Below are 69,012 nucleotides of genomic sequence, written 5' to 3' on the forward strand. Positions count from 1 at the left end.
TGGGACATAGATAGCTAAATGACTTAGCCGACTATTTAAAACATTGCTAAAAACTAACGCCAGTGTAAGTGTCTCGACGGACACGCGCGGCCAGACGCCTGCACCTACACTCTGTTTTGTGCGTCCACGCAGGGCCCGCACCGCCCCAACGTCGCTCGCACTGCCTAATCCCCTGCTCGCACCTCCTTTGCTTCCCCACTCGGTGGTGCCCCAGCAGCAATACCCGATCTACTTTTAAAACATCCAAATAAAACATTTACAACATGCTTCTAAAGACAGATGAAACAATTAAAACATGCATCTAAAACACTTACAAAAAACATATGAAAACACTTAAAAAAGCCATTGCAAAACATATAAAACATCAGGTAAAACCTGCAACATATATGTGTAACATATGCAACATCCAAATAAGCACACATGCAACAAACGTCTGAAAAAGCAGATGAAACATTTGGAACGGGCGCTTACAACATACTTGTACAACCATTACAACATGTGCAACATCCCGATCTATTTTTGCAACATCTGTATGAAACACCTGTAACATACATCTGAAACATCTGAAATAATTAAAACATACTCTTGTAATATGTGCTTTCAAGCTTTACCAGTTATCAATTTATACAAAAAAGGGGGAATAAGAAATTGGTGCACAACATCTCCTTGCTGCTTGGTAGAATGGAGGCTCATCGGTGTGTGGTGTTCACTAGAGGTAGTGGCCAACGACCCTTGTAGCCGGCTGCAGTGGCTGCACGTCGTGGAAGGGAGGCGTCGGCCCGACGACGCTTGTAGCAGGCGGCAGTGGCTGCACGTCGCGGAAGGAAGGCATCGGCCGCATGAGCGGTGGGGAGGCCGCGACCGCACGACTTGGAGAGGGCAGCAGTGCGCCGCGCCTAGCAGGACCGGCAGCCGAGCACTGCAACTCGAAGGCGGCCGCGCGCCGTGCCTGGCAAGGCCAGCAGCCGAGCGCTGCGCCTCGGAGGCGGCCGTGCGCTCGAAGGTGGCAGACGAGCGGATAAGAGCGAAAGGAAGATAAACGAGTGGATAGAAATAAGTGAATGAGCAGTTTTTTTAGAAACGAAGGAGCGTGGGTTGTTGGGCTGGCATCGTGGCCTAGCAACGAAGCATCCGAGCGGACGAACACCCGGTTCAGAGCTTCATAGAAAAACTAACCCACATGTTTAGATCCTCTGTTGAAACTAACGGTTTCAAACAACGTGGAAGAGACCGAGGCCTCCGCCCGTCGGACGTCGCCCTTGGGTGGAGGCTCGGGATAGGAACGATAAGGGGGAGAGTGGTGAGTAAGGGAATGACATGGAAAGCTATGGTTTCATTAATTCGTCCACCCACCAATCTGCACGGTTACAAGTGTCCCCTATTTATAGGACTCAACTACTATATAGCAGAATTTATTATAATGCCCCTCAACTACTACAGTACATTCCTGGAATATTCCGCCGTTAGCCTCTTGTTCGCGGGGCAATCCTGCCATACCGTCTTCAAGCGATGGGCTTCCATGAGCAGCCGGCCCACCATACCTCGGTCTTCGTCCTAGAGGCCTGGGTCCTCGGCGCTGGCCTTCATCTCCAGGGGCGCGTCGCTGCCTCGGCGGGTCTCCACCGGACGGTTAGAGTCATTACCCGTGGGTCTCCGCCCGGCCGCGCGGGGGCCATGGTTCTCGCCGCTGCCCCGCCTTCAGGGGTGCGCCGTCGCCTTGGAGAGTCTCCACCGGTCCGGGCGGAGACATCATCCGCAGGTCTCCGCCCGGCCGCGCACCCCGGCGCTGGCCTCCATCTCTAGGGGCACGCCGTCGCCTTGGAGAGTCTCCGCTGGTCCGGGTGGAGACATCATCCGTAGGTCTCTGCCTGGCCGCGCAGGGGCCATGCTGGTGCGTTTGCGTGGACCGCGAGCGCCTACGCTTGAGTACCTACACACACTTAGGCAAGATCATTTGTTTGATTAGTTTAGAGATAAGGCGGCCTTCGCCCGTATTACCGAAGACGCTCGCCTGAGCGGTCGGCGGCATATGTGCCTAGCCTTGGCGGAGTCCGCGATGAAAAGGAGATTCAGCACCCTTCGAGCATAGCCGAGAAAGTTCCTTTAGTCAGCGCCGGGTCTCCGCCCTAAGACGGTCGAAGATGCCTTGGCGACACCTCACTGTCGGGGGCCTTCGCCACCCACCAAAGCCATGTTACAACAGTTCCCCCCTTTTGAGACTATGGTTCGCCGGAGCGTGCCGTGAGCTCAAAACGCCTTGGACGAAGGCGTCCGCGGGGGCAGAGGCTGTATTCGGTGTCTTCGAGCGAGGCCCCGCTACTTCCCCCTGGCCCGCTCTGGCGTAGCCATTGGTCTCGTTGAGAGTAGCCGTTGGGCGGCAAATCTAGCCGTTGCCCTACGTTGCGGCCGTTTCTGCCGTGTCAGTGTCCGTTGCATTCCCTGCGACTTTTTCGGAGGTGACCGTTGTGCAGCGGGCGAATCTTTCGGAGGTGACCGTTGTGTGGCGGGAGTCGGACCGCCTACCCACTGCCTATATAAGGGTGCTTTTGGCGGCGGGTCCCCCCCCCACACCGCTCATTTGCTTTCATTGCATTCGAGAAATCGCTCTCTGCCCTCGTCGCTTTTGCCTCTTGCTGCCCTCGCGCGTTTCGTCTTTCTGTTCGCGTCTCGCGCTTAGGTTGCTGTCGCGGTGGCTTTCCTTTCTGCCTCCGCCCAAACTCACCGGCCCGCCTTCTCCGGACCCTACCGCCACCTTCTCGGCGTTAGGGCCATCGGCTGGGGTGCGCGCTTTGAGGAGTGCATGCTTGCCTCTGCCTCCGCGTTGGAGTTGGAAAAGCTAGTGGAGGAGGATTTGGGGAGTGTCTCTGCGTCTATCGGAGACCTGATCGCCGCGGACTCCAGAGACATGGCGATAAAGTCTTGGGACTTCGGCCCCTCCTCTATTACTAAGGAGGCAATCGTGGAGATGTTGAAGGAGTCATGTTTTCCTTCTTCCAGGGTAAAAATCCCTACACCGGGTCAGACTGTTCCGGAGCCGGAGGAAGGATATGCGGTGGTTTTTCGGGACTTCTTCACCTGCGGCCTCCGCCTTCCTTACATCCACTTCCTTCGCCGGGTGTTGGAGACCTTCAATGTCCAGCTCCATCATCTGACTCCCACTGCTTTCCTGACGCTTAGCAAATTCTGCTGGGCGTGCGTCTCTTATGGTGCCGAGCCGGATGTGGACACCTTTTGCACGTACTATGAACTACAGAAGCAGCCGAAGAAGAAGGAGGTGCGAGATCGCAAGGAGGTGGAGGTGACCTACCAGTACGGTAGTTGCACTTTCATGTCTAAGAGGAACCAAGGCGTGGACCGCCCAGAGATCTCTTTTTGCCAGAAGGGCAAGTGGGACCGCGGCTGGCTCGAGCAATGGTTTTACGTGAAGACCTACGGGGTCCGCAACACAACTAAGGATGGCGAGGAGCTCTCGGAGTATCCATTGACTTCTCGGATGGAGGAGATGGCGCCACACACGCGCGTGGATCCACCGGAGGAGGTGTCTCCGATGCGGGAGGCTTGTGATCAGGCTTTTACGGCAACATGCCGCTAATCTAGTGGCCGCGATCTGGTAGAGGAGATCATGGCCTCCAACTACTGGCCCTTGGGCAAAAACAACCTAGCTTTTCAGCTGGAATAGGTCAAGGTTCCCGTTTTTGGGCCGGAGGCTGGGATTCCGTTCCCCCACTTCGGTCGGTCCTTGGGGGAGGGGGTGATGGAGGACGGTTTCATCTCCGAAGTTGAGGAGGCCGCCATAGGGTTGGTTGGCAAGATTTTCGAGCGTGAGTACACGTCTCGGATGGCCGTGGCAGGCACCATGCCGTGGCTCAATCGAGTTTTTGAGGAGGTCAAGATCATCTACCGGGAGCGTGAGGTTCCTGCTGAGGTCCTGGCCTCGATTAAGAAGAAGAAGAAGAAGAAGGCCTACGCAAAGAATGTTATGGCGGAGGCCGAGTCTAAAAAGAGGAAGGGCGCCATCGGCTCTCGGACGCCTGTGAAAAAGAAGAAGAAGAGTGGAGCTCCATTGATCGCGCCGGCCTTGTCTTCTGCTGGCAGTGCGGGCGCTACCTCCGCCGGCAGCGAAGACGTTGAGAGCACCTCTGCCCCATCAGCGGATGCTCAAGTTGCGAGTGGAGGGGATCGTGGCTCTCCCATAGCTCTAGTGTGCCCGACGAGCAGAGCTATGAGTGGTGTCAGGCGTCCGGAGACCGGCGTTGCCCCGGCACACTCCTCGCATGGTGCTACGAGTGTCGGCGAACAGCCAGAAGATAGCGCCGTCGAGCCTATGCCTGACGTTCTTGGCGAGCTATGCTCAAGCTCTGAAGAGGACATGGAGGCCATCCCACGACATGCTCCTTCGTCCCCTGCCACTATCGTGCCTTTGCCCGTGCCTGCGGCTGACGTCGAGCGGCTGGAGGTCACTCTTGCTGAGGAGGCCCCGGTGGCTCGGCCTTCTTCGAGTCCTCCGCCCGCCGGGCCACTGGCTGAGGAAGTCCGGCCCTTTGGGCCTTCGCCACACGATACGGCAGAGACTTCTTAATGTAGACAGGGATCCCAATCTTTCGTCAGGTGATGGTAACTATCATTGTGGCGGAGAATGACACACTGATCCAGCTTCAGATCGAAAGATCGAACCCTGCAATCTTAGCACCACAGCTCCTCTGGTTATCAACCGAGTCACGGACTAGGTTGACCTCGCCAAGAAGGCTAATCCCTGCCTGCGCAACGAAGAACACAAGCAAGAACAAGAAAGATCGCAACCAAATTGCAGATGTATGATTAATCTCATGAGTTAGGGTCTCACAAACCAAAGAACGGCGAAACTGTTTCTTGATAGAATAATCTAAGCAAAACCTAATAACGACAGCAAAACTGTTTCTTGACAGAATAATCTAAGCAAAACCCAAAACCTAATGACGACGGCGACGTATGATTATAAAGGTCTTAGGGTCGTCGCCTACCCTGGACGTGCCCCCTAATGGGCACAAACACGATACACGGTCCAACGGACCAAAAGTAGGTGTCGCAGCACCCTGGCAGATTCTGGACGTTGACTTGTTTCAACTATTCCTATTGATTCCGAAGAGGTTTTGATGTGAAACCACTTGGATTAGCTTCCTTATCAAATTAGCTTTCCATCCATATGTGGATCATCGAAAATGGAGTTCGGATGCGTCCTGGTCCTAACGACTGAGGCAGACTCGAACTTGGATTGGACTGGGCCTCTGGCTTGGCTTAGACGTCCTTGCTGGCCTCCTAAGGTGGTGGTCAAGGAGGAGGACGTCCAAGGCCATCTCTTAGGTGTTCTCCATCTTCTTGGGGCGTGCTCCAACTTGGGCCTGGGTCCCAAGGATGTCTAACAAACCTATGACGGCAGTGTAGCTCCCGCTAGAAATAGCGATAGAATATATTGGTGATTTGGAGGCCTTGCCGACATGATATTGAGATGGGACTAGATCTATTTGAAAGCTTATCAAACAAGCTTTCCATCAAGTGCTCATTGACCTCGATCGCACTCCGGATGGATGAGTTATGGCCTTCCCAATGAGGCACTGTCGGGCTACCGACGAACCAAAAGTTTAACTTTGATGAACTTCCATTATGAAACACATTTGAACCTACAATCAAATAGTGACATGTACATGTGGAACCAAGTGAATTATAACCAAAGCCACTATGCAAATGTAGGAACGAGCGCACCTTATAATCATTGTTCGTATCCGAAGGTGCCATGTCCTCATCATCCTCCCGTTCTTGACAACAAACCGTTCTCGGTTTGGGATTAGCTGAAGGAAACGTTGTTGGTAGTAGCCAATATTGCTCCCCTTCTTGGAATTTTACATGTTTCTTTATAACAAAACTAGGGAAACTCGACATGACAAGATTATAGCAATTGGAATCATTTGGTTGATCATACTTTTGCGCAATATTAGGAGATTTCAGAGTTGAACAAATATAGACACGATGCACCATATAGTCTCCTTTACAATTATATTTTCCAATAAAATGATATGTACAAGTAGACAACCATAGCAATTCAACACATTTAAGTTTCTCTTCTAAACTACTAAGAGCATATAAAGTATCAAACTCAATATAACCCAAAGTATTTGAAGAATACAATAATTTCTTTTCTTTTTTTTCGGTAGCAATGGGAAGCAAACGTTTATGTTCAGCATAAGTAATTGGTTCCAAAACATGGAAAACTGAAGCATCATCAACTAATTCATCTTTATCACAAGGAACATCAAGCAAATTATCATGGGACAAAGATAAATCAAGAGAGAGTTCCACTAACAATTGCTCTATGATAGCATGGTTTGTGGAAAAATTTAGTACATTAAGACAATTTTCACCTTCCGTGAGTGAAGCACCATGGGCATTACCTGTGTTATCAGCAGGAGTAATAGGTGCATTGTGAAGTGATGGTTCTGAATTTGCATATGAGGTTGTGAGCTCCTCATTTTCTTCCATGTCATCCTCTCGCTTATGGATATTATCCTGCAGAAGGTTAGTCATAGCAAGAGGAATAACAACAGATTCTTCCTCCAAATGGTGCACCTCATCATATGAAATCAAAACAGGAGGTGGATTAACAAAGGTTTCTCGCATAAGAAGTTTTATATCATTTCAAGTTTGAGGTTTATCAGAAGGATCTAAAGACTTCCACCAAGATAAAGCAGAATGTCGCAAAACACTAGCTGCATTTTTTACCTTCCTCCTTGGACACATAAAGCGAGTAGCAAATATGTTGTCGATGGCAATTTTCCACTCCATGTACTCATCAGCACCTATACCATCATAAGTTAGTGGATACGAACAACCTGTCATTGTTAGAAGACAGCAAAAGACAATACAAAAATATTATCCCTATCAAATGACTACGTGGTTGCAGTGGTGTCACTTTTGACAGCAAGTGGAAGCGTCTTACCAAGCTCTTATAAAGTTCTTACCAATGCAAGCAGTGGGCGATACAACTGACGGCTGGTTCGTGATACCTATGAGGTAGTGGTACCGAGATTGCAAGGACCTTTTTCTATACTGATCTAAAGTATATATGTGGAGCTTGGGAGGCACAAAAAAAACAAATATATATATGTGGCACACAAGTCAGTGACAGACAGCAATATTAAATAAATGTCCAGAGCACTTGTTCTAGTTGCTGGCCTATATGTGTTCCTATCACTAGTTGTGATAAACAAGAGAGTAAACAAGAATGAAAGGAAACAAGTATTAAAGGTAGCAACGGATATGAACAAGGCAAAAGGTACCATAAACAATAGAGCTATTGAGTGTTCCTTATGTGCTTCTTTTTGATATCTTCTATTCTCTTTTACTATTTTTTTTCTTTTATTTTTTTGTCCAATCTTTTTTTTCTTGCTTTTGCTCTTTTGATATTTTTTTCTTAGCAAGGAGCACACAACAATAAACCACAAAAAAATTGAGCTCAATTGAAATAAAGATGTGGCCTATAGAAAATTAGGACTGTGCTCTAAAAAGCATACCAAAACTTGTAGGCCCAGAAACTCAATTTTCCTAATCGAATTTCACAAATCTAATTTTTGCGAACCAGCAACGCTGGGATGAAATAGATCTAAAATTTTCTGGCGTTCTCCGTAGATATAAAATTTTCCCTGTTTTGAGTTCGGATGCAAAAGTTATGACTGTTTTAAGGAAGCTGCTCGAATAAGGGTTTTAGTGGACACAAGATGCAAATCGATGGTGATACGGAATAGCGGCGGGTGGAGGGATCAACACAAACTAGAAAAGAATACAATCTAAATCAGCAATAAGACTTTGACCTAGGACACAAACTCAACAACGGAATCTAAAACTGAAATATGCAAACGCTATGGCGCGAAAGGTCTAGGATAGGAAATAAAAGTATGGCACTGGACTATAGGACGAATGCGAAACTCTTAAACTAGAGAATAAAAGTGAACCTGACGGTATACCTTAGCTCCGATACCACTTAATGGAGATGTGGATCCTGATCTTTCGTCAGGTGATGGTAACTATCGTTGTGGCAGAGAATGACACACCGATCCGGCTTCAGATCGAAAAGATCGAACCTTGCAATCTTAGCACCATAGCTTCTCTGGTTATCAACCAAGTCACAGACCAGGTTGACCTCGCCAAGAAGGCTAATCTCTACCTACGCAACGAAGAACATAAGCAAGAACAAGAAAGAAAGCAACCAAATTGCAGATGAATGATTAATCTCACGAGTTAGGGTCTCACAAACTGAAGAACGGCGAAACTGTTTCTTGACAGAATAATCTAAGCAAAACCCAAAACCTAATGACGACGGCGAAACTGTTTCTTGACAGAATAATCTAAGCAAAACCCAAAACCTAATGACGATGGCGGCGTATGATTATAAAGGTCTTAGGGTCGTCGCCTACCCTGGACGTGCCCCCTAATGGGCCCAAAAATGATACACAGTCCAACGGACCAAAAGTAGGTGTCGCAGCACCCTGGCAGATTCTGGACGCTGACTTGTTTCGACTATTCCTATTAATTCCGAAGAGGTTTTGACGTGAAACCACTTGGATTAGCTTCCTTATCAAATTAGCTTTCCATCCATATGTGGATCATCGAAAACGAAGTTCGGATGCATCCTGGGCATCCGTTTTATTGTAGACTGATCCTGACGACCGAGGCAGACTCGAACTCGGATTGGACTGGGCCTCTGGCTTGGCTTGGACGTCCTTGCTGGCCTCCTAAGGTGGTGGCCAAGGAGGGGGACGTCCAAGGCCATCTCTTAGGTGTTCTCCATCTTCTTGGGGCGTGCTCCAACTTGGGCCTGGGTCCCAAGGATGTCTGACAAACCCATGACGACAGTGTAGCTCCCGTCAGAAATAGCGACAAAATATATTGGTGATTTGGATGCCTTGCCGATGTGATATTGAGATGGGACCAGATCTATTTGAAAGCTTATCAAACAAGCTTTCCATCAAGTGCTCATTGACCTCGATCGTACTCCGGATGGATGAGTTATGGCCTTCCCAATGAGGCACTGTCGGGCTACCGACGAACCAAAAGTTCAACTTTGATGAACTTCTATTATGAAACACATTTGAACCTACAATCAAATAGTGACATGTACATGTGGAACCAAGTGAATTATAACCAAAGCCACTATGCAAATGTAGGAATGAGCGCACCTTATAATCATTGTTCGTATCCGAAGGTGCCATGTCCTCATCACTTCTGCTCAGAGGGCGCGGCAAGCTGCCCTGCCTGGGCTTTTTATGAGTAAGTCTGTTTGGTGCACATTCTTGTGTTTATTGTCTTCGCCCATTTCATTCCTTTGCGTATTGAGCTAAGTGCCAATACTGTGCATCTGCTGCTTTGCAGGTGATGTCATGGCTAGACTTCTCACCCCGGAGGAGCGAGCAGCCGCTGCGGGCGCTAGGTTCGGTCCGGGGCAACCGGGGCTGACGGCGCCGGGTCTGAGTAAGTATAAAATGTTTTTATTTTGATCATCATCTGGCCTGTTTTTGATCTGCCCTCAACGTCATCTTGCGAAGCTCCCCGGTCTAATCAACGGCTACACGGACTACGGGGCGCTAGCGGGAGTGGTGAACTATGCCATACTTTTGGCACGCATACCGAGAGTATTCCGGAGGGGGCGCTGCCTGGTCCGGAGGAGCTCGGTGAGACCTCTCTTGGTTTGCAAAAAACCTTGAGAAATTTCATCGGGCACTTTTGGGCTCCATTTGGGAGATCTGCTGCCTGGAAACTAGCGGAGGACAAGAGGGCGAAGGTACTTATAGTCTTTGTAGTCGCCCTTTTTTTATTGTTGATGCTGTGGAGGCTTTCATTGCTTTTGCCCCTAACATTCTAGCCTATGTTGTAGGATGCGCAGAAGGGTCTTATGGGTAGGCCTCCGTCGGTTCTGCGCTCGGCGACTGCGGTTGGTGCCTCCACCACTGGTGGCGCTCCGGGGGGATCTACGATCGACGGAGGCGGTGGTCGGAGGCCGTAGGCACCGTGCCCGCCCACAGCTGATGCGAGCTCCGCTCCAGGGACTTCCGCTGCGGCTGATGCGTTAGAGGTCTAGGCTCTTTGTAGCATTTAGTTGTTCTAGTGTGTATCTCGCAGTCCAACTAGACTTTTGTGAATAAAGTTTATTTTGTTCTGAATGGTTTTGTGGAAAATTTTAACCTTGCGCAGGTTCTGAATCGGGAGCCTGCGCAAGATGTTGCTCCTTTGACTCTCTACAACGATGGTATTTACGTGAGCGGAGAGCTTTGGGAGTATTGGCGTTCGGCCTTTCCCCGTAGCGTTGCGCACGACGTATTTGAGTCAGTTAGGTTTGACATAGACGACGAGCACGCTGGGTTTACTCGTGTGCTTGCTTGGCGTGGACCTTCGCCATAGTAGTTAGGATTTTATTTCAAGTTGGTGTCCTGTAAGAATGTTTCTCGACACTTTATGGAATACAAGACAGGTTCACTTTCTTGATTGTTTGTGCGGTGGCTTGAGCCTATCGTGGTAGTTTACATATCTCGTCTAGTCCCGAGCTCGTGCACCGTTGTCCTTTGCTTGGGCGATCGAGCGCGATACAGAGGTGGTGGCTAGGACCTTCGCCCTGTTTTTTCTCATTCTCTGTGTTTGCTTGATGGCCGGGGTAGAAGTCTCTACAGTTTTTCGACCGGCGGAGGCGTACTTGAAGTCCGCCTGGCGAGGTTTGTCGATTCGTCGTTTGATCCGGCTGGGGGTTTGGCGTAGCTTGTGTAGACGGCGGAGACTCTAGATATTTCTTTAGCTGGGTGTTTTAGCTGTCTGGAGGCATGGGTCTCCAACGCTGCACACCCGTGGGACATGGTTGATCTTTGGAGATGGCAGGTTAGGTCTCTGGCGTCAGGGGATGTTATGAGTTTTCATGCGATATCCCCCTGCTCCCGTAGGCCTTTACTGTTCATCACCGTGCCTTAGGCCCTCTCTCTTTTCCCACTGTCTCCGACTATCTACCGTTGCCTTCGATTTTATGAGTTTTCATACAATATCTATGGCCGATTTGTATATCTAAGGAGACCCCTGCCTCCATGGCTATCGCTATGGCTTTTGCCTGCACTATGCCTTGCTCCCCCCTTGCGCCCTTGCGCCTTATGCTGACTGAGTTTCTTAAGGGCACGGGGGGGGGGGGGGGAATCCGTTTTTATAGTGGGGTGGTGGCTTTCGGGAGTTAACATTTTTGTACGTTGTTAGGTGGAACGTATCTTGGCTTTAATGGCCTGTATGTTGCCTGAATTATTCGTTCTCCTTGAGATCTTCTTTGAAGTAAAGAGGCCTGGCGCCACAGTGGTGGCAGTGTTTTGTCAGGCACTTTCTGTTTTTCCTATTTCGGATGGTGGAGACCTTTTTCCTTGTTCTAGCGCCACAAATTTGTTGCCTCTGATGCTAGGGTTTTTTTGCTAAGGTTGTTTTTTTCTTGGCGCCTGAACTTGTTCAGGTCTTCTTCGAGGGTCGGAGGCCTGTTTGGCCAAAGATTTTTGCCTTCATGCCTGACTTTGGTCAGGTCTTTGTCAAGGGTCAGAGGCCTTTTTGGCCAAAGATTTTTGCCTTGATGCCTGACTTTGGTCAGGTCTTTGTCAAGGGTCGGAGGCCTTTTTGGCCAAAGATTTTTGCCTTTGATGCCTGACTTTGGTCAGGACTTTGTCAAGGGCGAAGGCCTGTTTGGCCATAGAGGTCATTTGAAATTGCCCTTGCCTATGGTTGGCGCTTTGAAAGGACCTGTTGTTTTTGTTTACCGAATATTGTGGCGCCAGAGCTGGCTGCTTTCGGTTTTGGGTTTTTTGTGGCGTTCTTTTGGGGAATTACCTCTTTATACTTATAGAGGATTTTTACATTGAGCCTGCCTTGTTAAAAACCTCACCTCCGCTTGGAGTTCCCCTATGAGGAAAAGAGTGCAGGCTCTTTTACATTTTGTTTTGATTGAAGTAAAAAAACTAAGGTAAATGCATGGAGGGGCCTCCGCTTATATTTTGCGGAGGTTGCCCTTTGGTACATTGCCTAGATGTAGTATCTACGAAGGCTGTCAATATTCCATGTGTGGGTTGTCGTGACACCTTCGCTGTCGGTCAAGTGGAAAGAACCGGGTCGGCCTGCTGCCATTGCTGTGTATGGGCCTTCCCATTTCGGTTGCAACTTGCCGACAAGTTGTGTGTTGGGTTTTCTCCTGAGTACGAGGTCTCCGTGTTTTATGTCTTTCCTTACCACCTGAGAGTCTCTCCACTTCTTGGTTTAGGACTGATATTTTGCAATGTTATCGACTGTTTCCAGTCTGGTGGCTTCCATTGTTTCTTTTGCATATTCTTCATCTTGCAACATCAGCTGACTTGTTGTGCGGAGGCTTTCGTGCTTTATTTCTTCTGGCATCATGGCCTCTTCTCCATAAAGCAGTTTGAATGGTGTGAATCCTGTTGTTCTTGAGACGGATGTATTGTGTGACCAAATAACTCTAGGTAATTCATCTATCCATTTTCCTTTGCGTAGGCCCAGCAGTGTTTTTGATATTGCTGAAAAGACTATTCTATTTGCTCTTTCCACTGCTCCATTGGACTCTAGGTGGTATACCGAGGCAAAGGCTAATTTTGTTCCTATGCTTTTGCAGAATTCTTTGAAGTTCTCTGAATCGAATTGTTTTCCATTGTCTACTATCAAGATCCTTGGTACACCGAATCTGCAAATGATGTTCTGCCAGAAGAATTTTCTAATAGTTTCTGAGGTTATCTTCGCCAACGGCTTTGCCTCTATCCATCTTGTGAAATATTCCACTGCCACTACTGCGAATCTATTTCCTCCTTGGGATGGAGGTAATGGGCTGACTAGGTCCATCCCCCATCTTTGCAGCGGCCATGTCGGAGGTATAAGCTGGGTCTCCAACGATGGTTTTGACTGTCCCGGAGAGAATGTTTGGCATGCTTTGCATGTTCTAACTGTCTGCTCTGTGTCTTGTATGTGTGTTGGCCAATAAAAGCCTTGCCTTATTACCTTTGCTGATAAAGCTCTGGAGCCAATGTGCGACCCGCAAATTCCTGAGTGTATTTCTTGAAGCAACTCTATGCCTTCGCTCTGCGATATGCATTTGAGGAGAGGCTGGACTACTCCTTTCTTGTATAGTACGCCATTTATGATTGTGTAATTTCTTGCCCTGGCATGTATTCTTGCTGCTTTTGCTTCATCTTCTTCGGTGGTTTTGCCTTCTAGGAATTCTGTTATCACCTTTCTCCAATCTTCATTTTGTAGGTGTAGTATGGGTTTTAGTGCCTTAGATGTCTCCATAGTTACCGGAGACTTCAAGATCTGGTAAAAAGTGTTTGGAGGTAGTGGCAGGTTGTTTGCCACAGCCTTTGCCAATTCATCTGCCTCTGCATTTTCTGACCTTGGAATGTGCTTCAGGGTGAAACCCTTGAATCTCCGCTTCAAATTTCTGACAACGGATAGGTATTTGATGAGTTCTGGCTCTCTTGCTGTGTATTCTTTCTCTACTTGGCCAGTGACCACTTGAGAATCTGTTTTGACTATCAATGTTTTTGCCCCTAGGGCCTTTGCTTTGCTCAGCGCTAAGATCAAGCCTTCATATTCTACTATGTTATTTGTTGATTTGAACTCTAGCCTTGCTGCGTATTTTAGTCTAACGCCAGAGGGTGCCATTAGGACGACGGAGGCTCCTGCTCCGGCTTGGCCCTAGGCTCCATCCGTGAATGCTATCCAGCCTTGAGTTGTTGGTTGTACCTTGGACTCTGTCGAAGGTGTCCAATCTGCTACAAAATCAGCAAATGCTTGTGATTTGATTGTTGTTCTGGGGACATATGAGATTCCAAACTGTGATAGCTCTGTAGCCCATTTGCCTATTCTACCGGACGCTTCTTTGTTTCTGAGCAAGTCTTGTAGTGGCAGCGATGTTGGAATTGAGATTTCGTGGGCTTGAAAGTAATGCTTTAGTTTTCTTGATGCCATCAGCACTGCGTAGGCAACTTTCTCTACCTCTGTATAGTTTAGCTTGGCTCCGGACAGTACTTCTAAGATGAAATAAACTGGTTTTTGAGTTTTGCCTAATTCTTTTTCTAGCTCGTGGACTAAAACTACGCTAACTGCATGGTCGGAGGCCGCCACATATAGCAATAGGTGGCTGTCTGATTCTGGGACGGAGACCATCAATGAGTTTGCCAGATACTCTTTAAGGTTATGAAATGCCTCCGACTGCTTGGACCCCCATTCGAAGTTGCCTCCGCTCCTCAGGGCTTGGAAGAAGGGTAGGTTGCATTCTGCTGATTTTGAGATGAATCTGTTGAGCACTGCTATTCTTCTCGTCAGCTTTTGCACTTCTTTTTTGTTTTTGGGCTCTACCATTATCATTATTGCTCTGGTTTTGTCCGGTTTCGCTTTGATGCCTTCGCTGCTTATGATATAACCTAGCATTTTCCCTTTTGTGACTCCAAATATACATTTCTCTGGGTTGAGGCGGAGGCCAGCTGTCCTAAGGTTGGCGAAGGTCTCCTGTAAGTTGGAGACATGATCATTCTTGTTCTTGCTCATGACCACTATGTCGTCGACGTAGGCTATGATGTTTCTGTCTAGTTGTGAGCCCAAAACTTTCTTTGTCATTCTGGTAAAGGTTGCTCTGGCATTTTTAGGCCCTCTGGCATTCTAGTGTAGCAATATGTCTCGAATGGAGTGATGAAACTTGTCTTGTCTTCGTCTTCTTTTTTTATCCAGATTTGGTGATACCCAGAGAAACAGTCGAGGAGAGAGAACCTCTAGCATCTGGCTACCTTGTCGACGGAGGCATCTATTCTTAGCAATGGGAAAGGGTCTTTTTTACAAGCTTTGTTCAGATCTGTGAAATCTATGCACATTCTCATTTTGCCGTTCTTCTTTGGTACCAGTACTACATTTGCGAGCCATTCTGAATACTTGACTTCCCTGATGACTTTTGCATCTAGCAGTCTTTGCACCTCCGCCTTTGCTGCCAGGATTCTGTCCTCCGACATTTTTCTCTGTTTCTGCTTTCTTGGTCTCATGTTTTTATTGATATCCAGTTTGTGCTGTATGATGTCCCTACTGACTCCCTAGAGGTTGGAGGCTGACCAGGCGAAGATGTCCTTGTTTTTTACTAGAGTTTCCATGAGCTCTTCCTCTTCTACCTTGCTCAATTGTGAGCTGATTTTTACTTTTCTGTCTGGTAACTCCTTTTCTAGAGGGATCAACTTTGTCTCTTCTTGACCTGCCATATCTGTTTCTCCTTTGGGCATATCCGGAGGCTCTAGTTCTTTGTTTGCCGACTCGACTGCATTGATGTTTCTTTGGGCTCTGTAGATAGCTTTCTCTATGTTTCTTGCTTCTTTCTGGTTGCCTCGGACTATGATGATACCATGGAGTGCTGGTATTTTTATGCACAGGTAGGCCATGTGCAGGGCTGCGTTGAATTTGGTTGTGAATCCTCTGCCCAAGATGGCATTGTATGGGTAATATAGATCGACGACGTCGAAGGTTATGTACTCGGTTCTGGCATTCGCTTGGGTTCCGAACAACACTGGGAGTGAGATTTTTCCTAATGCTTGTATCTGCTTGCCTCCGAATCCTATTAAAGGGGATTCAGAGGGTTGTAGTTGATTTCTGCTAAGCTTCATTTGGTCGAATGTATTTGCGAAGATGATATCTGCTGAACTGCCCATGTCGACCAGTATTCTGCTTATCTCCCATGCTGCTATGTTGGTCTTGATCACCATTGCGTCTGCGTGAGGGTAGCTCTCTAGCTGGAGATCTTCTTCTATGAAGGTGATTGGGACTCTGGACCAATCTGTGTGTTTCGCCGGGCCTTGGACTGCTACATTGTTTACCAGGCGGAGGTGATCCTTTTTCTGCTTTTTTGTTTGAAACTCCATTGATGATCCTCCGGCGATTGACAATATCATGCCTATTGTTGGCAGTGCTCCATGAGGGTTGACTTGGTTTTCTGGGTTTGGCTCATTTTTTGGTGTTGGGGGTTGGTTGTGTGGTGGTGGCGGAGGCAGTTGCTGCATGTGGTGCTGTGGATGCGAAGGCTCGAACCTTATTCGGTTTTGCTCCGGTGGGTTTGTTTCGAGGTAGGTTATATGGGGAGATTTTGGGTTTATGTAGGTTAGGCTTGCGTCCGACCTGTAGTTGCCCGCTGGAGGCTGCTGCGAAGGTGATGACCGCCATGCTGGTAGGAAGTTTGGGTAATAGGCAGAGGCCAGTGTGGAGGGATGTATTTGGGTTGCGTTTAGCGCTGGGTACATTGGGCAGTACTGCTAGTGGCCAGTTGTGTAGGTGGTGTTGACCTCTCTTGCACTCTGCTGTGTCGGAGGTTGGGCAGTCTGCTTGTTCTTCATCCTTTCCTGTGTTTCTTTTATCTCTGGACAATCTTTGGTGCTGTGCCCTGCGTTTTCGCCGTGAAAAATGCAATATGGTCTGCGTTGTTTCTGGCTTTGGTTTCTGTTCCAGTTTTTGCCTTGGTAACCTTGCCGACCTTAGTTCCTTGTCTGGGTCTCCGGCCGTGTTGGCGCTGCCTATTGCCCTTGCTCGGGGTGAGGTTGACCCTCGATACTGAGCACTTGCCCCTGGCCTGGCTTCTAATTTGATACATTCTGGTTCGTATAGGTTTTCTGGGAATTTTTGCTGCTGTTTTGTTGTCTGTTTTGACCTTGCTCCTCCAGCCTCTTGCAGAGGTCATTGTCTGATCTGCAGTACTTCTCAAACTCGTCGTACAACTGCTGTATGGAAGTTGGTTTCTTTCTTGCTAGGTGTGCTGCGAACGGCCCGATTCGGAGGCCTTTGATCGCTGCTTCAATGGCGATCTCGTCTGGGACATCTGGTGCCTTCGCCTTTAGTTGCACGAATTTCCGAAAGTAGTCATGTAGTGTCTCTCCCTGCATTTGCTTGCACTGAAACAGATCTATAGAAGTCAGCAACTGTGCTGTTAGCCCTTTGAAGTTTGCTAATATCTTGTCCCGGAGGTTCTCCCAAGAATAGACTGTACTTGGTTTGAGCATAGAATACCAAGCTAGTGCGTCGCCTTCGGCTGCAATGACAAATGACTTTGCCAAGACGGCGTCGTCTCCGCCGACGGAGGCTACTGCTGCCTCGTAACTCATAATGAACTGATGGAGGTTAGTCTTTCCATTGAACTTGGGTAGTGTGATTGGCTTGTACGTTGTTGGCCATGGCGACTGTTGTATGCCTTCAGATAGTGGGGACTTGGGATCGATAGGCCTCCGCATCACCTGAGATGGCATCGTTGGCTGGCTGATCACTGGCGTAGGACCTTGAAGCATGGTTGCAGTTGGTGTTGCTATGGAGGCTGGGATTGCGGAGGTTGTCGCTGGTACTGCATGCTGCATACTTAGCATCTTAGCATGTAGGATTGCCAACTGCTGCCTTATTTCTGCTGCTTATGCTGATGCTTGAATAGCTTGCTGATTAGCTGCGAATGCTGCTGCCATTCTGTCCCTCTCTTGTTGCGCTCTTTGCAACTGTGCTTGCAGCTGTTGCAGTTCTTGCTCGGGTGCTGTGGCTGAGTTTGGTTGGGCCTCCGGATCTTGAATCTCTGGGTCTTGGGGTTCCGGTGGTTGACCCTGGGCATCTGCTCTGGTGTCATCCTCCGCTGACGAGGTTGCGTAGGCACTATGAATGTTGTGCCTAGGCCTTCCTCGCTGACCTGTGGTCACTGCTGCTCTGGTGGTGGTCTTTCTTTTCCCTGCCATCGTTGGTTTGCCTTAGCCCAACCATGGTGGCGCCAATGTTGAAACTAACGGTTTCAAACAACGTGGAAGAGACCGAGGCCTCCGCTCGTCGGACGTCGCCCTTGGGCGGAGGCTCAGGACAGGAACGATAAGGGGGAGAGTGGTGAGTAAGGGAATGACACGGAAAGCTATGGTTTCATTAATTCGTCCACCCACCAACCTACACGGTTACAAGTGTCCCCTATTTATAGGACTCAACTACTACATAGCAGAATTTATTACAATACCCCTCAACGGCTACAGTACATTCCTAGAATATTCCGCCGCTAGCCTCTTGTTCGCGGGGCAAGCCTGCCATACCGTCTTCAAGTGATGGGCTTCCATGAGCAGCCGGCCCACCATACCTCAGTCTTCGGCCCCAATGCCTGGGTCCCCGGTGCTGGCCTTCATCTCTAGGGGCGCGCCGCTGCCTCGGCGGGTCTCCGCCGGACGGTCGGAGTCATTACCCGCGGGTCTCCGCCCGGCTGCGCGGGGGCCATGGTTCTCGCCGCTGGCCTCCGCCTTCAGGGGCGCACTGTCGCCTTGGAGAGTCTCCGCCGGTCCAGGCGGAGACATCATCCGTGGGTCTCCGCCTGGCCGCGCGCCCCGGCGCTGGCCTCCATCTCCAGGGGCGCGCCGTCGCCTTGGAGAGTCTCCGCCGGTTCGGGCGGAGACATCATCCGTAGGTCTCCGCCCGGCCACGCAGGGGCCATGCTGGCGCGTTTGTGCGGACCACGAGTGCCTGCGTTTGAGTACCTGCACACACTTAGGCAAGATCGTTTGTTTGATTAGTTTAGAGATAAGGCGGCCTCCGCCCGTATTACCGGAGATGCCCGCCTGAGCGGTCAGCGGCATACGTGCCTGGCCTTGGCGGAGTCCGCGATGAAAAGGAGATTCAACACCCTTCGAGCATAGCCGGGAAAGTTCCTTTAGTCAGCGCCGGGTCTCCGCCCTAAGACGGTCGAAGACGCCTTGGCGGCACCTCGCTGTCGGGGGCCTTCGCCACCTGCCAAAGCCATGTTACAACATCCTCGATCAAGGACTAAAAATTTGTCAGTTAGCTATTAGTTGTAGCCTCCGGAGGATCCAAACAGATATTTTATTTTAGGGGAGGATCTAAACAGATCCTAAGTACAACTTAAGTCATCGACCTATGAAAATCTCTGCCCTCGTGAAAATTGCCTATTCCATAGGCCTTGTAAAATTCATGTTCAGATGCGTCCCAAGAGAGCGCCACTGGTACATCATCGCCGGGTTTCAGAGGTAGAATGCGGATGTGCCTTTTTAGGAGGTCCAAAATGGTGACTCCTCGGGAAGGAGGGATCCACTCGGGTCTCACTTTATGTGCGAGGACGACACTCTGGGAGACAAGCAAAAAGAAAGAAGTTACCACTAGCCTAGGAAGCCAAATCCAGTTTAAATTCGTATTAGGATTTTATATTAAAGGACTAAAATACCCCCTATAATACAAGGAATATATGCTCGACATCTAGTTCTAGGGTAAGAGCATTATATAGTCCACATAATGTAACTTTGGCACTACAAATAATGTTCCCTGGAATGAAGCGGGCATTTTAATTTGCAGTGGGTATCGCACCATTTCCGCGAGCTGTTCGGCTAATGGTTTCTGCACCTGATAAGCTGACTGAACCTGATTTGTTGTGAGAGAAAAACACTGTACCATGGCTGATAATAGTTCAAGCGATCAAGGACTTCGCGTCACCGCCGACCCGCCATATCGGAGACTCCCCTCTGATGAAGCCCTAGAATCGCTCTCCAGATGTAACAGGCCAATGAAAGGGCACACCAGAGGGCATGGTAGTACACAATTCAAGATAGATGCAACAGAGAGAAGACCCAATGCAATGCAGGAACAAGCAAGTCTGAAACAAACAAATAAAAAATTAGAAAGAATCGCAGCCGGCGTGAGGCTAATCATCGGGTGAAGCTCACGCCTGCACCTGCACTACGGCAATGGATGGATCAAAATGGAAGCTACTACCAACTTTCTAGCAAAAGCCAAAACTGTATTCTCCAACACACCTCTCTGCCGGCCTTTAAAGTTTAGCCTTTTCATGAAAGCTTTCTCCATCTCTCATGATCCAGACCTACCCACACGACAACATTTATATGTATGTAGCTCTGTCTCTGTGTAATCAATCAATGGATCCTGAGTGAGACTCAGTAAACCACTTGAACCTGATTGTAATTAATATGATATATGCATGGTCTGATGAATATATATAGATGATGCAATAATATCACTCTACTTGTAAACTCTCGTCACATATAGTGATTATTGCCCATGCTATGCATGTTCTTTTTTCTTGGAGGAGTTTAGTTTCCATGCATGTAGAAATTGTCATGTGTACAAATCCCACTTCTTCATCAATTCTTTTCCTAGTAAGGAGTAGAAATTGAGGATCGATTGCAAATTTTGTCCAAATTAAATGAAGGGTCCAATATCTAATCTAAGACATGAGTGGCACCTACTCTATATATATATATATATGATCTATATTCTTCCTTCATCTCATTATTGTCGATCTATCTCTCTATGTGCACATAATACACCACTAATGCATTGCAACATATGAGTGCCAGGCCAACCGGACCGGCGGCCATATGATACACATGAACCCTAATCATATCACATATATTAGGGACAGGAACATTATTATACATTTCTCCATTACTCAGCTCGTCCCTAAGCTTCACCCCACATCAAGCACAAACACATATATACATTTTATACACACATATACCCTCCTAGGCTACTTTGATGCGTGACCAGGGGACGACGATGGACTTAATACACTCTCCATATCATGATTGCACAAAAATCTAATTGCTCGTTCGATCTTGTAGATACACAGCAATTGTGAACGTCGTAAAGCTATCAATCCGGTCCTGTCCGACTTAGGTCCAAACACATGAGAAATAAAAGCAGAAAGATAGCAGGCAGATAACATCATCATTAAACTAGCTAGATATAGTAGTATATATGCAGTCGAACCAAAGACAAATCTTAAGAAGAAAACAAGCTATATACTGTTGGAACCGGTGGTGACCACCGAGTCCACGATCTTGGAGCTGGCTTACAGCCGGCCCGGGTCCACCGGAGCTACAACATATAAGGCCTTGGGCTTTCCCAACCCAAAAGACTAGCCATATGTGACGCTCGAGATTTTTTTATCGGGTTTAGTTTTTTTTTACCATGGGCTCTAATACCAATTGTTGAAACCGGTAGTTCACGATCTTGGAGCTGGCTTATAGCCGGCCTGGCTCGTTACCACGAGTCTACGCTCCCACAGGTCCCAGGTCCACCGGAGCTACAACATATAAGGTCTTGGGCCTTCCCAACCCAAAAGACTAGCCTGATAGGTGGGGGCTTCTTCCGCCTTATATGTTGTGCTCCCCCACCATCGCTACACGACGTGGGACTAAACCCCAACATATACTGTATCATCTAAATGACAACTAAAAGTTGCTAAAGTGGAATACTCACTCACAAATATATAGCAATTAAAACCATCTCTTTCGGCGTTCAGACTAGCTACTGGCTTCATTCCCATCATCTATATACATGTCATTTGTTATTATCTTAGTGTAAGGATGGGACCTGCGGGGATAGAAGGTGTTGATGCAGGCATGCAGATGCAGCCCACGGTTATCAAAATAGATGAAGTAGGCGGGAAAGGGACAATGAAGCTGGTGATGAAGTTGAGCCAGACGAAACAAGAAGGCGTTGTATAATTTGGCACAAGGTGTGATGATCCAGAGGCGGTGGTCCTCGAATAAGATGGCAAAGAACATGAACAACCCATCGAAGACCATATGCACGTGTTTCATGCAACAATGTAGTCGAGGATGTAGCCGCAGTGAATTGAGGATGTAATAACAACGGAGAAGACCATGTGTGGCGATGCTGCGACGTAGCAAGGCAAGTAGCAGTAGCCTCATTGATCAGAGAGAAGGCACATATATAGTACTAGAGTATGAACTTCACACGGGACCCCAAACACAAATGGTGATCAAAACGGTCACGCGGTGAGGCGAAGTAGGCAACAGGTCCTAGTTGATCAGACTGATTTCACGGAAAATTGGAGATAACAACGATGATGTTGAGGGTAGACTCAATAATGCTTCACTGACTTGTGCCACCTAGCCCTGGGTCGAGCGCTCAAACCGAAAAGACAAGGGCAACAGTTAGAGCACGATCACTCGTACTAGATAGGATTACGTATCTGTATCAATTTCTATCTAGATCAACATGCTTTGTTTGCCAAGTTCCATGGGGCTGTTTCCTCTCTTGATCAGTCTGCTCGGTCCACCCCTTGTTTGGGTGTGGGTTTTGGCCTTGATGAGGATGCCCGGACTCCATGGAGTCGACAAGTAGAAAACTCTCGTCTCACACATGTGAACACAATCTCTAACAATCAGTTCTCTCTTCATGTCGCTCTCAGCCTTCTCCAGTGTACGCACCTACACGCACAGTTATCAGGACGAGCACACATCCAAAACTCTGTCTTGCACTATTTCACAAAGCGTTTCTAGAGACGGGCAGGCCTACTATCTCTATCAAATGGTCTATGTTAATAGGTCATTTATAGAGGGATCTGGTAGCAGAACATTTTTTAAAAATCAGGAACCCCCCCCCCCCCCCCCCCCCACCCACCCCCCAGGGATAGTGGTTCGAAGTTTTGTGATTTTTCGCGTGATGAAATACATGCATGTTTGCTTCATGAGATTCAAACCATGAGCTCTAGCCTCGCGCGACACTACATTACACACTCACTTGTGAATATAAAGAATGCTATCTTTTTATATTAACATTTAGTAATCTTGTATTGAATATTTTGGACATAAATGATCTAAAATGAAAAAAATTACTACAAATTTTTAGATCTGCCTAGTACTATACAACTTAAAATGAGCATTTGTGGACTCTAAATGCATGAATTCAAATCATAATCTTATAAACTACAAAGTTGTAGATCATGTGGACCTCTACAAGTTTAGACTTATTTACCATGTAAACATCCAATTTTTAATTTTGAATTCTAAAATATGATAACTTAAAAACCAAATTTTACTATGTTAACCAGTGAGAACAACGTCACCAATGCCTTCGACCACCTCTGGTTATACTACTGCAACTATTTTAATTGTCTTGTCTACTCCTCTGATCAGTATGTTTAGAATGTCTACTTTTACAAGTAGATCACACACTCGCATAGTTACTGCCATAAATATGTTTACTCTCTATCCCAAAAGGAGTGTTGCTATGAGATTCGTATTGGCCAAAGTTTATTAGGTTTGACTAGATTTACATAAAATATTAACAATATTTATATCTCTAAATAAGTTTATCATGAAAATATATTCAATGATTAATAATCTAATGACACTAACTAATTATGCATCATAAAACCTAACATTTTTTATATTATATTGGTCAAAGTAGAAAATATTTGATTTCTTGGGAGGTGAGAATGACACTCTTTGTGGGATGGTGGGAGTATTTACTTTTGGATTAAAATATGTGATAGTATATATGTCTAAATTTCTAACACTAATTTGGTTGGGTGGAATTAAGTGATCGGTCCAAGTAAGAGTAAGACATATATATATATTACATATAAATTGTGTCTATATTACTCCAATCTAGGGAAAAGAAACTAAAAATGGGAGACTGAAGGAAGAGAGCTTAAAGAAAGGGATGGATGGAAGGGAAGGAATGATGGCGCGAGGCAGTGGACGGGGGATTTGTTTGGTGCTGGTCGGATGGGGTGGGGCCCACCCTCGCGGGTCCCACACGGTGTGGGCGTGGGGCCGGGACTAGACAAAGTTAAGGAAGGGGTCGCTGTTCTTCTACGTCTCCTCCCTCCCCTCCTTCCACTACGAGCGAGAGAGAGCCGGCAGACTGCACCGCCGTACCCTAGCTTCTGCTAGCTAGTTCCTCTTCTTCCTCATCTCCCATCTCTCTTTCACTGTTCCCTTTGCCTGATATTCCCATAGCGGCCATAGATTGCGATTGAGTTTCTAACTCCAGCTAGCTCACTCTCCTCTCCGATCGATCCGGCCACCGCTTGGTTTCCTTTTTCCCATACATACAAGAGAGATAGATCAATCCCGTCAGTTCACACCATTTATTAGTTGGATCGGATCGATCAGATCAGCAACCCCGTTCCTCCCCGTTCCCGTTTGCACGGCAGTCATCCTTTGATCTCCCTCCCTCTCTCTCTGTCTCCTCCATAGCTTCTTTTTCTCTGTGCTAATACCTAGGTCAGGGGAGAGGCAGCAGAGAGATCGAGGAACAAGTTAGTGCGTGATTAGCCAAGGTCGATCAATCGAGCTTGCATGCACTGATTCATGCAGATCCATGAACTCTCTCTCATGCATGTTATAGCAAGGTAGGTATACTGCTACTCTCTGATCGATGCTACTATATATGAACTATTCAAACCTAGCTTAAAAAGCAGTATATTGTTTCACCTGGATTATTCTCTAAACGTTTTATTATTTGGTTCATCTCGATCTACGTGGCTTGTTGTGTGCTTTCATCCTGTTGATATCATTAGTTTCTTTTTTGGTCATCAATCTTGTTGTTGTACGTACGTGTATAAAAAATCTCTATCTGCTGTGACATTCTTCTTGGGATCTGAACCAGATAATGACCTAGAGAGAGAACAACAACCAGCAGCAAGACAGGGATCGGAGACCGACGAAGAGAGAATAAAAGTTCATTCCTGCCTCCACCATGCACACGTACTATAGCTTCAGCTACTACCAAAGCTAGTAGTAGAGATCTCTCTGCAAGGTTTCGCCACATCTCTCTGATTTGGGAAAGGTATATTCTCCATCTTAATTATGTTACTTTTCATGTTAGATTTGCATATAGATTTTACCGGATCCCGGAACCCTAGATAGGAATGTCCGATTATGTATAGACACTATATAGTATATATATGATGTTTTGTTTGAATCTGACTAAGATGTTCTTGATCGCAGAAGAAAAAGCTATATAGCACGAAGTGTGTTCTTGCACTAGTTCTCTCTCTCTCTCTCTCTCTCTCTCTCTCTCTAAATTCAGCATCAAATTACAGATAATCTTTACTTCTTCAAATCTACAAACACACGGCGCTGCAATGATTTTGTTCCCTTGAAATAATTTCGAAGGGCCAGATCAGCTTGCACGATTAATCACTTACCACCATGGGTGAAAGTAGAATTTGCAAGTGCAAATATACACTATTTTTTTGTTCTACACGCCATGTTTCAAAATGAAACCATTACCATTTCTTACTTGGATTGATCAATGTTTAATTCAGAGTTTTTTCTTATTTATTTTAGAAAAAACATATTTTTTAGATGATGTGAGTTTTATTATTTAAAACAAGAAAACTAAATGAAAGAATATATCCCTGCCTCTTTTAGTTTGAGAATATGGCTGTGTGGTGGACACAATTTGTTTTTCAGCAAAGGATTTTTCAACCTTTTCCAAGAGTTTTGTTTCACGCATGCACAACGATCTCTCCTGCTGTGTGTGTATATAATAATAGGGCCGGGTGAGGCCGAAATATTGTACCTAATATAATACATAGCATATATATGAACAATATACAAAGTATCTGTAGATAGGAGAAAAGAAGGATAATCATATATATGTGCCACACATGCTCTCTTTTGCATATGTACAAGTTACAAATGTGCATCAGCTAGCGGTACGGTGTACTAATTAACTTAAACGCAACGAACATTTCTTATCTTAATTAATAATAAACTAAGAATATATTACTGCCACACATGACTGACCATGGTATGGTAATTAATTAATCTATAATATGGTAAGAACGTACATACACCAGTTCCAAATAATCAACACATCTCTCCAACAAACATCGATCAGAACAATACAAAAAATGACGACGACGCTTACTTATCATGCACACCAAGTAGTAGCTAGCACATATGATCATAGACACGCATGCACCTAGCGCGTGAGTGCCACACTTTAGGGGGTGACCCCATCCAATGTTGGGTGAAATGCATGTATACATTACTATATGCACTAGAGGCCAGGCCAGCCAGCCTGCACACTAGGGAGCGAGGGCCTGCATCCAGGACATGTATGATGAGAGAAAGTTAGCTTTGAGCAGCAACAGCATGCAGCAGGGGAAACATTCCACAAAGAGTAGTGAGTGGTGATGCTCAGTACCACATATATACTACACCACATGCAGTGCAAGGATTGAAGTCATTAGTAGTGCATGCGTCACTACTGCAAATGATCATGCTTGCTTCGAGTATTACTTTTTATCTGTCCATTATCACATGCGTACCCTAGCCTGCTGCCATGGCGGGTTAAAATTATGATCGACGGTACACATATGCATGCATTCATCCATTACATCCTGGCAGGCCGATTGGTTTAATATTTAGGTCCCGGTCGTCTTATAGTACCTGCTATATACTAGCTAGCATGCATGCATGCATGATAAAAGATGTAAACGACTTAACGTAACATATGGTGGAATCATGTGTCGCATCCATGCAATTTCAGGTTGATCAGTCTAGTTATCTACCTAGCTAGATGGGTATGAGCAGCACACAAGCGCAGACGCAACAGCTGGTTCCTCCAGGTTTTCGATTCCATCCGACAGACGAAGAGCTGGTGGACTACTACCTCAGGAAGAAGGTAGCCTCAAGAAGGATCGACCTCAACGTCATCAAAGATGTCGATCTTTACAAGATTGAGCCATGGGATCTCCAAGGTCAGTACATTTACACTGTTATATATATGTTATTATCACTGATATATATAGATGTTTTAATCTCATCATCTTATTACACACACACACATATATTATTACAATTGGCAGAGAAGTGCAGCTTGGGAGGACCTGGCGAGGAGGAGCAGAACGAGTGGTACTTCTTCAGCCACAAAGACAAGAAATACCCGACAGGCACCCGGACCAACCGGGCCACCGCTGCAGGGTTTTGGAAGGCCACCGGCAGAGACAAGCCCATCTATGCCAACAAGCAGCGGCAGCTGGTGGGCATGAGGAAGACGCTGGTGTACTACAAGGGCAGGGCTCCCAATGGCCACAAGTCTGACTGGATCATGCACGAGTACCGCCTTGAAACCAATGAGAATGGCCCTCCCCAGGCAAGCAAATTAAAGCTCTAATTTATTTACTTCATTGTATTAATTACTCTAGCTTAATTATCTATATTAATTAATTTCCTTCACTGCCTACCAAATATATCATACAGTGAGGTTTTGATCATTATATTCAGTATAGTATGATACAAGCAAGGAGTTTTACACTATATATCATACATAAGTTCAGATCATGACAATCCAAAAATATAATGCATGTCATATATACACATATTGGTCGTTGTGATATGTATTGATATTTATCGCATCCCCTCAGCAGCCAGCTGATTACCCTGCATGTGTAGATTGTCGTTGTTACTCACAGCAGCCAGCTTTTTATCCTGCAGATTAGAATTATCATGAAGAAAATATAGATGCATTATAATTTATACCATCATCATGCATGCTATATATATATATATATATATATATATATATATATATATATATATATATATATATATATATATATATATATATATATATATCTTTTATATATCTTATTCATACATACCAACAGCAACCGTATAATGATAAGTGTATTTGTTATAAACTTAATTATAATGTTATTTAGAAGGATATATATTCTCTACTCATGCACATCGTCTCAAAGTTTATCCTATATAAAAGTAGAACTTATCTGAATTTAATTGCCACTCTATCTCTCCTTTATTACTTTGTTCCTGCTTTCCGTGATGTGGCGTACTGTGTCTTCCATGCATTTTATTTAGAACATGCATGTGTGCAACATATGGAATTGCTCATCTACTGATCACTATTAGGGCACTGGACTTGATAATAAATTGATGGCATGGGTTTCAATCTATTAAGAACTATACCATTTAATGTTTTACATTTAAGATGGTCTTTGTTTTCTGAATGATCACATATACTTCATCAGCTACATCTTTCAACATATATATCTTCTATATTTCAGGAGGAAGGATGGGTAGTATGTAGGGTGTTCAAAAAGCGACTACCAACAACAAGAAGAGAATCAGACCATGATGCACCATGCTGGTATGTCGATGAAGATGGAACATTCATGCATGACCTTAACTCTCCCATGAGTGGAATGCCACCACACCACAGCATAGCACAGCTGCAAGAACAACACCTCCAAATGCTGAACAATAGCTACAAGAGGGAACTGAAGCTACAATTCCAGATGCCAAGCCATCATATTCTCAATGCCATTCCTCACGAGCTAGAGACTCCATCCTTCCATTCTCTTTTGGTCTCACCAGACCATCAAACTAAAGCACACCATGCTCACCAACATGTTCAGCTCATGGAGCATGCAGTCGACCAAGTCACTGATTGGAGAGTTCTGGACAAGTTTGTTGCATCTCAACTTAGTCACGACGATGCAGCAAAGGGTGTTGTCGATTATACTGATGAAGGAGATATCCTTCAGGTAAATGAGAAGCAAGAGGTGGCTACCGATTATGCATCAACGTCAACATCCAGCAGCCAAGTTGATCCATGGAAGTGACGATGATGAAATTAATCAAACATATCACCTCATATAAAATATTATATTAAGAGCTACAATAATATATGATGATTATCATATCGGATCAATTGGGACATATAAGTAATTTGATCTACATAGTGGCGTGTAAATAAGACTATATATTGAGTTGAGTATCTGTGTACTACTTATTATGTCCTTCAGGATGTTGTACTGAATATACTTATCACACCGTGTTTCTATATAAATAAGGTCATGGAGAACTTATAAACTTCATGAATCATGATTTGTAATAGGTGATACTCTTTCAGTTATTATGTGATACTGAACTGTTGGTCTATCAACCAATTAACTCGAGATAACCATATTTATATATTTCATTTTGCAGCGATTCTATATATACAGTACCTTTGGCATCACATTTTTCTTTGACTGGATACTATTAGGACAAGTTAGATAATATGGAATCTTAAACTGATATATATGCTTAAACATGCATTCTGGATCACAAACGATATACACAATAGTACATCCATACCAGTATTGATTAGGAGGATGCCATAACCAATAAAGAAGAGTTTAGTTCAGTTTGCTAAGTGAAACCTTGTGGAACTTGGAATTATTTATCTGAACTTTTTTCAAAGAACCAATTATATGAGTTGTCACAACTTACCTATGGAGACTATATATATTGCGTACCATTTTTTTGCCAGCTATGATCCTCAAGCATTACTGCCCAACACTTTTCAGTACACTTACCCACGCATACTACTATATGTTTCCAATACTTTTAACCCTTTTCTGAATAAAAATAAAAAAAGAACTGCAAAGAGAAGTACCAGCAGTTCTACATAGAAAAAGATGGGGGGAAATATATCAAAATTAATAAGGAAGGTGAACCATCGTTTTCCTATATGTGATCAGAAAGATGAACCATCATTCTCTGTATGCAGGGATGATGTGAACCTAACAGGGATCAGCTCATTAAGTAATAATAATCTTCTTTCCTTCTACTCTCGAGAAAGAAAATAGCTAGAGAGTACATGCCTAATTCAGTAATTCCTCGTTTCTAGAAACAAGACCAAAGGTATAGACGAATTTTTTTACTGAGATAGCATTCTATACATGCATTTGTTTTGTCTCCTTAGATGTGCAATTGTGCAAACAGCTAATTTGCTCGAATAAAATGCATTCAGGGCTTTAAGCAGGTCAGCTATGGTTTACTGTTTCTGGGTCCATAGGCTATACACGTATTACTGGGAGCATAAAATTCATCCACTATTTACAATTAATGGGCCGGGCAATGAGTTTCAGGCCAGGATATTAGTGGCACACCTTGTTACTACACTGGTCACATCAATAAGAAATCCTAGCCCAGTGTAACTATCTATGAATGGGGACGTGTATGGTTCTCCATTACGGTTCTGACTAAATGAGCAATGCAAAGGACAAGGAGCGTAATTGATAAGGCAGAGCTCGACAGGAATACCATAGTAAGCAAACTAATGGGTATATCTAGAGTGGAATGTATGCTCTCTACATTTGTACTGGAAATTAAGATAAGATTAGCTCAAATATAATTCCAAGTATATAAGCATAAGAAACAATATGGGGAATATCAAAGGGTAATGCACCAAAAGCTTGTTCAGATCATCATGAACGAACAGGCCAAAGAAAACAAAACAACTAAAACTCGGTTTAATCATGCATACAGTTATCAGCACATTCCATTTGCATCGCTACAAGTATGTACTTCACTAGGAGTTAGGGAGAAGCTGCTGCATGATCACCTATTCACGCTTAGCTTTAGATCACTAACTTATTTTTAGGAATAGTAATCTGTCTAACTAGCCTGTTCAGGAAAAAAAAACTAAGCTAGCAGCTCCTCTCTCATTAGTCATCAAACAGTATAAGGATGAGTTAAGAAGCGAAGGCATATCATTTATTTTCGAAGGGACATACGTAGAATGGTAACATATATAGATTGGTTATAATGAGTTTGACCAGCTAGCAGTAATTAAAGAAATTTCTATCTAGAGAACAGGTAAAAAGAAAAAAAAAATGACAAGTCCACAAATATCATGGTAACTAATGACATGAAAGAAAGGTTGATAACAGTAACATAACTCACCTACCACTGAGAACACGCTGGTGATCATGGCCCAGGGATTATGTGGAACAAGCACAAGCTAGATGACAAAGATTACAGGAGAGAAAGGGCCGGATAGCGACACCACCTTAAGGAGTGGTGCCAATGTAGAGAGTGAAGGGCAATGCTTCCTGACCGATGCTTTAAGGGATCAAAGATAGCAAAGCATGCATAGGAGCAGCAAAGAAAGACATGCGTGTATGCATTGCATGCCTCCCACCAACTGATCGAGCTTCCGGCTTATATAGTGCAAGAGCCCCACATACACCTGACCGCAAGCCAGCCGGCCATGCAGTGCAGTCCACACACCCTTCAAAGCAATGCAAGCATTACACACTCCAGAAAAGCATGGTCTGCATCACACCTCTCAACTACTTCCCAGATGTGTATACTGATAGATGGGACACATACGGCCCTGCATGTCAGTGGCTGCAGTTCCTGTGAAAAAAGAGGCAAGCCACAATATGATAAGATTATTTGCGCGTGTATGAGGTTTAAAAGGAAGGTGTGGAAAAGGCAGGTGTGTTGGGAACCAGGCAGGCAACAACATGCATGCATGCATGAGATCGATGGGCAATGAGATGAGAAGGAGAATCGAAGTGGGTATAATTAAGTACACAGAGAGGGGAGGGTGATGTTTGTTTGTAGAGGAAGATAACATGATGCCTGCGTGAAAGCCTTCATGTGAGACCCCATCATGTCTGCTCGCAGCCCTTCTAAATCTCTAGCTAGTTAGTAATCCGCCATACGCAACTGCAGTTTTCACACTGCATGTACAATCATTCATATGTCAATCTTAATCCAAGCAACACAAATAAAATAAAGGAATATATAGACGTGAAGTCTCATAGAGAGAGATGCACTTTGAACGCTTGACATGCATAAGAAACTAAGAGATAGATAAGGGAAAAGGCTCCTTGTACTTGCCTCATTATTGCGTTCATTTCACGCTGGAGAAGTCTGTATCATGTACTCATGGATCAAGACCCCTCAGCTGCCAAATATAATCACATTGGTTATTAAATCCGCCATTTTTTGTTTCATATAAAAGAAAACAATATATTAATTCTGCCTATCTCAGAAATTAATCGAATCATTAGACTGCATGCAAAAGAATAAGACATAGGCCATTTAATTCAGATCAAGATTCTTTATTGTCCATTTGTCTGCTCCATGCATGGTAGCAGGGGAGGGATGTTTCACTTCTATAGTCTTATACATAAAACAGCATAAATAACTTCAAAATGTGCAGGATGACCAAGGTGAAATGTATCCAGAATTTGACTCAAAGAACTATAGAACAAATTAAGCTCTGTTTTAATCCACAAGAAGAAAAGGTAGTATCATCCAAAACAGGGGACAAAAATTTCAATTCGATATACTCTTTCCCTGATGATGTGCTCTATATTAAGCCAGATGCCCTATCAAAGTAGCAACCCTTTCTAAATGCTGCTTGTTCCTAGTGTTTTAGCTCCTTTTTTATTTGTTTCTGAAACCAAGTGTAGTGTTTTTAACTCTAACTCCTAATCTTAGTGTTATATATGATTGAACTTATGAGCATTCAACCCCACCCCTGCACACCTACCACCATTGTCCAAGCTTAGGTAAGAAACATCGGATTGCATCCCTACATGTCTAGTTATCATGTAACAACAGGTATATTTTTTTTAACTTTTCTTAATGAGGTTAATTTCTATAAGCTCAATTCCATTATATGTCTAGTTGTATATCTCTGGGTCGCTCAATCCAAAATCAAAGTACTTTCTAGATCTTTTTTTATATGTCTAGTTAAAAATATCCGTTTCAGAAAAAAAAAAGTTAAAAAAGAGAGGCAGAAACAGTCATTATCATGGTTCCAGAGTTCAGACTGAATGCCACTAGGTGGCAGCCAGCAGCATAATCTGAAATACTAGGGCAAGGAAAATTGGTGGAGATATGGCCAGAAGCCACTCCAAACTTGCGTGCTGCTACTGGGATCGGGAACACCAATCCTGCCGCCGACTGAAGTGGCTGCATATGCAACAATGATTGCGGCGTGTCTCTTGCCTGGAATTGATATGGCATGACTAAGCTGCACCTGTATGCATCACTCATGACGAAGCAAAATACACTCATGAGTTGAGTTGGGCATAGAGCCAACCACACATGAAGACCATTCCCTAGCCGCAAGCAACCACAGTGAAACAACAATAATGCGGCTAGTTCTGGAGGTAGAACTGTAGAAGCAAGCAAGCATGCATACGGTGTGGAGCCGAGCTCACTTGGGGGGTTGGGGCCGGGGGCAACAAACAAGGGGACGATGCTTCTTCCATCAGTGATTGCTGTTTACTCTACCAGGGACCGGATGCTCAGAAAAAGGCATAAAGGACACAAGCAAAAAGGCTATGTTGAGTTGCTTTTAAGCGTCAGCACAGGTGTTTGTCCTAAGTATCTCTCTCACGTTTGCCACTGCTACTTCTTTTGACAGTCCCGAGGAGTTTGTTTACCCAGTTACATGTTAGAGCTAACATGCTGAGGAGTAAAATAAGAAGCAGAGTACCTCATAAATTGTTAATTTAGTTTTCAGTGTGTTTGTCAATTGTAGAGCTTCTGCTGCAGGTTATTTAGTATTTATTTCAGGCCAAGGTCAATAATTTTCCATAAATCATGTAGGAATTTGTTTTAAAAAAATAAATCATGTAGGGAAGCAGGCAGAGCCATTAATTACCTTTATCAAGGATTATTATGGTCTCATCCATAGCCATATGCAGTTCAAATAACACTGCAAGAGAACAACCTGGAACCAGTCCAGTAGCAATACGAAGAATGACCTGACCAAGTAATTAGCTTTAACATCTATCACGGCTAATGAAGCAGTAAATCACTAGCATGGCAAGATCAGACTAATATTTTCAAGAAAATAGTTTACCAGATTATACAAACCAGAGGGTACGACTGTGCTGGTATAGTTAAATTTGTTCCTGGAAAATATCTATCTTGCCTTATGGCAATTATTAGTTCAAGTTGTTAATTACTTGAGAGAATTACAAGGATTAAGGCAACCGTTGATCACCATGACCAGCTCCCATTATTAACAGTTGACCGTATCGGCGCCTCTGATAGTCTGATGAGTTCATCTTATCCATAAAAGAAGTGGTTCAAGAAAACAAAAGTGAACTGTTTGTTCAAACTATTCAATTCAATTCCAGATCAAGTATTTAAGAGCTATTTCATGGACACTCAAGATTTGTGACAGTATGCACTAGTCATGTACTGATGCTTCTCAGAAAGTTAAGCACTTTAGCAGTTAAATGGTGCGTGACCTTTTTTGAAACATGTTTCAGGGAGCAGGCAAAGCTGCTTGGTCGCTTGGACATATTCCCTGGTGGCTAGTAGTAACGAGCACAGTTAATAAACTGTAGAACAGTATGTATAAAAACTGCTACTCGTCAGGAAGTAGTGATAAAAAGGCTGCAAAGTATATGTATGATAATGGCGAGTTCATGTAGTGGAGAAAAAGGATTGTAGAAGAAAACAGCAGCAAAGAGAAGAGGAGATGTGTTTAGATGTCTGGTTGGTGGCAATATTTTAGTATATAGAAGTTCAGTTTTTTATTGCAGAAAGAACTAATACAGCAAGCAAAAGACTAAGGGCGGAAGACAAATTTAATTGGTAGCTAGCACGAGGAATGAGAATGTAGGCAAGTTTGATGAACAGGTGGTTTCTTACGTGGTATTTGCGTATTTACCTTAGAACTGGTGAAGAAGATTGGGCACGGAAGACGACGGCAATGAGCTTTTGTTCGTTTCCTTGAAGAAGCTTGTTGCTGCAGACAGGCAGGCAGGCAGCAAAGGCTGGGTGCCCGGCGGCGAGAGAGGCGACCTCTGAGCCCTGCCAGGGAGGAGAGCAGGGGACGGCAATACCATCGCCGGCGCAGCGGTGAGCGGTCACATGGCAGACGGCGCCGGCGGACGGAGGAGGCGAAGGCTTCTTGGGCCATAAGGGAAAGCCATCACCAAATCAATAAGATTGATTGCTGGCCCGAAATCACCGGATGACATGGACAAAAGGCCCAACTCACAATTGTTGTTCCGTAACGTATCATTCAAGTAGCCTTCCTCCTCCATCCAGATCATAATAACACGGGAGTTAATCAATCAATCAATTAGCTAGGCTATATAATCCCCTTCCTCAAATAAAGGAGCTCATGTTGTAATTGTTAAATGGAGCCCAGCCAGAAGCACAACAGACTCCATATAATACTGTGGTAAGTACAGCACAACACAAACTCAACAGCTTCATGTATGTAAAAGCTGCAAACAACATAAACCTCCCAAGCCAAAATTGCTCAAAGTCGCCAAGTTTGGCGCAAGTAGCAGACCCTACTCATCTTATTCAATCTTGGTTATATAACAAAGTGTTTCAGCAAAACCTCATCGGAAGCTCAATAAAGCTTTGCTAAAAGGAACGGCAGCAGCCTGCAGTTCAGTGCAGTTCTTCCATTGGTTGAACAGGTCAAACTTGCTCGGTTCTTCATCAGTACTTGCTTCGCCACGCGTTCCAGTTAAGCTTGAGCTGATACCACAGAGGAGAGACCCCGTGGACTCCCCTCGACAACCGAGAATCAAACACATTGAACTCACATCTTCGCAGGGTATCCAGGAGGACCTGGGCCGGCAAGGTTGGGAGGAGCACGGGGATCGCGTCTTTAGGCACCGACGATGCAAGCTCCCGTGCCTTGTGCAGGTGAGCCTCAGCAACAGATGCAACCTTGAAAACTGCGTCTGGCAGCCTCTCGTCCATCCTGACCTCTGATCTGCCACCCTCCCGTGTGAGTAGGCCACATTCCTCAGCCACACTAGCTGGGATATAAGGTACTGTCCCTTGCTTATTTACATGGTGAGGCAGTGCCTTGAGCAGTAACAGAAGCCCGCTGGCTTTGCCGATGTGAGAGGCGGCGTGATCAGCGACGGTGGACTGTATCCCACCAGCCTGCAGGGTCATGTAAAGGATGGTGGACTGGGTGTCTTCCACGTACCTCTCCAACTCAGCGCTCGTCTCGGGAATGGTGCCCTCGTCACGGTTGGCATCGTTTATCCTTGCCTCCACAGACTGCTTGAGCCAGTGCTTGCTCACCTTGTGGTCTGCAATGACCGAAGAGAGCGCCTGGGCAACGGGGTGCTCGACCAGCTTGTTGGCAAAGACCTTGTCGACGGCGTCCTTCCACCAGAGGAGGCGCATGAGGCCAGTCCGAGGGTCAGACACGACGTCCATGGCCTTTGCCGTCTCAACGTTGAAGGCGCGGAAGGTGAACGCAGCCTTGCGCATGTCCGGAGGCAGGTGGAGAAGGCAGAGGTAGTGGTGGTAGTCATAGGCACGGACTTGCCTGACACAGTATGAGAGGGCTGCCTGTAGGCTGCTGCTTGCTGCTGGCGTGCCACTCATGAGCCCTGCCTTCCTGTATCAGGAAGGAAGGTCCCTGCACGACACTGAAAAGGAAATGCAGAGTGTTAGATTAGATTCTGTGTATACAACAGCTGAGATTGGTAAACGTAAACCGAACAAGGTATGCTAAGTTACTGATAAACGAAATGAAGAGGCAACATGAATCCAAAAGGAACGCCTGCTTCAGTTTCAGGGGTTCATAGTGCTGAATATATAAACCAAATATAAAGTAGGGAATTCGCAGGGAAATTAAACATGACATGTGCACCGGTAAATTGCAATTGGTGTGGGGCATCCAGTAGTGCGATCAACAACGCAGACGCAGCATATCGAGTGGAAAGAAATGTGGCAACATAGATGGACAAACTAACTGCATTTTTCATTTAGAATGAAATGAACCGCTGCTGGCTGAATCGATGGTGACCTAGCAGTAGCAGGTGGGAGGGCAACTGAGGATGGGAGACCGCCTGGCGTGGCCGTGGTGGTGGCTAGGGCCTAGGGAGGTCATTACCGCCTTACCGGGCACCGGAGGGTCAGAACCCGGTGACAGCGGCCGGCCGGCCGCCGGAGGCGCACCACGCAGCGCGTGGATCCGCATCCTCAGGCGAACTAAGACTAGCATGCAGATGCGGCGCGAGCCAGTGTCTAACAGAAGCAGGGAAGAGCACAGCAAAGCAAAGAGGGAGGGATCCTTCTCTGAATGAAGGGAAGCGTACCTGTGCGTCGCCGGAGTACCGGAGACGGGCGGCGGCGATCAGCTCTGCCCGTGTTGCTGTTGGGCGGCGGAGTCAATGGATGGGCCTCTCAATTTCCTTCTCCTTCTTTTGGTCGGTTCGGTTAACATCAATAAGTGGGCTGGCCCCGGCCCAAATTGAAGTATTATGGGCCAAACCGGAAAGGTGTCGTCCTCCGGCCGTGCAGGGTGGGGCGTTTATCCGACTCGTCTCTCAGCGACCGCCCACCACTCATACTCAGCAGCCCGGCGCGGCAGCGATGCTCCTCCTGCGCGCCAACACGCTCGCCGCCGTACCGGCCTCCTTCTCCACGGTGCCGGCGGCGTCCTATAGTTACTTCCCCTGGCCCTCTTCCTTATCCACCACTGCCGCGCGCTGCTCCGTCGGCTCCACCGCCAGGCTCGCCGCCGCCGTGCAGTTCGATCCCCTCCGCTCCGGCTCAGGCTCCGACTCCGACCCGTGGGTGCAGCCCGACGGCGTGGTCACCGCGGAGGGCGGCGAAGAGCAGCAACGCGATGACTCGGAGGGGGACTCCACCGACTGGGAAGAGGAAGGGCCCCAAGGATCGGACCCCAAGGGCATCTCCGGCATCCACGTGCCGCGCCAGTGCTACATCGCCGTCCCCAAGGCGGCCCTCCTCGACGCCGTCCTCTCGCAGTTCGCGTCCGACGCCGACGCCGCGGACTTCAAGCGCTGCGCCAGGTGTGCTAATGTTATTTCCCACTTCGCCAACAATCTAGCACAGTACTAGTAATTATTTCATTTCACTCCCTCCCTGCTCTGCAGATGCTTGGACGCCATCCTTCACGCCGAGCACAAGAGGATGCTCGAGGAGATGCGCACCTCTTACATGCTCACGCAACGCCACCAGGAGGAGGGCGATGGCAGTGCCACTAACAATTCTTCGACCTCCGACGTCGTCAACGGCAAAGACTCCTCTGGATTTTTCGGCATTACCCAACAAGACGGCACGTTGTTCCTTACTAGAAGCTTAGGCTTGAGAACTCTGCTCGGATTAACCCCAGACCCTGATTCCCAGACCAGGTAATAATAATAACAATAACAATGATAGAAACGGATACATGAATGCTCTTAAACTCTAGTTGCTTATAAATTCAGTAAGCTACATCCATGCTAAACCACCTTTTTTTTAAAAAAAAAAAGCCATGCTAAACCACCTGACCTGACTTTTTTTTCTTTTTGGGCGAAGGACCTGACTAGTGCCTCTACTGACTGATTGCTATTGTGTGACTGCCGTGTTTTTTTTTAAAAAAAAAAAAAGAGTTGCTTTTGCAACTCAGTTTCAGCGTTCCTTCATGAACCTACTACGCAATGCTCAGTTTGAAGAGCTCTCCGCACAAGATCTGCTCTTGACGTACGCCCTGAATAGTGATTACCTCCTCACGCTGCCCATTTATGTCGATTGGAAGAAGGCTGCTCAATCTAATGCAATAATATTCAGGTCACACTTGTCTGATTCATATCTTTAAAAGGAACTATCACTCTTTGTAGAATTACTCCAGACATCCCTTATTTTTCCTCCCTTATACAGGCGTGGATATGCGACCGAGAGACAGAAAGGCCTCCTGTTGGTTGAGAAACTTGATTACTTGCAATCAAAATTCTTGCAGAATGTCTTCTTCGGCCTCTCCAAGCCCTTGAAAAAGCCAGGCAAATGGCTTAATGAGGTCAGTCAATCTTTCTGTCCTCACATGTTACATGCCTAGTGTTCATGATCTTCAATGTGACTGTGACCTCTTACTTATTATTATATCCTGTTCACCTGTCATACAATCAACACTAACTCTTTAGTGGCTCTAATACTGTTGTACACAGTACACACACAGAGTTGAAAGAGATGGTTCTAGTGGGGAAGTAACATTTGTCTCGGATTATCTATACATGTTATCATAACAGTTTAGGAGCTGCAGTTATTATTGTGCATCACAGTACATGTGCTTTTAGTTCTTTGGCCAATTAACTCAAAAGCATCTATTGCTACAATCCATGTGTGCTCTTAGACCATTGCAAATGAGCTAGCTAACTATCAGAATTCGAGAATAATTTAAATGCTGCAGATTTCGCTACTTCTAGGCAACTTGTTATGAAATCAGCATTCCAATTATGTTCCTTTTTTTCTGAACTCTTACGGATTTTGCGTGTCACTCAGAACTTTTGGCTAATTGTATGTGATTATTTTAGTTCATGGCAGGCTTTGAAAAGATCAACAGATAATCCGGGATTTCAGATCTGGATCGACAAATTAAGACTCTGGCTTAAAGAGCAAACTTATGCAGATAATTCACTGCTGTTGATAGAAAGCTCTTCATGGGACAAGCTTAGTTCTGATCAGTTACCTGATGCAGATGTTCCTATTTGGATCGCTGCACAAAGGGCAGTCTCTCGTTATGAAGGAATTCTGTCACCTGTTGGTCCTCGTGGAAGACTGTTAAGAAAATTGCTTAAATGGACTGGATTTATACCTTCTCTGCCAGAAGCAACGATAAGATCCAACAATGAAACTAAACATCTTGAAGGACATGTGAGGTTAGAGCCCAAGTATATGCATACTGTAGTTTTCTCTTCACTTTAGGGATACTTTATTACATTTTGGTAATATTTGTAGTTTGTGCAAATGAATGCAGCCCAGCTCTACAGAATTATTGCATAAGACCAAGCTTGTTATAAACTTCCAGATTTCTGAAGCATAGCCCATATTCGATTGTTCCTTTGCACATATTCTTCTAGCTACAATAGATATTACTATTATCATTTTATTGTTTATATACATAAATGTGGAAAGAGTTTGCTATAACAAACAAAATTGTACCCGAAAAATTATATGAAATGGTTATTTACTCATTTGCTTGCTAATTTCTTTTGTTGTGATATTATATAACTCGACCATTCATATCATATTTCATGACTTTGTAGGCCAAACTTTCTACCAAGAATTACCCTTGCTAATATATGGGAACCTGCAAGCAGAGAATCTTGCAATAACAATATCTGGGAGATAGTGAAAGCTTCTTTTGGTATTCTGTTTGGGAGGTCTACTCTTCAGGTATGTAGAAAGTTGATTTTGGATCATCCATTTCTTATGATATGATTGTTGCAATGAAAAGGTATGAGTGGTTGTGTTGGTTCAATAGCTGATTGATCACATGCTTACATCAAGCGCAGCAAGAAAAAAAAGAACAGGTTACACTAAAAACACACACATGGCCATGAAGTGCCTTGGACAGCAATACAAAAAAAAAGGAGAGAGAGAGAGAGCTATAAAAGCAATTAAAATGGCATAGGATGGACACGGCCTTTGTTCAAAATAATTTGACATGCTACTACCATGGATAGAGAACTGGCAATATTTTAATGATTTATCTTTTGTTCTGCATAGACTTGGGTATCAAATTAAACTAGAAACTTTGCCAGGAACCAGCATTCCAGGAGTTAATACTACTTTACACTGATGAAGCTGCTCAAAGTGAAAAGAAGGATACATCTGAGATGCTTCCACTACAACTGAAAATTTATGAGAGGATTCCTATCCCAGATCTGCCAGTAAGTCCCTGAGTCTCAGATAAACCGGAAAAATAAAATTTATCGTTTCCTAGATGTTTAAGGAAAACAATGTTTCCCAGATCTAGAGTACATTTCATTAATATCATCCTAGTTAGAAGGCTTGCTATCTATTGTCATTACTCAGATGAGAAATATATTGTCTTGATTACTTTAGTACTGATGAAGCCTTAAAAAGCCTTCACACTGTTGTATTGGCATCATAGTGACTGTCATGCTAAAATTTGTCTGCAGGTAGTTTTTCCCCACAAGGAATTGTCCTTCCGCATCCTAGATACAGTAATTCTCTATCTAACCTTTTTTTTACTCTAATCAGTAATCACCTGTTGTCGATGTGGACCCTTACTATATGACTTGTATACATACATGAGATTCTTTTCTGTTCCTGCACATAGGTTTGTTGATAGTTTGCCTTTAATGCAGGTAAGGCTAGATATTGCTACTGTAATAGGTCTATTGGCATATGTCGTGAACTACAAATTTGAGAGTTTAGCCTCATCTCCGTAAGTATGTAATTTGTATCAGTATTGGCTGATGGAACCACATTTTAATTAATAAAATTATATATAGTGGTTTTGTTTCTTGCATGGTAATGCAGGTCAGCTTTTCTTCTTGATATAGTTGCTGGTAGTGCACTTGTCATACTTGTGTTCCGTGTGGCACTGGGCTACAAACAGACCCGGGATAGATACCAGGTAAATCATTTGCTTTTTTTTTCATTTGTTACATCACAATAGATCCTTTAGTTGACTGTATATCTTTTTTTTCCAGCTTCTGGTGAATAAAACACTATATGAGAAGACATTGGCAAGTGGGTTTGGCTCGGTTTACTTCCTTCTCGATGCTTCTGAGCAACAACAGGTTTGTATTCATCACCGAGCAGGCAAAGCATGATTCTCAATTTTCGGCTTGCTGTTTGAGGCAAATGATTCCTTTAATGATTTGGTTTTGTGCAGTACAAAGAAGCACTTTTGGCATATGCGATGTTACTCTGCAGAAAGAAGTATCAGGTATGGCATGCTCACCTTTGATACCCTGATACATAGTGTTCTTTTTGAAACTCACTGATACCTAGTTGATAGTTGTCACATTACTAACTAATCCACCTTTATGGTCCTTTGCAGGTATCATCTCGTGCAAGCATAAAAGATACATGCGAGCAGTTTATGTACGAGAAATTCAAGGCAAAGGTGAAAGCCTATGGATACATTGTTCTCGTTCTCATGGTGTGGCATGAGATGCGAATATATAATGGAAATTCTGAAGTATTTGGGTTTGCTTGTAGATTGAGATGCCGATTGACAAGGCGATGGAGACACTACTGCGGCTGGGGCTGGTGATTGAGCTTCCAACCGATGGTGGGTCAAGCGTGATTGGTCTCCCATGTTCGGAGGCATACGAAATCCTGAAAAGCCGTTGGGATGGCTTGTTGGAACAGGAGACAGAGCAAGGTAGGTGGACACGTGCATGGTGATGATATATAGGTAGATGGACACAGATTCATGGCGATGGACCAATGGTATATAATACTTATTCGTTTGCTGTGCAGGATGATGAGACATGTACATTGGTGGTTTTGTGTTCTTGGAGTGAAGTGGAATGCAGTGCAGAGACCATTGTTGCAGTAAATCGGATAGAGGAGGTGCTGGTACTTTGTGCTGCTTGACGTGTCGGCAAAGCTGAGGCAAGACGTATGCGTTGAGTCTGAGATGAGATTGAGCTCTCTCTTATAGGAGGCAGTACTAGCAACATAGCAGTCTATATACCAGTTGTGTATAGTGGATATTCACGCACTAGTAATTCAGAGTAGAAGATCGAGCAGGCGAGAAGACAGACGATGCCAATGAAGCGAGATGCAGATGGATGGATGGAGAGATCGATCAGGTGGTACTTAGATAGGTAGGTGCATGTATATGCTTGTATCATTGTTGCAGCTATATATGGTTGTAGGTTCTACCAAGTGTATGTGTATATTTAGTTCATCAAAAAAAGTGTATTATGTGTATATGTGCGACGTGCATGCATAATCGTGAATTCGCACAGTATGTTATACACGATGGCAGTGTATGTATATGGGCGTTTTTATTTGTGAAAAAAAATACTACTAGTATTTTCGAAAGAATTACCGTCTCAAACAAATAAAAAAGAATTACAAAGATAATAGAACTAGTAACTCTGACCTGATGGGATCAGGTTGTTGCAACGAATTTCCGTGAATTCCTCCGATCCGAGAAATTCGTGAAATTGGAGGGCCGGTGCAACTCTCCTGTTTCTGCGTGAGTCGTTATGGTGCGTGCGCTTCAGTTCTCGCTCGCTCGCTATATACGGAGTATATAATAACAGCAACTTCCTTTATTTCTTCTCCGACGATCTATCTCGATCGATCTCTCTCTACTCTTGAGCCATGCATCTCTCTCTCTCATGATCTCTCTTTTTTTGAAAAATGTGATGATCTCTTCTCCTCTCGTACTAATTTGTTTGCTTCTTTACTTTTTTATAATTAAAAAAGTTCCCTTCATCTTCATTCATCCGAGGAAGTAAGCCTAGCTCAACTGGTTTGGTGAAAGGTATGGTAATGTACCCAACAACCCAGGTTTAAGTCCTGTCTTGATGAAATTTGGATGCCTTTTTCTTTTCTTAGTTAGCGTTTGGTTGGGAGACAAGGTGGAGTGGGATGGTCCTGTCTCTGGTATGTGGGACGGGACGACGGCTCCGCACGGCCGCACCGCCTCCACCGCGTCCTGTTGCCCCGCGCTAGCGAGCTTGGCCACGCACCACCCCACCGGCAAACCTGGCTGTGGGCTGCCCGGCGCCTCCTCCTCTGCGGCGGCGGCGGCGGCAAGGCCGGCCCCAGAGCTCGCACGGGTCCGCGCGGCTCATCGGGGGCGGAGCTCGCCGGTGCCAGGCCTGGCGGCGCCAGGGGCGGAGCTCGCCCCATGGCCGCACGCCAGGGCTGGGGCAGAGCTCGTGCTCCCATAGCCGCATGCCGCGCCGAGGCTCGGGGCTAATGTGCGCCCAGCTCTTCCCCTCCGTGTCCGACGATGAGCTCGCTTTCTTCATCAACTCCGGCGTACGGCGTGTCCTCTTCTTCATCAGGCTTCTCTTCTTCGTCTCCGCGCTCGAGCTCCTCTTCTTTCTCACGGGCTCGCTCGTCCCATGGGGGATGACCCCGTCCGCCAAATCTGAGGGGACGAGCTCGCCCCCAGATTCCATGGAATAACCTAGGTGGGATGTGCTTGACTCTGATTGTCCCCAAACCAAACACCTAAAATCTGGGTTCATCCCACCCCCATCCCATCTTATCCTTGAACCAAACACTACCTAATGATTAATGAAAAAACACCTAGGTTGGATCTCTTTTTTTTTTTTGTTCGTTCATCTTCATTCATCAGCTGTTGTCACTCACCTTTGGCAGGTTTCTGTTTGTTTGAGTTCCGTGTGTTCTTGCAAAGTTGCTTTCCCTGCTCTCTGGTTAATTAGTATATATAGGGTAGATTGTTTTCGGCCAATTTGCTAGGTTGTTTGACGAATTTTAAACTTAATTTGGAACCCATGCATATGCATATATGGATGGATGCATCGATATTTATATTTATATATAATTGGCCATCGAGCAAGAAGGCAGGTTACCCTTTGCCTATGAATGCATGGCACTGGAGTCGTTGTGCTGCTCGGACATTGACATATATTCCTGGTTTCCTCTCTCGGATCGATCGGAAATATCGATCAAGCGGGACCAGGCGAACATTTCTCTCATTTTACTTGTTTGTGGTTTAGAACTCACTCCAATCCATGTTTTATTTGTTTGTGTTTTGGATCTCTCTCCGATCTATTTAAGGTTTTGTTTGGATGCATATGTAAAGTGGATCGAGATGCCACTTCAATAGATGTGAATTGAGGTTGATACATATGCATTTAAACAAGCCCTTTATTCATTTGTGTTTTGGAACTCTCTCATATATCCATGTTTTTGTGTTTGGATTTCTCTCCGATCCTTATTTGTTTGTGCTTTGGAACTCTCTCCGATCCATGTGTTTTGTGTTTTGGATCTCTCTCCGATCCATGCAGTCTAGTCTGCTATGGCTGGCTGAATTAAGTAGTTCGCTGAATTAAGTTCTAGTGTTTCTTGCTATTTTGGTTTTCAAGCTACGACTCGTCTATAAAAATGTGTGGTTTCTGTGTCTCCATTACTCTCATTTGTGAGGAGAACAAAAATAATAATAAGATGAAAATGTAAATTAACTGTAATCCAATATTATAATATAATAGCCACCTTAATAAGATGACAATGTAAATTAGTATATATTATCCAAAATCATGCGCTGAACGGGCAAACTGATGTTAGTTTTGGAACTGCTGATCGATCATTGGAAACAATGCACATTACCGTATTAGGATTGGAAACTTAACAGAAGAAAGCAAAAATCTGAATTCATTCATAAGAGGAAGAACAGAAATGAAGACAATTTTTTTTGAAAAGCAACCGATAATTTATTTTATTAAGAAACAGGAGGGGTAGCCCCCCTACTGATTTAAAATACATTAATAACAGAAGAAGAAAGTGTTAATGATAACATACTAGAAGAAGAAGAAAAAGATCTAGAAAGGTATATTTGTACAAACTTTTCATTTGGGCAATTCTATGACTGTAAAAAGGGATCTAATAAATAAATAAATAAAGGTACAGTAAAAAATTAAAATTTTCTTGTCTCAAACCATGACGCTATCCATGCGTTGAGTCGACCACGGACCAGAAGGCCTGGGTGGTCCTCTTCCAGGCCGGCCTGGATTCCATCAATCCGGGCTGGGCTGGTGGATCCCTTTTATTATTCCTTGCTGCGGCGGCGGCTGAGGCTCTTCTCTTCCATCCTCTCCTCTCCCTCCCGGCCTTCTCCCTTCTTCCTCTCTCTCCGCCTCCGGGCTCCCGTCCCGCCCGCCGATTCTCCTGCGCCGGCCCACACACCACTCCGCACTGCAAATCCAACACTTCCGCTTCTTCAAGGTAGGCTGGGGGACAAGGCAATCAAGTGAAGTGAGTTTCATGCTTAGATTCCTCTGTTCATTATTAATTCCTTCTTCTCCGTCAACTGTCATGCTACTCGGTACTCACTCACAACCACCATCTCAACTTGTTACCCTACACATTCTGTACCTAGTACAATGTTTGTTTATTCCCTCTGCTTGGTACTGAAGACCACGAGATTTTGATTCTTCCACCACCTCTTCCTAATTAAGAGAGAGAGAGTATAATCCCCCCCCCCCCCCCCCCCCCCCCCCCCCCCTCCCTGTTTATCCAAAATATGTTTTTTTTGTCATTTCAATGAGGTTTGATTTCCCTCCGTAGGGTTTCGTTTCCCACACCACCGCCAAAACTGTCCGCGAGTTACCCCTTTTTCTGAGGGTTCTTCTTCACCTGGTTGGTTGGTTACCTTGCTGCAAAATTGCAAACTTTCTTACTCACTCCTACGGTCCTGCCCTGCTCAATTCATACTTTTAATCATCACACCACATGCCTGCCCACTCAAGTATAGTTGCTTTGCATCGACTTGCCTCTGTTTGGCAGTTTAGTATTGTTATTATCTCACGAAGAATGATGATGGGTCGGCAGTGCCTTTCTCTGCTTTTTGCAGTCCACTTTCTTCTTTGGGGACAGGAAACAGAGGGCTAGTACATCTGTATCCCTCCCTTAGTTGCTGCCTGCTGCTTACCCCGTGGGGGGGGGGGGGGGGGGGGGGGGGTGTAATGAGATCTATGCCATAAACTTCACTGATTTAAAAAGATTCCATTACAAAATCCATGATACTACTAGTATTTTCGAAAGAATTACCGTCTCAAACAAATAAAAAAGAATTACAAAGATAATAGAACTAGTAACTCTGACCTGATGGGATCAGGTTGTTGCAACGAATTTCCGTGAATTCCTCCGATCCGAGAAATTCGTGAAATTGGAGAGCCGGTGCAACTCTCCAGTTTCTGCGTGAGTCGTTATGGTGCGTGCGCTTCAGTTCTCGCTCGCTCGCTATATACGGAGTATATAATAACAGCAACTTCCTTTATTTCTTCTCCGACGATCTATCTCGATCGATCTCTCTCTACTCTTGAGCCATGCATCTCTCTCTCTCATGATCTCTCTTTTTTTGAAAAATGTGATGATCTCTTCTCCTCTCGTACTAATTTGTTTGCTTCTTTACTTTTTTATAATTAAAAAAGTCCCCTTCATCTTCATTCATCAGAGGAAGTAAGTCTAGCTCAACTGGTTGGGTGAAAGGTGTGGCAATGTACCCAACCACCCAGATTCAAGTCCTGTCTTGGACAGAATTTGGATGCATATTTCTTTTCTTAATGATTAATGAAAAACCACCTGGTTCCTCCGAGGTTGGATCTCAATTTTTTTTTGTTCGTTCATCTTCATTCATCAGCTGTTGTCACTCACCTTTGGCAGGTTTCTGTTTGTTTGAGTTCCGTGTGTTCTTGCAAAGTTGCTTTCTCTGCTCTCTGGTTAATTAGTATATATAGGGTAGATTGTTTTCTGCCAATTTGCTAGGTTGTTTGACGAATTTTAAACTTAATTTGGAACCCATGCATATGCATATATGGATGGATGCATCGATATTTATATTTATATATAATTGGCCATCGAGCAAGAAGGCAGGTTACCCTTTGCCTATGAATGCATGGCACTGGAGTCGTTGTGCTGCTCGGACATTGACATATATTCCTGGTTTCCTCTCTCGGATCGATCGGAAATATCGATCAAGCGGGACCAGGCGAACATTTCTCTCATTTTACTTGTTTGTGGTTTAGAACTCTCTCCAATCCATGTTTTATTTGTTTGTGTTTTGGATCTCTCTCCGATCTATTTAAGGCTTTGTCTGGATGCATATGTAAAGTGGATCGAGATGCCACTTCAATAGATGTGAATTGAGGTTGATACATATGCATTTAAACAAGCCCTTTATTCATTTGTGTTTTGGAACTCTCTCATATATCCATGTTTTTGTGTTTGGATTTCTCTCCGATCCTTATTTGTTTGTGCTTTGGAACTCTCTCCGATCCATGTGTTTTGTGTTTTGGATCTCTCTCCGATCCATGCAGTCTAGTCTGCTATGGCTGGCTGAATTAAGTAGTTCGCTGAATTAAGTTCTAGTGTTTCTTGCTATTTTGGTTTTCAGGCTACGACTCGTCTATAAAAATGTGTGGTTTCTGTGTCTCCATTACTCTCACTTGTGAGGAGAACAAAAATAATAATAAGATGAAAATGTAAATTAACTGTAATCCAATATTATAATATAATAGCCACCTTAATAAGATGACAATGTAAATTAGTATATATTATCCAAAATCATGCGCTGAACGGACAAACTGATGTTAGTTTTGGAACTGCTGATCGATGATTGGAAACAATGCACATTACCATATTAGGATTGGAAACTTAACAGAAGAAAGCAAAAATCTGAATTCATTCATAAGAGGAAGAACAGAAATGAAGACAATTTTTTTTGAAAAGCAACCGATAATTTATTTTATTAAGAAACAGGAGGGGTAGCCCCCCTACTGATTTAAAATACATTAATAACAGAAGAAGAAAATGTTAATGATAACATACTAGAAGAAGAAGAAAAAGATCTAGAAAGGTATATTTGTACAAACTTTTCATTTGGGCAATTCTATGACTGTAAAAAGAGATCTAATAAATAAATAAATAAAGAAACAGTAAAAAATTAAAATTTTCTTGTTTCAAACCATGACGCTATCCATGCGTTGAGTCAACCACAGACCAGAAGGCCTGGGTGGTCCTCTTCCAGGCTGGCCTGGATTCCATCAATCCGGCTGGGCTGGTGGATCCCTTCTATTAATTATTCCTCTTATGAGATTTATGCCTTTAAACTTCACAGATTTAAAAATAATCCATTACAAAATCCATGATACTGGAACCATATTACCACTAAAAAATTCTAGGTTTTCACTACCTCCGATCATAATTAGATGACATTTTGTCTTGTAGTTAGTTACTTTTTGCAGTCCGAAAACGTCATCTATTTATGACTGGAGGGTGCAGTACAGAATTTCATGATATTTCTATCGGTGTTTCTCTATAATGGCGTATTTCCCATTTTATGAATAGTAGTGGCTTATTTCAAAACTTTAAGATTTATAATGATGTGAATCTAATTGTATACCAGGGGCTTATCCATTCTCAGTCACCCTGTTTAGCTTTCCACAACATTGCTCCCTTGCTTCATTTCTTACCTGTCATACGAAATCGTTTCATTTCTTACCTGTCATGTGAAATATATTGCGCTCTATGTATGTGCTCATTTCCAATTTCTTGCAGCTCTAATGCCAAAAGAACAGGATGGATCCCCCAAGGTGCGCCACCCAGAATTCCAAAGGATGCGCGTAACTCTCACCATAGGCGTCATTGGTCTCTGTGTCACAGCATACATTCTTGGTGCTTGGCAAGGCACCTCAAACGGCATTAGCTCTTCCTTAATAAGTACGAGAACCCAGTGCAAAGATCATGTGCGGTCATCTGGTGCTCGCCTTGATTTCCAAGCCCACCACCAGGTGGGCTTCAATGAATCGGCGCTCGCGGTGGAGAAATTCCCACCTTGCCAGCTCAAGTACAGTGAGTATACCCCTTGCCAAGATCCAAGGAGGGCTAGGAAGTTCCCAAAGAAAATGATGCAGTACAGGGAGCGGCACTGCCCAAAGAAACAGGACATGCTCCGATGCTTGATCCCTGCGCCTCCAAACTATAACAACCCCCTCCAGTGGCCAAAAAGTCGCGACTATGCTTGGTTCAATAACATCCCTCATCGGGAGCTCAGTATTGAGAAGGCTGTTCAGAACTGGATTCATGTCGAGGGAGACCTGCTTAGATTCCCTGGAGGTGGCACCATGTTCCCACATGGTGCCGATGCTTATATTGATGACATAAATGCCCTTGTACCATTAAATGAAGGCAACATCCGAACTGCGCTTGATACTGGATGTGGGGTGAGTGACTGGAGCAATGTTTCTATGATATTGTCTGTGATTCCTTCTCAGGATTTGGGGATGATAGTATCTTTGCTGCTGTACAGGTTGCAAGCTGGGGTGCTTATCTTATGAAGAGGAACATCATCACCATGTCTTTTGCGCCAAGGGATTCTCATGAGGCACAGGTACAGTTTGCATTGGAACGGGGGGTACCAGCCATGATTGGAGTGATAGGGACTGAAAGAATCCCATATCCCGCTAGAGCATTTGACATGGCGCACTGCTCTAGATGTTTGATCCCATGGAATAAGCTTGGTAAACTTGTTTCCTTATTTGTTACGGCTTGCAGTTACATTACATCGAACACAAACTGATTAAGATAATTCCACATGATTTGTCTGAATAGACGGCATCTATCTAATTGAAGTGGACAGAGTTCTTAGACCAGGGGGCTACTGGATCCTCTCTGGGCCTCCAATCCACTGGAAGAGGCACTACAAGGGGTGGGAGAGGACAGAAGAAGACCTGAAGCAAGAGCAAGATGAGATTGAGGACTTGGCAAAACGGCTCTGCTGGAAGAAGGTCATAGAGAAAGGTGATCTTGCTATATGGCAGAAACCTATCAATCATGTAGAATGTGTTGACAGTAGGAAGGTCTATGATGCTCCGCAGATTTGTAAGAGCAATGATGTCGATTCTGCTTGGTAAGATTTCTGCTGCTTTACTCTCTTTTTGTGAAGTATTTGCTCAATTGGTTGCAGCAGCTCATCCTGATCTGAACAATTTAGGTACAAGAAGATGGACACTTGCATATCTCCTCTCCCAGATGTGAAGAGTGAAGATGAAGTTGCTGGTGGAGCCCTTGAGAGATGGCCAAAAAGGGCATTTGCTGTTCCCCCAAGAATAATTCGCGGTTCAGTTCCAGGCTTCACCCCTAAGAAGTTCCAAGAGGATAACAAGGTGTGGTCAGAGAGAGTGAATCACTACAAGAAATTGATTCCACCACTGGGCAAAAGACGATACAGGAACGTGATGGACATGAATGCAGGGATAGGGGGTTTTGCAGCTGCATTGATGGAGTACCCTCTTTGGGTGATGAATGTTGTGCCTTCAGGCTTGGCCCATGACACCCTCGGTGTTATTTATGAACGAGGGTTTATTGGCACCTACCTGGACTGGTGTGAGGCTTTCTCAACGTACCCAAGGACCTACGACCTTATCCATGCTGATAAAATTTTCAGCAGTTACCAGGATAGGTAAGGAATATCTTTGCTGTTCAGTTTTGCTCTAGAAATTTTCTTTCCTGCATTCACTTCATACAAGACGTGTGGTTTTCTGTGTGATGTCTTTCTTTTCTGAGGGCCTTCTTTGGTAACAAGGTTGTAAAATGTCCAGCTTAAGCAAGTAAATACTAACGATGGAGTGGTCGCAGGTGTGACATAACGTACATCCTACTGGAGATGGATCGGATTCTAAGGCCTGAAGGGACTGTGATCATCAGGGACAACGTGGAGGTGTTGGTGAAGGTACAAGCTATCACTGGAGGCATGAGGTGGAAGAGCCAAATCATGGACCTCTCTGGTCCATTTAACCCTGACAAGATCCTAGTGGCAGTCAAGACTTACTGGACCGGGAAGCCCGTGGAAAAGCAATAATTGCCGCCTTGGTACTGTTTTTCATCTGCGAAAATCTAGACATGACTTGCTTGTAAGGTCTGTCTTCATTGCCATTTTTTAATCTAGCTTCAGGATATCTGTATATAGGAGGCATGTGGGCCATGTAGCTGGAATTGGTATCAAACATCTTCATTAGCCACATAGCATGTATGTGACACATTGCAATGGTGTATAAGATGTTCACTCATATTTTGATGCGCTATTGCAATCTAATAAGCTGATGCCTGATGTGACAAAAGGAGATTGTAACTGATAATATGTTCCTGTCAAAAATACGATGACAAGGTTGCGGTACAGACGAATTCTGTGATGAAGATTATACTATGGCCAAGTGCTGTGAAAAAAAAAAGCATAAAAACTCTCTGAACCGAAGATAGCGTCTCCATGCAGATGTGTGTGTGCCCAGATAATCTATTGGACCATCAAGACAACTAAAATGAGGGCTCAAGGCTCAGTAGGAAGCCCAGGCGGCTGCTTCAGGGAATGAGAGACCTGGAGGAGCTGGAGCCGATGCACCACCCTGATCAATGATACCAAAGTGTGCCAGGAGCTTCGTGATGAGGACGCCTGCGACATACGACAACCCGGAACTGCTGAATCCAATGGACAGGTAGTAGAGGAGGGTTGTGAAGTATGTCCTGGGCCTCTTAACATGCGCCTTTCCAATTGCGAGCAGCGCTATGCACAGGAGAGATACAGCAGCGACCACCAACATTTTGTTCTCTCTGTTGTCACTCGTCCTGAATGACAGTCCGTAGATGACTGGTGGCAGCAGCCCGAACAGGATGTATGACAGTATGGCTATCACCATGTGCAACTGGTACTTTGATCGCCTTCCCAGCTCTAGCCAGTAGTGCCCCACTTGCTCACTGCTTTCAGCTACATCTCCTGTGTTTCGCAGATCAGCAATCTGTTTGTGACAAAGGAACCTTCAATTTGTGAGATGTCTGTCTTGCATGGTCATCGCAAAGAGATTGTGTAAAATTCAGGCAAGAACAGTATGTTACATTGTGGTAAATTACAGGAAGTCCACCAATAAGGTTTGCTATACCCAAGATGAATAGATCCACTGCAGATGAACAACATAATAGCATTAAAACAAGGGGAATTTGGGTGATGCCATCCAATTAATGCAAGAACCAAGAAAGAAACTTACAAGTCTTGGCACCACTTGCTGCTGCTGCTGATACAACTGAGAGGCTTGTGATTGATTCAACAAGGCCACCATACACTATTGCTTTCAGTATATCCCATTCATCCCTTGGAGCTGATGATGCAGGAACTGGTATCTCAGCCTCAGGGACTGCCAATACTGTATGAGGTGGAGCTTCTGGCTCAGCTGGTTGACGAATAACTGAAATTGGTTTCTCAACCATCTGGCTGTCCAATCCTGCAGGCCGTCATCATTTACTATATAAACAAAATAATCTCAAATACTGTGGTACAATACTGTATGAGGTGGAGCCAAATGTAGCTTAATTAATTTTGTGCATATGAACACTACATGTAAAATGAGCCTCGGAATACTGTGAACGAGATATATGACAAGCAAATACACCATACCCGGCAAAACTTTTATTGGTAGTACTGGCTCAAAAAATGGTTGGCTGAAAAATGGGCTGTTATCAGAGGGTGCCGTTATACCTTCCAGAATATCTGTAACAAGAAAACAAAAATGTTACCAATGCAAGCATGCATATTCTATTGATATAGTTTATACAAATTAACAGATCTACCTTATTTTTTACCTAGGTGCATCGAATCAGTCGCAGTATCACCAGAAGCCTGCGAGAGAGGAATTTGCTCTTGGCTTGCTCCGTTTCGCTGCACAGCTATCACATTTCCTGCCTCTATTTGCGTGAATTCTGCATAAGAGGTTTATAATTTTTTATTACTCTTTTTCATCACATTCTAATGCTAGGTGTCTTAAACAAACTGTGGTGCTGCAAGTAACATGTGTAAGTTAATGAGTCTAATTTCCTGATAGTTGTTGTCTAATTAATCAGACCTACCTTCTTTGTGACCTAGACTGGTATCAGTTTTAGTATCACCAGCAGGCTGTGAGAGAGGAATTTGTTCTTGGTGCGCTCCGTATTGCTGCACATTTACAACATGTACTGACTCTATCTTCGTGGATCCTGCATAAGAGGTTTATACTTTTTCGTTACTCTCTTTCATCACATTGATGAACTAGCTGATTATACTAGTTCTGAACATTGAGGCACTAGCTGATTATACTAGTTCTGAACAAACTGCAACATGGGTAGTTAGTGAGGCTAAATTTCCTGACTTATTATCTGGTTATTTCTAATGAAAAAAGAAAAGAGTGTTACTGCATAAGTATTAAGCTCCGTGTAACATGGTAATATCTTACCATTTCAGCAGCATCACAGCATTATTGTTTTTTTTATTAAGGAAAAACTTTAGAATTACTCCACAGTTTGCAAGTAGAAATTTCAGACGTCAAAACAACATGGTAGCTTTACTGGCACAGCCTCTAGGGCTCTAGGCAGCTATAGATTACCTGACATGCCAATAAAATTGTGCTTTCTGAACCCAAAAATATTATTATCCCATAGCTGGGTGCTCATGATGGCATGTTCTATAGAGAAACAAACCTGTCACGACTGTAGATGATGCGTGGAATTGACTGAACGACTGTTTTACTTCATTCGTAGCAGTTGTAGTTTGGGATCCAGCTGGTGATGGTTTCTTCGATTGTTCTGCTGGTGTGTTGTCTTCAACTGAAGTTAGAGGATCGGTCCTCTGTGAATCACTTAATAATGGCTCCTCCAATGAATCTGTAACATACTTGTTGATCAGAACCTTAGCATGTATTACTACCCTTCAGACTACAGTGCTCATCAAAAAGTTACTTTATAGTTCGTAACAATGCCATTGGTCGAGAAACTGTCATATGCTCATAGCACCAAAAGTAAGACACCAATGCTGTAATTCCTTCATGAGCTTCTGATGGTAACGAGCAGAAGAAAAAAAAGAACACTTATAAAGAGGAACATTTGTTACTCTGGGAAAGCCTGGTAACTTTTTTTCGTTCAAAAAAAAGCCTTGTAACTTTTTTTTAACAAATAAAGCCTGGGAACTTTTAAAGTATGGTAGATTAAACTATAATGCAAATCAACCTGGGTTTTGTACTACAGTGATGCTACTAGGAAAACACCCTGAAGTACATTATACATTACAATACCTGCATTATTTGATGGCTTTGGACTATCTGCTGTCTGGAAACAAGAAAGAAGCCAACTTCCACAGTTTTCAGACGTCTGTTGTGAAGCAGAAGAATGCTGAACTTGAACTTGTTGGTTTATATCCCTCCTTTCAAATATACGGAATATATTAAAATTGCAACCTGGTGGCAACAGAAATATTAAACTGGCACATTAGAAATAATATCTACTAGTAATAACTGTAGAAGCACAGGTACATGGAGTTGTGATTAAAACTAAGATAGGAAACTACAGTCAACACTGAGGTGTCATAGCACAAATACCTAAATATGTTTTATCTATCTCATTCTTCCAACAAGAAACTTACTTATGTATGGATCAAATCATGCAAGGCTTTCAGTCTTGTTTCTTGTACAGTTAAGGTACCCATGTTTAATTAACCATGATCTACATATCTCAAACTACAGAAGAAATAATTTCTGATTTATTATTTGTAGATCTACAGCCATAAGTACTCATGTACTGATGCTAATTGAGCTTAATTGAAAGCATGATTGCCTGGGAGAAAAAGACTAAAAAATATAAACGTTCAGATGTAAATAATAACTCAGATATTAGTTGATGAAAAGGAGGAAGGCACATGTAATGCGTGGAGGCAAGTTAAGTGATACCTGTTGGGATGAAGAAAGTGAAGCATAGCAAGCATCTAAATACTTCGGGCGAGTGTTCATCCACTGTTTGTCTTGGAACATTGGCAGAAGGCTCTACAAGCTGTGGTCTTTTTGGTGTTTCCTTACGTGCATCTGGTCTTACTGTTCTCTTTCTCTTTTTAAGGATGACCCTTCGAGTTATGCAGGATTTGCAGTTGGGGCAATAGAGGTCATGGGTTTCTTGCTCGTCCAGAATCTTCTCAAGATCATACTCTTCAACTTTCACTTCACCCTTAGTGACAATTTCATCCTTCTCAACTTCAATTTCATGAACTTCAGATGCAGTCGTGCTGCCACTGGAAACGTCAACAGAACCACTCCAGTTTGGCAAGATGTGTCTAGCATCACGGATGGTTGTAATCAGTTTCAGTCCATCTGCAATGGTCACGGTTTCACTGCTGCTGGAGATCTCATGCACACCATTAGAGTGTGAACCATTTTCCAATTTGCCATTGTTTGAACTGTGGTTAGTTTCTTGAGCGCTGACGTTGTCCTGTTTCTCAATCTCTTTGCTTTGTGCACCTGAAGTTTCGTTTGCGTTTTCCTTTTGGCCACCAACTTCTGTAACTTGGTTCTCAGCACCTAGTTCAGTAGCATGACCAGAGACTGAAAAAGAAATTAGAGTAGCGATGTCAGTAGTACTAGCTGAAACATTGAGAAGCTACTCTTTTGTTTGGCATATGTAGAGATTCTGTTTTGTGCTGTAAGACCTTTGGGAAGAGAGGACAGGACATGAAAAGAAAATCAAGCCGGACTGACGAATAAATGAAAAGAAAGTTTGAGAAGCTAATCGCTAGGTAGTGGTACCCATCCTACGTGTGTGAGCATTCAAGACTAACCTCTGTGTGGCGGATAATATAATGGTTTGTTGTGAACTAACGAATCAAGATTGCTGGCAATTTTGCAGTGTCCCTGATGGTCGAGGATATCAACTGTGCACGGACCACTCAAGCGGTGAGTCCAATCGCAGTGCCGGCACTTCCATAGACCTTCAGTCAAGAAATGGAAAGGTAATTTTATGATGTGCTGTCTAACCTTGCACGAAGTTTTATCTGCATCCCTGTTTTCTTTTCTTGTGCAGCACTGGCACTAAATGGCTAGTAGTATAAGGAAGGAGCTTTTGATTTGACAAGGCTGTGGATAGGGATGGACACACATACTAAAACCTACCTTGGGCGTCCTTGTAAACAGACATTAAGAGTGTCTTGTCGAAGGTGGGAGAGTAGTTGCGAAGAAAGAAGGAAAAGATGAGAGGAGGGAGGTGTATAAACGTACAGGTTGTTATTGGATTGGAAGCACAGGAAGTAGGTGCACAGCCCTATTGGTTTCGCTAAAATTTAGCTTATGCTAATTTGCTGTGAGAGAAAAACACCGTTCTTTCGCTGAAAAGTCCTGACGTGTTACTACTGTCCAAGCGTAGCGTATCTACAAGGCCACTGGCATAGGTGAGGACTGAATAAGCTGAGAGAGAGGCTTCCAAATGAGGCGTGCGTTACAATACAGCTAAAGTTTGTTTGGTGCAGGCAATGCGACGAAATGGAAGCTGTGGACAGGAACTGTGAGGAGATGAGAAGAAAAGGGACAGGGGAGTCGTCAGACGTGAGCGAGGAAGCCAAACGAATGACCATGAGTCAGTCTGTACTGCACATTGCTGATATGTCGTCCGGATCCAGCGCAGCGCAGCGCAGGGAAAACATGTGCTCCGGTGCTCCCCGTGAAGAATTGTTATACATCTTCATACTTGGTATATCTTTAGCATGCATTTTCTTGTAAATTTTTATGATTTATATGAAGAAGAAAAAGGAGAGGAATACAGAAGGCCCGGGTCCAGTATCTAATCTGTGTACAAAGTGCACCTATCGTTTGATACTTTGATGGAAGCCACAGCCCACCACAGGTGATGGTGATAGTGATAGTGATAGGCTCATCGTCAGAGAAATTAAAGCAGCAGCAGCAGCAAACATATTGTTGGTTGAGTTGATACAAGGAAGGCACGGCACAGCTGAGAGTTAGAGGATGAAGGCTCATCTCATCAGTGAAAGAAATTGAAGGATGGAACAATAGTAATAATAATAATGTATGCTAATTGCCCACTTTGTAATTCAAGGCTAAGCTATGGTGTTTTGGTGTGTAGCATGAATGTTGGTTTGGCAAACCAATAATAAGCAGAAGCAGCAGAAAGTGGTGAAAACGAGTGGGGGCAGTGCAGGTGCGGTGCAACAGAGGAGGTACAGGAGTTGAGTGAGTGAGAAGGAGTACAACTCTCTTGGATTGGAATTGGATGGAAGTGAAGTGAAGTCAGTAGAGAAATATAAACAGTTGAGGCAGTGGGGTTGGGGGCCCTCTACTCGATCTACCCGAATCCTAGGGCGCGTTTAGTTGCCCCCAAATTTGGCGCCGCCTCAATTCCTTTAGACACTATAGTACACTGTAGCATTTTGTTTGTATTTGGTAATAATTATTCAATCGTTGACTAATTAGGCTCAAAACGTTCGTCTCGCAAAGTACAATCAAACTGTGCAATTAGTTTTTTATTTCGTCAACATTTAGTACTCCATATATGTACCACAAATTTGATGTGACGGAGAATCTTCTTTTTATATAATGTCAAAGTTTGCATTTTGAGGTAACTAAGCCTATTGTACATTTGTACTACCGGAGTACTATGATTGAGGCAGGCACCAAAATCCATATCCCCCACAGCCACAGGACAGGACAGGACAGGACATTTTTTAGGAAGGAAGGAAAGAAGGAAGGATGGAAGGAATGTAAGGAAACAAGAAGACGAAGAAGAGGAGGAGGAGGACGGAAACTGCAACTAACAAGGCCTTGTTTAGATGCTAAAAAATTTGACAAAATGTTACTATAGTGACTTTTGTTGGTATTTGACAATTAGTGTCTAATCATAGTCTAATTAGGTTTAAAAGATTTATCTCGTGAATTTCATCTAAACTATGTAATTAGTTTTATTTTTTATTTATATTTAATGCTTCATGCATGCATCTAAATATTCGATGTGACGAGAAATCTTGAAAAATTTTGCAAAATTTTTTGCAACTAAACTGGACCCAAGTGCAATGAGAGAAGAGGAGAACTGCAGAAGACCTTTGGTTGGATCCAAGAAGATGCTCTGGTGGTGAGGAGCTTGGCCTTCCTCTTCATCCTCTGCTGCTGCTGCTGCTGCTGCGTCGGAGCCGGAGCCGGAGGGCTCCAGGTCCAGGTCCGCCATCGTCGTCGTCATCTTCTTCTTCTTGCCGTTCCTCTCCCTGTCCCTGGTGTGCAGGAGGGCGGAGTGTCTTCCTCCTCGGCCTCCATGAGGAGCTGTGGCTGCTGCTCCTCCTTGAGCTCCAACGGCGGCCTCTCTGATGCCTAGATTGGATGGAGACGAGGACGGACATGGTGTGGGATTGCTTTGCTTCCTTTATACTAGGACTAGGAGGGAGGGATGGAGGAGGTGTCCGTCTGGCCGAGCAGCAGCAGGAGAAGCAGAGCAGAGCAGAGTCGTGGTGCGCGTGAAGGAAAAGGAACTGATCAACTGAACGAACGTGAATGAATGATTGATTGATTAATCAATTAAAGGGAATGAATGAATAATGTCTTGTTGGGCTGTCATCAGCCGAAATGAAGACGACGACGACGGATTCGGCGAGAACCGGGAGGCGGGAGGCGGGAGGCGGGAGGCGGGAGGCGGGAGGAACAAGCCGCCGCTGGCGGCTGCTGCGGACTGTCACTGTGCAGTGCAAGCGCACGCAGGGAAACGAGACGAACGCAGGAGGGAGAAAGAAAATGTGAGTGAGAGAGCCTGTGAGGACACACGAGACTGACCTGCCTGACGACACCAAAAAGGGAAATCGCTTGTACTTGCACGCTTGAGTAGTGGGCCCACGCGGCTGCAGCTGCACTCCCCTTCCCCACAGGCCACAGGTCAGGTCAATACAAGATACGAGTACTCGCTCGGTCAATTATGGATTCTGTGCTAGTCCTTTTAGTTTGACTTCGATCAAATTTATAAAAAATAGTATTATTATTTGTGAATCTAAATAAATTTATTATAAAAATATATTCTATTACTAATCTAGTGACGTTTATTTTGTATCACGAATGTTAGTATGTTTTTATATAACTCTGGTCAAAATTTAAAATGTTTGAATCCTCAAAAAGCGAGAATTGGACTGAGGTACTGGTATTGGTTAATGGTTGGACCAGCACAGCACTTAGGCCTTGTTTAGTTGGCTAAATTTTGGAAATTTGGCTATTGTAGCATTTTCGTTTTTATTTAGCAATTAGTGTTCAATCATGGACTAATTAGGCTCAAAACGTTCGTCTCGTAATTTCCAACCAAACTGTGCAATTAGTTTTTTTTCGTCTACATTTAATGTTTCATGCACGTATCGCAAGATTCGATGTAATGGCTACTGTAGCACTTTTTGGGAAAGTTTTTTTTTAACTAAACAAGGCCTTGGTTTCAGACCGACGTACACTCTCGAGTATACTCCGATCCTACTTGCAACAAGATAAGATAACAACATGAATGAATTGAATCAGCTAGCATGCATGTTCATGTTCATGTTCATGTTCATGTTCATGTCCATGTTCATGTTCATGCTCCCTTCCCTTCCCTTCCTTCTCATGCAATGCATGCATGTTGCAACCGTGCATTATTGCCTGCTCTGCCGGTACTGTACGTACCTACCAGCTGAGCAAGAACAAGTCCACACCATGTCTTCCATTACCTGTGTATTGTTATTGCTATCTTCCAGCGCCACTGCATAGCATGCTTGACGACTGCACCCACCATGACCAGGAGCAACAAATATATATTTCTCTCTCTATCTTCAATTCTATTCTATTCCCGTGTTTATATATGATGTGCATTGCCTAAGATTCTTATATATACTCCTAAACACAAAACAAATTTAATCTAAATTCAAAGTCGTCGATCGTAGCCTCCTCAACAAGCCAATAACGTCGGTTTACACTATGCGTTATTACATTATTGTACAACTAAAAAATCACGAAACTCGGTGCGCTAAACGACACCAAATCGATCTCAAACCAACTAAAGAATCAACTTACGTGTCCCCCAAATAAAGTTCACTAGCTAGCCCTCCGTCCTCCACGTTTAATTTAGCTGCCGCTAGCATTTCGAATTCAAAGTTGACCGACAACGACCATCAACAGTGTGATAACCCTCAGTAATTAACTTTAGGTCCCGTTTTACAGTACATCTTTGGAATCGAAACCCATTATTCTAATAATCACAACATAGACATAGATCAAATAAAGTAATAATATAGCCATGTGTGGAATATACTCATATCCTGTTGTTGGTTATTACATGTGGTAGATACTTACTTGTTGTAGTTCTACTGCAGAGGATCGAGCCGAAGAGAATGTGCTATAACATACAACGCAGAAACATACCATGAGGAACTATGGAATCAATTTCTATCTCTCGTCTTATGAATTTAAGACAACCTTATATCTAAACTTGAGAAAGTTATGGAATTTGTCAAATTTCAAACCAAATAGCTAGCCTAGATCATAAAGTAGATTACAATTCCTCCAAATGAAATGATCCAAACAGAACCTTAACCTAAATTGAGCATCTTCTTCGCCTCCACCACCGCTCAAGAAAAAATATAAAAAAAACACGCAACAAAGAGGAGCAACAATTCTTTGTCAAACAGAATCATCAAAGAAACAGACCAACGGCACTTGCCAACTAGGACATGACACATGGATCCGAATACACTACCCAATCGTCGGCCCAACGCCTACTTCATAGGTTGTGTTTCGAACTTTTACTTCATATGTAGGTGGTGTTTCAAACTTTATTTCGATGATGTGGCCTCTTGTCCAACGCGAGAGCTTCTAACTTAGGGTCCTGGTAATCGCTTTTAGTCTCCCTCATCCTCCTCTAGCAACCTCACTGGCGATGAACTAGAGCGGAGGCCCACCCCTCACACATTTCTACAGCTATAGATATAGGCATGGCTTTGTAGTTTGTCATGTATGGGTTCTTCTTCTAAGTGGACATCGGAGGTCTGCTTTGCCATGACTACCGCGGTCGCCTTCTTGAGTTTCATTACATACATTATACTAACTTCATTCAAGAAATTTACGATGGGACGCAACAGCTTTTATTTATTGTTCATACATCTTTCTCTCCGAAAGAAATTAACGAGATGTTTGAATTTATGAGAAAGCGATGGCTGGATAGATATGAATTAAAGAGAGACGGTCAAATATGTACAATATATAACACACGGAATTATTGATCGAAATGTGACACTAGTAGAGAACAGACCTTTGATCCTCGGCTAAAATGGGCTCTAGTCTCGGCATTTTTTGCGCCCGAGACTAGAGATACCTTTAGTCCTGGTTGGTGGCTCCAACCGGGACTAAAGGTCCCTCCCAACGGCTACTGCGCCAGACAGAGGTGGCAGGGACCTTTAGTCCCGGTTGGAGCCACCAACCGGGACTAAAGGTAGACTTTTACTCTTGGTTGGTGGCTCCAACCAGGACTAAAGGTCCCTGCCACCTCTGTCTGGCGCAGTAGCCGTTGGGAGGGACCTTTAGTCCTGGTTGGAGCCACCAACCGGGACTAAAGGTCCCCCCTTTATATCCCGGCCGTCTCCTTCTTCCTCCCCGAGCCCGAGCTCAGCACATTTTGAAGCTCACTGCACTAGTGTTCTTGCTTCCTCCCTCCATTGTTCCTCCATCCATTCTTCGATTCCTCCGTCAATTTCTTCGATTCCTCCATCGATTCTTCAGTTGTAAAGGTTACCAATCTTATACTCTCATTTTTCACCATTGTCTTATCTCATTTTGTTCACTATATATATATGGTTCTTTATTGTGGTTTTTTTCATTTGTAAGCAATTTGAGCTCAAAATCACTTCAAGCTTGCATATTTACATGAACGAAGATTAAAGTAGCTAGTTGAACTTGCGGACCGTGTTCATCTCGGTGAGCATATTCTCTGCCAAGCGGTAACGAACGTCAAGGAGGATCTTTGATTCTATGAGGGAGAGCGGCAATGGTCGTGGAAGACCGTGTTCCCTTCCTCGTAGAATCGGAGCTCTTCCGTGGCCAAGTACGGTGCCGTCCGGTGGAGAAATGCTCGCCGAGATGATCACGTAAGCAAGGTCAACTAGTACGGATGGTTATTTATTCACACGTCCCGATATCGTCGCAGTAGTCTGTCAATCACCGTACCCAAACGTAGTATATATATAAATATAAACGATAATCAATTGTTATGTGTGTACACTCCCATTCTTCTGTTAATTAGCGGAAATATCATGTGAATTACTTACCTGCCATAGTAAAAGATGAGAACACAATGACCATGGCCACGACCATGAAAAATGCCAACGACACAACACTAGCAACTTTCTCGGCAAGCAGAGTAGTGTTAAACGCTCTAGAAACCTTTAAACTTCAAGCTTGCATATTTACATGAAGGAAGGTTAAAGTAGCTATTAAAAACTAGTATTCACTATTCATTTGTAGCATGCATAGCACACTTCATTGTTTAGAGATATAGAGAATTTTAGAGTTTTTTTAATTTTATTTGTTTATAAAATGAGAATTTTATTTGTTAAAGTAGCTATTAAAAACTAGTATTCACTTGATGGGTTGTATCAAAGAGATCCTCACTCTCAAAGGTAATAACTACATGGAGTGGAAGAAAAAGATTGACCTAGCATTCATCTTGGCTGAGGCGGACTGGGTAGTCACCTCACCGTGTCCCACTGAGCCTGTGGCACCGGTGAGGGAGACAAACGAGGCTGATGCCGCTTGGGCAACCAGAGAGATGGATTTTGCATCCCAAAAGATATCCTATGACCTTGAGCATAGGAAGTGGGTCACTGCCAATAAGAAGTGTTTGGCTGTGATAAAGAACACGATTGAGCCTGCAATTGTGGGCTCAATCCCAGAGTGTGACACGATCACTGAGTACTTTGATAGATTAAAGAGTCAGTTCACTAGCTCTTCAAAGACATATGTTATCCAGCTAATAAAGCAGTTGGTGACAGAGAGGTACTCTGGTAATAGTGGCATAAGAGAGCACATACTAAGGATGAGCAATTTGGCATCTAAGCTAAAACCAATGGATCTGGCTCTCAAGGAAGAGTTCCTTATCCATCTGATTTTTGTTTTCTTGCCAAAAGAGTTTGACACTTTTGTTGTCAACTACAACATATAGCCCGAAAAGTGGGACATGGAGAGGCTCATAGCTATGTGTGTGCAAGAGGAGGAGAGAATGAAAGCTGCTAATGGTGGCACTATCAATTATCTTAAAGACAACAAGAAAAAGAATACTAATGCTAACTCCTCCTCAAAGTCAAAGGGAAAGGGTCCCATGCTGCATCAGCCTCAGCAGAACAAGTTCACAGTAGAGAAAGACCAGTGTCTCTATTGCAAGAAGATGGGACATTATAAGAAAGATTGTCCTGATTACTTAAAGATGATCATGGCAAAGAAAGGTGAGAAAATTATTACGTTCATAAATGAATCTCTGTATGTACAATATTCAAAATCTACTTGGTGGATTGACTCAGGTGCAACTGTTCATGTTGCTAATTCTTTATAGGGATTTCGTTCGATGAGGACTACGCAAAGAAGCGAAAGACACGTTAAAGTTGCAAATAGAGTCTGAGCAGATGTTGAAGCCGTTGGCGATCTTTCTCTAGAGCTTGCTGATGGTTTCATACTTTTACTTAGAGATGTACTATATGTTCCCTCTCTACAGAGAAACTTGATTAGTGTTTCATGCTTGGACAATGATGGATATGATTGCTATTTTGGAAATGGCCAATGTAAGATAACATTTAATAATACATGTGTTGGTCTTGCTATCTTACAAAATGAGCTTTATTTGTTATCACTACGTGATGATGTGAATGTTGTATGCGATGATGGGAACGTTGCGTGCGACAATGAGAATGTATCCTCGTCTACGGATGTAAATAGAAAACGAAAGAGAGCTCATGATGCATTGTCGAAATTATGGCACTGTCGTTTATGCCATATTTCGAGGGGGAGAATAGAAAGACCAGTTAAGAATGATATTCTTCCTCCATTAGAGCTCTCAGATTTAGAACAATACAGAGAATGCATAAAAGGAAAGTATGTAAAGAAAATTAAAAAAAGATGCCAAACAAAGCGTAGAAATTTTATAGATTATTCACACAGACATCTGTGGTCTGTTTCCTATAAAGAGTGTGGATGGTTATGATTCGTTCATAACATTCACAGATGATTACTCCCGTTAAGGCTACATTTATCTAATCAAAGAAAGAACAAAAGCATTGGATAAATTTAAGATATTTAAGGCAGAAGTTGAAAACCAACACAATTTAAAGATTAAGATAGTCAGGTCCGACCGTAGGGGGAGTACTACGGTCGGCATACCCCATATGGCCAAGTTCCTGGACTTTTTGCAAGGTTCTTACAGGAGAATGGCATAGTAGCCTAGTATTCTACACCGGGTGAACCTCAGCAGAATGGAGTAGCTGAAAGGCACAATCGTACACTGATGGATATGGTGCGCAGTATGATAAGTTACTCCACCTTACCATTGAGCCTGTGGATGGAGGCGTTAAAACCGCCATTTATATTCTCAATAGAGTACCAAGTAAGTCGATGCCAAAAATACCGTATGAGTTGTGGACAGGAAGAGTACCCTTACTAAACCACTTACGTGTGTGGGGGAGTCCTGCTGAGGCTAAAGTATTTAACCCAAACATTAGGAAGCTAGATCCCAAAATAGTAAGTTGTCATTTCATTGGCTACCTAGAAAAGTCAAAAGGTTTTCGTTTCTACTATCCAGACAGACATACAAAGTTTGTGGAAATGAGACACGCTGTCTTCCTAGAGGATGAAATAATGAGGGGGAGCATGGTAGCTTGAGAAATTGACCTTGAAGAGAAGCGGGTATATGCGCCCACTCCGATGATTCATGAGCCATTTTTCTCACTACCTGCTGTCACTGCACCGACAGTGCAAGACACTGTGGTGCCAGCACCTGTTGTTATTCCGCCTGTGGCAATAATGAATGATGATGAGGAACCTGTTCTTTAGGATCCTATAGAACATATTGCCACATATGAGGGAGAGCAATAACATCCTCAAACAGAAGATGTGCCAAATATGGAGGCCCCTAGAAGGTCTCAAAGAGTTAGAAAATCAGTTATTCATGCTGGCTATGAAGTATACAACACTGAGGAATTTCAAATGGAGGATGATCCCACCTCATTTGAAGAAGCCATGAGAAGTGATCATTCATCAAAGTGGCTTGAGGCCATGGAAGATAAAATGAAATCAATGAATACCAATAAAGTTTGGGACTTGAAAATAATTCCTAAAGGAGCCAAAATAGTAGGTTGTAAATGGGTCTATAAAACAAAACTTGACTCTCAAAGGAATATAAAGAGATATAAAGCACGACTTGTGGCAAAAGGCTTTACGCAAAGAGAAGGGATTGATTACAATGAGACATTTTCTCTAGTCTCATGTAAAGATTCCTTCAGAATCATAATTGCATTAGTGGCACATTACGATTTAGAATTACATCAGATGGATGTAAAGACGTCATTTCTCAACGGAGACTTGGAGAAAAATATTTACATGGCACAACTGAAAGGTTTTGTCATGGAAGGAAAAGAATGAATGTGATGCCACCTAAAGAAATCCATTTATGGATTAAAATAAGCTTCAACACAGTGGTACTTGAAGTTTGATCAGACAATAAGGAATTTTGGGTTTAAAGAGAATGTTGAGGACAATTGTATCTATGTAAAGTTTAAGAATGGGAAGTTTATCTTCCTTGTCCTGTATGTGGACGACATCTTACTTGCTAGTAGTGATGTCAGTTTACTACTGGAGACAAAGAAGTTTTTGTCCTCAAAATTTGATATGAAAGATCTTGGTGAAGCTTCGTTCGTTCTAGGGATCGAGATTCACCGAGATAGAAGTAAAGGGGTATTAGGACTATCATAAAAGACATACATAGAAATAATCTTAAAGAAATTCAGTATGCACAAATGTAGTCCCTCGCCTGCTCCTATAGTCAAGGGCGACAGATATGGGGATTTTCAATGCCCCAGGAACCAATATGAGATCGATCAAATGAAAGTGGTTCCATATGCTTCAGCTGTTGAAAGCTTGCAATATGCTCAAGTATGTACACGTCCTGACTTAGCATTTGTTACCGGGTTACTTGGTAGATTCCAGAGCAATCCTGGAACAGAACACTGGAAATTAGTAAAGAAAGTCTTGTGTTATTTACAAGGAATGAAAGGCCTCATGATGGCGTATAGAAGATCAGATTCACTCCATATAGTGGGGTATTTAGATTCTGATTATGCGGGAGATGATAGAAAATCCACGTCTGGATATGTATTCACTCTCGCAGGGGGAGCTATTTCATGGAAATGCTCAAAGCAAACCGTCACTACATCGTCCACAATGTATGCTGAGTTTGTAGCGTGTTATGAGGCAACGGGGCAGGTGAACTGGCTAAAGAAGTTCATACCCGGTTTGAAGGTGGTTGACGATATCTATAGACCACTTAAGTTATACTGCAATAATAATCTGGTAGTACAATATGCTCACAATAATAAATCAAGTGGTGCTGCCAAACACATTGACATAAAGTATTATGTTGTGAAAGATAAAGTCCGGGATCATGTCATAAGTCTTGAGCATATAAGTACCGAAAAGATGCTCGCGGATCCGCTTACAAAAGGCTTACCACCCAACGTGTTTAGAGAACATGTAGTCGGCATGGGTTTAAGGGAAAGCCTATAATTTCTAGACAAAAGAAGGCCTAAAGTTAAGTATCTATTTCAGAACAGAGTGGTGTGTTGTAGCTGCTAAATCTATCAGCAATTGACCGTGACGATGAAACATGCTCTACGCGCTAATCTGTAATGGAGTGAACAAAAGTAAATGATATGAAATTGAAAGATGGTAGGAGATTATGGGAGGGATTGTTGGATTGATCTCAATCCCAAACTAAGCCCAACGGCCCAGTTGGGCCTTTGATCCGCGCCCTGATCGGGGGCGTCCAACCCACTATGGCTGGAGGGCCCCTATCACACTACGCAATAAATAGAGGTGAGGGCCGGCGGCTCAAGTCACGAGGTTCGCCTGAGCTGAGCTCCCCACCAACACCTAAACCCTAATCCGATCTAGAGGGCGCGCAGCCAGCGATGGGAAGCACCTCCACCACCAGCTGCGCCGCCACCGGACTGCGTCACCGCCACCACTACATTGCGACACCACCCGTCTTCCCCGACCATCGTTGGCCTAGCGCAGACATCAACTCCATGGCGGACACGAGCGGATCCTCCTCCACCGTGGTGTCAGGTTTGACACGTCCATCTTCTACCTCTCCTTTTCTCTCGTTCTACCTACTGTTAATGCACTAGTAGATGTTCTAGGATTTATGATTCTATTCAACAGCAAGTATCCGGCTAGATCTATGCTCATAGTGATCCTATAGTTTTAATAGTACGAGGCCCGCAAGTTCTCAAAGTGGAACATCTTCTACCCGATGTGCCTCGTGGAGGTGGATGCCATGCCATGGCAGCTCCACCTGCTCTCCTCCACGGACGCGTCCATGCAGAACAACGCCGTGAATGTGGAGGCCAGGCAGCGGGCGCTGGTGGAAGCCAGCGGGTTGGGACTCATCATCGACACCATGAACATGGCCGCCAAGGTCGAGGCGTGACAGAACACGGTGGCCGTCCTATTCTACCTCTCGTCGCACCCAGACTCCCAAAGTACTGTGACAAGATCAGCTGCATCCCATGGATGCACTCATCGTCTTGATAGTCTCGTCCATCAGAGACAACGACCTCGCCAAGGCTCGTGGAGCAGCTGACTGGCAAGCGGGCCGTCGTGGCGAGCTTGGAGTTAGCGATGAGGCTCGTGGATCAGGGCCTGACTAGTAGACTTCCTCGGCGAGGCAGCGTTGTGGTCGGCGGAGGAGCATTAGTTCAACGCAGGAAAGCGCTCAGGGGGTATTTGCATTAGTGCAACGTGCCTCACACCCGGTTGGACCCAACTGAGACCTAAACAGTGATTAGGCACCCAAACGATCATTTTGCAACTTTAGGGACTAGGATGACACAGTAGCGCAAGTTTAGGGACTGCTGGTATACTTTACTCTTTTTCAAACCTTCGATCGAGACATGTACACATGGACAAATCTTTAGGCATTGTTTGTTTCTCCTCCTAGACTTTAGTCCCTATCATATCGGATGTTTGGACATATGCATGGAGTATTAAATATAAACTAATTATGAAACTAAATACATAGATTGAGACTAATTTGCGTGATAAATTTTTTAAGCCTAATTAATTCATGATTTGACAATGTGTTGCTACAGTAAACATGTGCTAGTGACGGGTTAATTAGATTTAATAAATTCGTATCGCGGATACTGATGACTTGTATAATTTATTTTATTATTACTATCCGAACACTCTCATGTGACACCCTCGTATGACACCTGATGTGACGTCCCTAAACTTTAGCCCCTGGGCCTCGTTCGCTTGGAGAAATTCTAGAGGAATCTAGAGGAATTTGTGAGAGGAAAACACTGTTCCGGATGAAAAAAGAAGCGGATCAAGCCAGGTTTAAAGACACGTGAACGGGGCCTGAATTTAAACACCCCCTTACATGATTCTACGGAATCCACGAAAGAGGTTTTTGCATGATACACCCCAACAAACACAAACACAAACCAACCCACGGTCCCACGCACCACACAAACACGCACATCTCGTATATAATATAAGCATGTACCTACTTTCACAAAAAAGTATTTTAATTACAATTCATATTTGTTTTGTCCTAGATTAAATTTCTTTAGCCAAAGTTTTTTTTAAAATATATTAACATCCATAAGTTCAAATAAATTAAATACTTTATCAATGAAACTAATTTAATATTTTAGATGTTGATATATGTTTCTACAAACTTAGTTAAAATGAAAGACGTTTGACTTAGAAAAATATCTAATATGAACTATAATTTAGAGTGGAAGAGTATATGGGGTTGTTCGGCTGCTCGTAAGCTATGGTATAATATTTTTCTTTTCCAACAAATCAGCCAT

The 69,012-nt window shown here is 44.1% G+C and overlaps 5 protein-coding genes and 1 long non-coding RNA gene across 9 annotated transcripts; 3 read left to right on the forward strand and 3 right to left on the reverse strand.

Annotated features, from left to right (window-relative positions):
• The first annotated feature begins 23,719 nt into the window (after nt 1-23,719).
• LOC136528356 (NAC domain-containing protein 105-like) lies at nt 23,720-30,204 on the forward strand. The gene is made up of 5 exons (XM_066521307.1): nt 23,720-24,211; nt 24,469-24,648; nt 26,362-26,572; nt 26,681-26,967; nt 27,899-30,204. The coding sequence occupies exons 3-5, from the start codon at nt 26,392-26,394 to the stop codon at nt 28,454-28,456; spliced, it is 1,026 nt and encodes a 341-aa protein (XP_066377404.1). The 5' UTR covers nt 23,720-24,211; nt 24,469-24,648; nt 26,362-26,391; the 3' UTR covers nt 28,457-30,204.
• Nucleotides 28,160-34,433, reverse strand: LOC136528357 (uncharacterized). 2 transcript variants are annotated; one of them, XR_010777052.1, is made up of 5 exons: nt 34,312-34,433; nt 33,292-33,394; nt 31,512-31,578; nt 30,567-31,351; nt 28,160-28,291 (listed from the first exon to the last, which is right to left on the reverse strand). It is a non-coding gene; the product is annotated as an uncharacterized lncRNA (long non-coding RNA). The 2 variants fall into 2 exon arrangements; XR_010777051.1 differs by lacking the exon at nt 28,160-28,291 and having other exon boundaries at nt 30,428-31,351.
• A 284-nt stretch (nt 34,434-34,717) lies between these two features.
• Nucleotides 34,718-36,808, reverse strand: LOC136528086 (uncharacterized). Its single transcript, XM_066520989.1, has 2 exons — nt 36,725-36,808; nt 34,718-36,052 (listed from the first exon to the last, which is right to left on the reverse strand). Exon 2 carries the CDS (start codon nt 36,006-36,008, stop codon nt 35,100-35,102), a length of 909 nt encoding a protein of 302 aa, XP_066377086.1. The 5' UTR covers nt 36,009-36,052; nt 36,725-36,808; the 3' UTR covers nt 34,718-35,099.
• A 140-nt stretch (nt 36,809-36,948) lies between these two features.
• Nucleotides 36,949-42,326, forward strand: LOC136528084 (uncharacterized). The gene is made up of 15 exons (XM_066520988.1): nt 36,949-37,444; nt 37,529-37,786; nt 38,025-38,204; nt 38,295-38,430; nt 38,955-39,289; nt 39,677-39,806; nt 40,175-40,303; nt 40,556-40,600; nt 40,745-40,824; nt 40,920-41,016; nt 41,093-41,182; nt 41,278-41,331; nt 41,446-41,511; nt 41,607-41,772; nt 41,871-42,326. Exons 1-15 carry the CDS (start codon nt 37,002-37,004, stop codon nt 41,873-41,875), a joined length of 2,214 nt encoding a protein of 737 aa, XP_066377085.1. The 5' UTR covers nt 36,949-37,001; the 3' UTR covers nt 41,876-42,326.
• A 547-nt stretch (nt 42,327-42,873) lies between these two features.
• LOC136527445 (probable methyltransferase PMT17) lies at nt 42,874-51,180 on the forward strand. 3 transcript variants are annotated; one of them, XM_066520181.1, is made up of 6 exons: nt 42,874-42,888; nt 48,657-49,321; nt 49,408-49,618; nt 49,710-50,007; nt 50,092-50,559; nt 50,736-51,180. In XM_066520181.1, exons 2-6 carry the CDS (start codon nt 48,662-48,664, stop codon nt 50,956-50,958), a joined length of 1,860 nt encoding a protein of 619 aa, XP_066376278.1. In that variant the 5' UTR covers nt 42,874-42,888; nt 48,657-48,661; the 3' UTR covers nt 50,959-51,180. The 3 variants fall into 3 exon arrangements, with proteins under 3 accessions (XP_066376278.1, XP_066376276.1, XP_066376277.1); XM_066520179.1 differs by lacking the exon at nt 42,874-42,888 and adding an exon at nt 45,204-45,323; XM_066520180.1 differs by lacking the exon at nt 42,874-42,888 and adding an exon at nt 45,210-45,353.
• A 102-nt stretch (nt 51,181-51,282) lies between these two features.
• Nucleotides 51,283-58,270, reverse strand: LOC136529501 (membrane protein of ER body-like protein). Its single transcript, XM_066522572.1, has 10 exons — nt 57,983-58,270; nt 54,839-55,483; nt 54,188-54,349; nt 53,598-53,780; nt 52,992-53,117; nt 52,728-52,844; nt 52,543-52,635; nt 52,136-52,369; nt 51,987-52,048; nt 51,283-51,889 (listed from the first exon to the last, which is right to left on the reverse strand). The coding sequence occupies exons 1-10, from the start codon at nt 58,116-58,118 to the stop codon at nt 51,431-51,433; spliced, it is 2,217 nt and encodes a 738-aa protein (XP_066378669.1). The 5' UTR covers nt 58,119-58,270; the 3' UTR covers nt 51,283-51,430.
• Nucleotides 58,271-69,012: the final 10,742 nt, after the last annotated feature.

The sequence above is a fragment of the Miscanthus floridulus genome, chromosome 19 (genome assembly GCF_019320115.1).
Source record: "Miscanthus floridulus cultivar M001 chromosome 19, ASM1932011v1, whole genome shotgun sequence".
NCBI classification, from domain to species: domain Eukaryota; kingdom Viridiplantae; phylum Streptophyta; class Magnoliopsida; order Poales; family Poaceae; genus Miscanthus; species Miscanthus floridulus.

Coding starts and splice junctions, on each gene's coding strand:
- LOC136528084 (XM_066520988.1), top strand. CDS start 37,002: ATGCTCCTCCTGCGCGCCAACACGCTCGCCGCCGTACCGGCCTCCTTC. Junction 37,445..37,528: donor GACTTCAAGCGCTGCGCCAG/GTGTGCTAATGT, acceptor CCTGCTCTGCAG/ATGCTTGGACGCCATCCTTC. Junction 40,825..40,919: donor GAGAGTTTAGCCTCATCTCC/GTAAGTATGTAA, acceptor ATGGTAATGCAG/GTCAGCTTTTCTTCTTGATA.
- LOC136529501 (XM_066522572.1), bottom strand. CDS start 58,118: ATGACGACGACGATGGCGGACCTGGACCTGGAGCCCTCCGGCTCCGGC. Junction 53,781..54,187: donor AAAGCCATCAAATAATGCAG/GTATTGTAATGT, acceptor AGTATGTTACAG/ATTCATTGGAGGAGCCATTA. Junction 52,370..52,542: donor ACCAATAAAAGTTTTGCCGG/GTATGGTGTATT, acceptor GACGGCCTGCAG/GATTGGACAGCCAGATGGTT.
- LOC136528086 (XM_066520989.1), bottom strand. CDS start 36,008: ATGAGTGGCACGCCAGCAGCAAGCAGCAGCCTACAGGCAGCCCTCTCA.
- LOC136527445 (XM_066520181.1), top strand. CDS start 48,662: ATGCCAAAAGAACAGGATGGATCCCCCAAGGTGCGCCACCCAGAATTC. Junction 49,619..49,709: donor GATCCCATGGAATAAGCTTG/GTAAACTTGTTT, acceptor TTGTCTGAATAG/ACGGCATCTATCTAATTGAA. Junction 50,008..50,091: donor AATGATGTCGATTCTGCTTG/GTAAGATTTCTG, acceptor TGAACAATTTAG/GTACAAGAAGATGGACACTT.
- LOC136528356 (XM_066521307.1), top strand. CDS start 26,392: ATGGGTATGAGCAGCACACAAGCGCAGACGCAACAGCTGGTTCCTCCA. Junction 26,573..26,680: donor TGAGCCATGGGATCTCCAAG/GTCAGTACATTT, acceptor TACAATTGGCAG/AGAAGTGCAGCTTGGGAGGA. Junction 26,968..27,898: donor ATGAGAATGGCCCTCCCCAG/GCAAGCAAATTA, acceptor TCTATATTTCAG/GAGGAAGGATGGGTAGTATG.